General features: G+C 29.2%; 1 protein-coding gene across 4 annotated transcripts; it reads left to right on the top strand.

Annotated features, from left to right (window-relative positions):
• The first annotated feature begins 21,657 nt into the window (after positions 1-21,657).
• Positions 21,658-45,298, top strand: LOC119672198. Of its 4 annotated transcripts, none has more exons than XM_038083193.1 (14): positions 21,658-21,746; positions 22,934-23,015; positions 37,052-37,214; positions 37,275-37,340; positions 37,498-37,542; positions 37,611-37,667; positions 38,814-38,885; positions 38,981-39,028; positions 40,513-40,560; positions 40,721-40,768; positions 43,176-43,255; positions 43,330-43,525; positions 43,750-43,894; positions 43,997-45,298. In XM_038083193.1, exons 3-13 carry the CDS (start codon positions 37,098-37,100, stop codon positions 43,816-43,818), a joined length of 846 nt encoding a protein of 281 aa, XP_037939121.1. In that variant the 5' UTR covers positions 21,658-21,746; positions 22,934-23,015; positions 37,052-37,097; the 3' UTR covers positions 43,819-43,894; positions 43,997-45,298. The 4 variants fall into 4 exon arrangements, with proteins under 4 accessions (XP_037939121.1, XP_037939120.1, XP_037939123.1 ...); XM_038083192.1 differs by having other exon boundaries at positions 43,992-45,298; XM_038083194.1 differs by lacking the exons at positions 21,658-21,746; positions 22,934-23,015 and adding an exon at positions 31,022-31,096 and having other exon boundaries at positions 43,992-45,298.
• Positions 45,299-58,747: the final 13,449 nt, after the last annotated feature.

The following is a 58,747-nucleotide window of genomic DNA, read 5'->3' as shown; positions in this document are numbered from 1 at the left end:
TTTTAATACCTTTAACCATTCAAATAATTAAAAAACAATGTCCATTCAAGCTTATCTGAAGAAATCGCAACTAAATCTCAATCATATTCATACATACATTTGATGACTCTTTAGAAGATGGTACGCTAACCTTTAAAACTCAAAATACACTATAAAACAGATAAATAATTTTTTGTTCTATTGTAAAAGTAATGTAATGTCATCAAGAGTTAACTAAATGTAATAGTCATCAAATAATTTTTATATTAAAACACAAAAATATTTCAGAGATTTAAATTTAACTTAATTACGAATCGTAGTGACATTGTAAGTATCAGACTTACAAGTATAACTATAAATATAATTATATAGAAACAAAGTGGGTTTATAAACTAGACAAGTCAGATATTTTAAAAGTACTGCCTAATAGTGAAAGATTGCATAAATAAATAATACAAGGGAGTTGACCTGAATCTTGTTGTCGTCAATGTACCTTTTTCCAACTTCGAAAAAATGAGAAAAAAACCTAGAACTTTCAGTCAGCAAACAAATTTTCTTAGCGTCTTGGGACCCAAGTCATTGTTAGCAACTATATGTTTGAGGTTGTGTAAGACTTTGTTTATTTGGAAGCCAACATACACAAAAAAAGTGACATCAGTTGAAAGATTTAACGAAAAATCACTCTTTCTCACTCGAAAAATCAATCAATAGATATGACTTCAGGCTAAGCAGGCAATTAATAAAAAAAGTCCTCTCTCGACAAACAAAAATCAAAAGATGGAACAATGAGCGACAGTAATGAAACAGTATTAGGAGTATTTGAGAAAATTTCTTCGGAAATTCTATGTTCTCTTAGGCGTTCCCAGCGAGTATCGAATTAGATGGAATGATGAGCTGTATGAGCTATACCGTGGCATTGTCATAGTTAAACGCATATAAATTTAAAGGCTGGAAGAGCCTACCTCGACGCGATCGAAGATCAGTTACGGCTGTAATGAGCAACTAAGTAGTTAAATAAGTTCTTTTGTAAACAAACAGTTTGAAAACAAGAAAAATATGTGCAAAAACAATACTATTATTGAGATTTGCAGTTAATAAAGATTACAGGTGCCTAATGAATAGGCTATGATGTGTTACAGGCTTTTCACAGAGCAAAACTTAATATAGCTATACTAAAATACCTTAAGTTGGCATTTAGGTATGATTTTTGATGAAAAGTCTTTATTCACTAAAAGAAATTTAGTGATTTCAATATTATGAAAAGAACATCGTACAAAAGTGTTACTAAAAGTGATATTAGTAAATACAAATCATTATGTTTCCAGAGCTACTAAAGTGGATATATGGGATGATATTATACTCAAATTGTGAAACGGGGTTAAAAGTATTGTGTACAGAAGTACAGATTTCCGATTCAATAACCTTTCTGAAAACTAAAATTAATGATTTAAACCTCCTAACTTTTCTGAATAATGAACATTAACATATCAATTAATTATACTAATCCTTCAGCATTTCTTTGAAAATTATTCATACAACTTAAATCAATTCTTTTAATATGTTAAGTTAACTACTTGAATACTTTAATCCATAGTGAAGACATTGTATCTCAGCTCAGCATATGTTAATTTCTTTCTTAATATTGCTTAAATATTTATCATAAATTTTTTTTTAATTCTTTTATTGTGAAGATTTTTTATTCTTTTAATTCATCTTGTTTTCGCAAAGTTTTGATAGAATTATGACACCTGTCGATTTTAAATTTATTTATTGATAAATTTATTACAATTTTTTGTGAATAAATGTTGGAGACACTACAAAAGCAGTCAGTTCTTTCGGTATAATGACATAATAAAATTCCATAAATTCGTACTGCTGGCATAAGCCATAATCGTAAACTAAGATGAAAAGATAAGTCAAGTCGAGAGCTCGACATTAGCAGGTTTGTGTATCACAGCATCTTGTAAGTGCTCATAAAAATTTAAATGACAAAACCCTAATAACAACTGTTTTGTATACTTTTTCATAGAAAAGGAACGCTTTTAAAATTCTATAAATGCATTTTGAGAAATAACAACAACAACAATAACATATAGTAGATTTTGAGTATGTGATTCTGTATGGCCATGTAGAGCGGTTGGTAGGTATGAAGAAAATTTCCCACGTTACTACGACTCAGCCTAAATTTAATTTATTCATAGAAATCGTAGCTTGTATCGAACATCATCGAAAATTTGGACAAATAATCGTAAAAAAAAAACAACAAATGTACTCAAGTTACATTCTACGGATGTGTAGTAAATCGACAGTAAACCGCAAAGAATATATTAGATAAATTGAAAAAGTTGCAACGACTATTGTAGAAGCGCTACAAAATATGTTTCATTATAATTTAAAAAAAAAAAAAATTAATACTTTACTAATTTAATTTAATAAAATGGGTGCCTAATATTTGGAAATAATAACAGAACACTGAAGAGTATTTTCTGATCAGATAGATCCGGAACCTGGACCTGTGGGCATATGGGAAAGGCTAAGACAACAAAAAAAATGCAAGGTACGAGTTCTAAGTCTAGCACTTGCAGTCCAAACAAATTATATATATATATATAAACTAATTATAAAATTCGAATAATTCCTAAGGCCACTGATGATGCCTAGTTTGCAATACTCGAATATATATAGCTGGTTGTATGGCCAGCAAAATTTCAATATATTAACTAAATTTTTGTTGTTGTCTTTTCATTTCTAATCGAAACCTTCGGTATTTTTCTTATTTATTAAATACTGGAGCTATTCAAATGACTTTCTGGAGCTATTCAAATGACTTATACCGACATTGTAAACAATGTGATCTAAAACACTCATGTCAAGTTTTTTTTTTGACCATGCAAAAAGCTATACTTTATCAGAAGAGGACTATCTCTTTAATTATCCTAATACTTTTATCTTGAAAATAAATCAGTTTTACCAAAAACTGATTTTTACCAATTTATAAAAAAATTTTTATAAATTATCCTGTTTACTTTCCTATGCATTTAATATTAATATTTGATCACCTTTGTAGAAGGTTTTTGAAAAAGCATTTAAAAAGCGACTATCAAATCTTATACAAAAACAAAACCTAATTCCAAATCATCAATACGGCTTTAGAACCAGCCACTCAACAATTGAACAAGTCCATCGAATTAGTAATATAACAGAAAATTGTTTGGAAAAGAAGGAAGTGTGTTCGGCAGTGTTCCTTGATATCTCGCAGGCATTTGACAAGGTGTGGCATCAAGGTCTTATTACGAATGCAAATTACGAATGCAATTGCCAGAACAATACTGCAATCTTATGGAATCTTATATAAGAAATAGATATTTTCAAGTTAAACAAGAAGACTGCTACTCAAATCCAAAAGAAATTAAAGCGGCTGTTCCACAGGGAAGCGTCCTTGGTTCTATAGTCTTTCTTTTGTTTACGAATAATATCCAAATAATAGAAAATTGTAAAATTGCGAAGTTTGCTGATGATACAGCTCTATTTTCAATTGGTTCTAATGAAATGGAATCAACTAAAACTCTCCAGCTAGCGATTAATAATGTTCATCAGTGGACGAAACAATGGCGACTCAAGCTTAACAATACAAAATCAGTATATGTTGACTTTACAAATAAAAGGGTCTCCCTCTGCAAATTAAATATAAATGGACTGGAAACACCCTATGCGAATACAGCAAAATAATCGGTAGGCATTCAGTGTTATTGATAGAAAATAAACTCCTGAACCTATATGGACTTACGGTATACAGTTATGGGGATGCACCAGTAGGAGCAATGTTATGATAATACAGTGTTTCCAAAATAAAGTACTTAGAAATATTATAAATGCGCCCTGGTACATTCGTAGTGCCGACCTATATCGTGGCCTAACAATCAAACCCGTCGAGGACGTCATAAAAACGTTTGCTGTTTTTCACGCAACGAAAATCACACAACATAAAAATGTAGAAGTTTCACAAATAGTCAACGCAACTGACTTAGCACGGAGATTAAAACGTAAAAAACCCTCTGACTTTACTAAGTAATAAAATCTTAGTGTAAATATTTATAATTTATTAAACTAAAAATGCTAACAAGACTAACAATCTTAAGTATATCTACTAACATAGTTGCATTAATAAAAAATTTGATAACCAACGACAGTCGGATTAAGACTTTCGGGCTGTTATGAGCAACTATTTCCGTTGAACTACCTGCCCATATATATGGGGTTTTGAGTTTTAAACCTTTATAAACTTGACTGATATGACTATATATCTAAATTTTGCCTTTCAGGTGAAAATCTACAACTCTAAACCCCGCTGTCTCTAGAAATAACACTTTTAATGTATCAAGAAAATCATAATAATTTTTTAAATAAATATATTTTAAAAATTATTATTTATATTAATTTTTTTTTTGTTTTTTTTAAATTTATTTTATTTTAATTTATTTTTTTAAATTTATTATCAATATTAAAACATATGCTTATTTTCTATTTACTTTAACTCTACTATAGAAGTATTTTCCCTTCTACTTTCCAAACAAATCGAGTCTCAAAGTGTAGCTCAACGTTTTGAAGAAAATACAGTGGAAAATGCACGCATATTTAGGGTCATTTAATGGTCATTTGAGGTGATTTCTTTTGCTTACTACAAAAAGTATAAAAATAGAAAACAATAAAATAAACTATTGTGTATCTGTCGGAATACTCATATATAGACAGAGAATATCTTACAACGATACTTAATTTGATGCTAAACTTTTTATTAGCGTGTTTTTTGTTCATCGTACAATTCTATTTTTTTATCTTTTGTTAGTTGTAAAAGCTGTAAAACTTGTTGAAATGGCCATAAAATTGCTCAACGTAATACTCAGAGTCTGCACTGCTCCGATGCCAACGCCTTGATAAGATTTAAGAAGCTTTTACCAGCAGTGTATCTCATTTGTTGAGCCTTTCTCTGCATGTTCTAGACTGAAGATTTTTATTGCTTTGATTGAATGCATACTGTAAACATGGGATTAAGTTATTTGTTTGAGGAGAACAGAATTTTTGGAATTTGATAACGATAATGTATTATTAATTTATTGTCAAAGAGACACGAGTTATTGTGATTTGATGGAGTAGCTTTTAGTTTGAAGCAATAAAGCAGCAACTAACCTATTTTGGAAACATTATTGACCATAAAAATATAATAATTGAAAACAGATAAGAAAGGGTTTTATACTCAATTTTATACTATAAAAAAGTTTACTATAAAAAACTATAAAAACTATAAAAATTTACATATTTTAATTTTATTATATATCAAATTGTAAATTTATAAGTTTTTAATTATTATTTGTTTATTTGTTAATACATTAAACGTAATTTGATATGAGTAATTTGTATTGCACAATAATTGTTATATATCTATTCCTAATTTCGGTTAAAATAGTATTGTGTTTTATTGAAAAAAATGATTTAATAAAAAAAATTTAATTTACTTGCAATCATTGATCAAAAATTGCATATAAATAAAAACACATTAAATATAATATAAAATTATGTCTTTTATTGTTTTTGTTCTTTTGAAAAGGTTTATGTGCAAAAAATAAAAAATAGTAAATTATTTTTACATAGTCGTCTATATAAATATCGCCGACGAAATTTGTTTGACTTTGTCCTCAGGGCGGAGCATTATTACAACTCCTCTTGGAAACATATAAGGCGGTTATACTAGAATCTATTTCTAAAATCAGTTTTAAATAATAAACAATAAGCAATTAAATAATATACAATATCTAAACAATATACAACATTGAAATTATAGAATCAATGTTGTAGTAGTAGCTTTATATAGGTACTCTAAATATCTAAAAATATATCTTATTATTGCTACATTTTTATTATTTAATATCAATTCATTAAAGAAGGCCCGACAATATTAATAATACAATAACATAAAAAGTGACATTTGTATAAATATAATATATTTTTCCTTAAACATTTTAGCAGTTTTACTCTCTATTAACTACGAGGTTTCTTCATAACCCCTCTCTACGTCTTGACTGGATTATACTTAAATAATCAAGTCTATACTTAAATCGTACAGTATCAGTATTTTCTGGCCCAACAGTTGATTAGCTTTCATTGGTGTCAGCATAATAAGTAAAAAAGCATAATAAAAATAAATCTCCTCTGACAGCCTATTATCCATTTATTTATTCGTTAATTTCTATTCTATATGCTTCTGACAAACTCTATTGTCTTCCATGGAATGATATTTTCAGTAGCTCATCAGTATTTTATCCATTTATTCATTGATTTCTATTCTATATGCTTCTGAAAATCACAATTGTCTTACATGGAATATTATTTTCAGTAGCTATCAGTATTTTATCCACTTATTCACTGAATTGTATTCTATATGATTTAGGCAATCCCTATTATCTTATATATACCATAATGATATTTTCACTAGCTTCATCAGTGTTTTTTTCATCTATTTATTTACTTTATTAACTTATCATCTATTTACTTCTATTCGATATACTTCTAAACAATCCCTATTGTCTCATGTGGACTGATATTTATTGCTTCATCAATATTTTATGCTCTGAACCTAGTGGGACCTATACAATCTTTGTTCTTGAGCGAACGACTTCTGCAATCCAGCTCATAATTTTAGCAAATAATAACATTTCATTGTCATAAGTTGAGGTATTTATACCTGAATAAGGTTAAGGATGTACTTTCGTCTTCATAATTCATATATATAATAATTTACTTTACTTTTATTTATTGCTGAATGACAACTTCTAAGTAGATGCCACCAACTTAAATTGTGTTCAGATGCTACCACGTTTTGAATAAGGTAGTGGTGAAAAATATCAAACCTTTGTAATTAAGTTATCCGCTAAAATCTAACGATACTAAGGATTAGCAAAATAATATAAGTAATAACTAATAACAATTTGATTATTATTACATCAAAGTTTGTCATCATAATAATATTTGATGATTAATATATCGAAATTTGACATCGTAGTCATATTTTATAATTTTTATCATATATGATGATCTACTCTGAAATTAATATGATACTAAACGTAATAATGAATTCAATTAATCAACATTATTAATTAATTAATAAAAAAGTAATGCAATAAAATTATAAATTCGTAAATATAATAAAAATCTAATTAAAAATATTAGCAACCAGATGTCTCTAATACATAGTCTCAGATAAATAATCATATATCGTCAATACATATTTGCATAAGAAAATTGTATAGAATACCTGAAATTTAATAGAAAATTTTTTATTTTTCAGTAATGAAATCAACAAAATCCATATCAAGTAGTTCTTCACAATCTTTGCACCCATTTGACGAAGATGTACGGCTCCTTGTACAAAATACTGACAAATCAGTTTTAACTGTCAAAGGAGTTATTTTTCTACGACTTTGGTACATTTGCCTTGTAATTCCAGCTAAATAGGCACAAGATAAGAAAATGAAAACATAACAGTTGGACTCTCTGACATTCTATCTTTAAATGATATTAAATTACTCACATCAAAGATAAACGAAAATGACGCAACGATTACAATTACGATAATGTTTTAGATTTAAGTCTAGGAACCAATACAGATACTACTACCTTAAACCAAAAACAAAATTTATAAGAAATGTAAGTAAATAAAATAAATATATAGACGTAAGAACTATGATGTATCTAAATCTAAGCAATGCCGTTCTGCTTAAGTTGAGCTCAAACCGAAACGAGAACCCAATTTGATGGCAATGTGACCGCTGCGACAATAAAGAAAGTAAATTATTAAGACGCAGACAAGTCGAAAATGCCACCACATCATTTCGCTTCGAAAACGATCAATTTTCAAGATAAGTAATCTTATCGCGGCGGGTGCGCAAGAGCTTGTCACTGCGAGTGAGTGTGTGCCAGGCAGCTTCTTGTCTGTTTGTCTGCCTGTCTGGAAGCAAGACTCGCTGCCTGCACTGTTGCACATAACCGCTGCTGGCACACTGGCGAATATGACTCTTGCTGCCTGTCACTTCTGCATTTCAACTGCTTCTCTATCTGATGCTTTGGCATCAAACTGAATGCACTGCAGCACGAGCACTGATCGGACGATGGAAAATAGTGCAAGATGCAAAAGATCGAATTGTCAATTCTACCGCACTCACGCTTGCTCGCTGACTGACTAACTGCGAGAGTTGACTGACTCTTAACATCTGTATTAGGTGTGGACCACATAAAGATGTCAAATATACTCGCACTCGATGCGTGTGCCTTTGTGTGTTCACACGAAATTCTACGAGTCTTCTGTTTACCGAGATTAACACAGAAAAACAAAAGCAGCAGATACATAATAATAAAATTAAGAAAATAAAATTTTTTTATTCAAGAGTTACCAACCACAGAATTGTTATCTAGAAGTTACAATGCAGCATATTTGGCAACCAACCGAGAATTTACCCGGTAAATGGTTTGTCTTATAATTAAGTGGAGACTGGCAACTCTTGAGTGGAGCGCTTAAGTTTTAAGCTACACACGTTCGTTGGCTCTTAATATTGCGCCATGTTCACCACTTCTTAGCCATATGATGAGACCTTATTAAGATGAAACATGGCAGATTATATTCTTAAACTGATCTTAAGCATACATTGGCCTTTTAATGCTCATCGAGTATTTTAGCATTTTTGTTCGAGTCTGTCGTTATCATTCTTTTTTTCTTCTGTTTATTCACATCAGAGTGTGAGACACCAATTTTGACAGTGAGACTTTCTTTATTCTTAGCAGGTTTCACAGTTTTTTATTAGCTCTTCACATGAACTTTATTTTCTGATCTGTGTTCTTGAAGGAATTATTGTCAATCTGACTTTGACAAGATGCAAAATTGAAATCGAAATCGATTTGCAAAAGTATTTGTGGCAATAAATTAGAACTCGGTTTTTATACTCACATATAAATAAATAATCAAGTTTTTTCAATATTTATATCTGATCTTATTTCATTATTTTTAGTCTATAAGTGGTTGGAAGTTTTATAAAATTGAATAAAATTGAAAAACAGATAAATTTATACTCTGTATGTATATAAGTATATTGGAATATAAATTCTCTTCAATCATTGTATTAAATTATAAATTATAATTTTTCATAAAATATATGTATTTTAATTTATATATATATAATATAACTAAAATAATTTTTGAATTCAATTATTAAAAATTTTTAAAAAAATCCCATACACCCTTAATCATCATCATTCAAGCACCATAGTTCTGGGTAAATTATTCTTTGGTCCACTGAGCACCTCTACATATATCTCATTTAAAGCAAATGATTTCTTCAATACCTGACCACATATAGCGCCTAGCACTTCCGCGGACGCCTTTTTCTTCTACTTCTATACGGTAAATGTTTAAAATCCTTTATAAAGAAGTGTTTATACTAATATATTATTCATGATTTTTTGATATTTTGCTCATTAAAATATAAGTATTTGCAAAAAAAGTGTTCCATTCTCTTAACATTTTTTTGCTTTCAATCGGATTTAATTACGTATTTTCTTCTATTATTAAGATTCAGTAAAATATTGAAAAGATACTGAAAATATCGCTGAATGAATTAAAAGATAAGCCTGGACACAGACACAACAGATGTTATGGTGTCTCTGCTAAAAGCATCGGTTAACAAAGTAGTTCGGCAAAGTAGGTGCAGTAATGCTCCATCCGATATCATAGCCCAATATCCCGTACAGAACCAATATTAGTTTAAACACCTCGTCCTTGTTTCGGAAAATTTAAGCCATGTGATTCATGTTTGGTTGCTGAGAAAATATAAGCCCAACTACTGATTTAAGATATACCGGCGATACAAAAGGGATCCTCTTAAGCCTATTGGCCCGTTGTGTTAGCATATAATAAAGAGATTCAGAATTTAACACCACCTGAAATCTATGGTGAAGCTCAGAATGTTGTTTAGTAGGAGATCTTGAAGTTTATCAAGATCCTCGAAGGAGTATAATATCTCTACGAGCATCCAAATAAAAAAATTGAACTTCTTTCAGTGGAACGTGACATGACTGTTTTCCAGTAAAACAATCTAAGCTCAGTTTGTTTAGGGGTTCCAAGTGGAGTACTGAAGCATCCCGTTTGGACATCTCGTTGAGAGATGTGTAGCAGTCGAAAACCGTTCTAAATGTGAATTTGATTGAACTCAAGGACTTTAAAGCAACTTGACTCTTTCGTATGTATATATTCCTGTTAAATATATTACCAGCTTTCAGACAGTCTATAGTTTCTCTAATGGCGATCACCTCAGCCTGAAAATCATTACAATAATCAGGAACCCTATAGAAGGAAGATTTGATCAGTTCAACTAAGAAAACTCCACTGCCTGCAGCACTACTTGTTTTGAGTCCGTCTGTAGAAATGGTTAGCTTTCCTGACAATCATATATCTCTTGATGGGAATTCGATATTGAATTCTCTGACGAAATTGAGAATGGGAGGGATGTAGTCAATTTTGTTAGAAGTAGGACTGAAAAGATTCAGGACAGAGGCGTATACGCCATTACGACGTAGCTTTCAGTCTAAGAACAGATAATGCTGCCATTTATTTACTAATGATATCGTATGGCAGTAAATGAAGTATTCAGCGCAGAGCTGAACTCTGTTAATATTGAATATTACGAAAATTTGTCAAAAGCTGTCCACCATACGGTGATGCCGTACAAGAGTATTGGTCTAATGACAGCTATATACAGCTAAACATTTTACCAAAAACTTTTTGACATAGCAGCGCAATATTGGCTTTCATAACTACTGATAGACTGTCGCAAAAATGATAATATACCTATTTTTAGTAAGAGTAGAGATTGAAATTGAAGGTTTCATCAAAGAGGCACCGAGTCTCGCTAGCTTATAAACGTGCTATGATGAATTTTATGAATTGCGTTTCGAATTAATTGATCTCATCAATATATTTGGCTCAGTTAAATTTTTATTCGCTGTGAATGAATTTGTTGAAGATCTTGGCACTATGCACTATTTACATATTAGATATTAGAGCACTATAGTACAAATAGTACTTCGAGGTTAAGGATATTAATTGAAAAAAAACAACACACAATTTAAGATTTCTCCGTTTAATGTGAGGCGTAAATTTTTCTAATACCTCTCTAAGACTAATTGATATTAAAAGTATTAACACCATTCCTTATTAATGGATAATTAATCGCTTCTTCAATATAGAAAATAATACAATAAAACAGTATCAGATGATGGAAACGGTTTACTTAGTCAATCCCACCGATTCTCTTCAAACAAAAAAAAAAAATAGAAAAAAATTGCTTCTTACGATGTGCAGTTCTTAGATGAAATTATCAATATATGAATCAGTAATTTAATTAATAAATATATGAATTAACCTAAATGAAACTATTCGGAAAAATATACTTCGCTATGTATACACCTGTTAAAGACAATTGATGAATCCAGAAAGCAAATATTTCAGCTGGTGGTGCGTGTTCTGGTATGAGAAACATTGCCATTCCAAATTTACGAGTACGAGCACTTGCAGGCCACGATTATTGATGTCCGACTTACACGGAAAGTGTTAAATAAAAACGTACGTGATAAGAATCTCAAATTAGTTTTCACGTTAACATTTTGTTTTCAGTTTTTATTTCAGAATTAATGTTCACTTAAATGAATCTATAAATGCAATTGTAAATGCTGTTCCAATGGCATTCTCGCTCTCTTCATTATGGCTATTAATCATAATCTGGTTATACTGCATTACAGCTGAATTGGGTAAACAAAAGTTACTTCCTCTAGATTATCCAGTATTACCTTTCGACATGAAAGGGGTTTCAACAATTTCAGTTGAGAATTTTTTAATTAAACCATCCAAAAGTAGAACTAAAATTAATTGCATTTAAAATGATTAAATTATTAAGAATGAACGACTGAAAGGCATATTAATTCACTCGTATTTAACCGAACTCTCTCAAAAAAAATTGGGTCTAAAAATTGAAATATTTCTTTATATACAATTTGTTATGTAAGTGAATATATTGTACTATATCGATATATAGTGCACTATGCTATATATTGTCTACTAGGCTAAAAGTTGCAGATTTTATACCTGAATATTATAATATTTTCCCTATCATTACGATTATCTCAGGTTAAACAGGTTGAGTAGTTCAAATTATGATGAATAAGAACAACGTCATCAAATAATCTGAATAATTAAATCCTATATTAGTCAGAAAAGGTTAATATTGTTATATCTAACAATCATTATATGTCTAAGATAGTAATTAGACCCAGAAAGGAGAAGAACAAACCAGGTTAATAAATAGTGCAGACACCAAAAAAAAAGTGAAAAAACAGTGGTCTGGATGCAGATCGGAAATCAAAAGAGCATTTCTTGAAATACCGATACAAAAGAAACCCTCATTACTTCAGGGTTTACAGTTTCAACTATCGTTATTAACTGAGTATCACTTCTCTTATATGTGTTCACAAACGACTTTAAAACTTAAATAAACGACAAATAAGATTATGTTGAGTGCTTGGTGGAATTGGAACAGAATTATCTAATATCAAGTGCTCCAACCTTGTGCAACGATCCTCTACTGTTCAGAATATCGGTTTACATATATTGTTAAGGTCTCGGAACAACTTCAAAAACTTTGTTTGGAAAATTTTGATGCATCTATCGTATAGCCTGGATTTGTTTTGGTCTCTGAAAAAATCTTCTAATTGTAAAAAAGTTGGGAGATTGAAAATCACTTGGTTTGCCTATCATAGCAGTTGTGCACCGATAGAATTATAACACAACAAAAAATTGTTGTTTAAAGGTTAGGTTAGATTATTGAGACCATCCAAAGATGCACCATTGTGATACCCTTAAAAATTTGAATTAAAAATCACTATAACCATTTAGTACTGGCCATTGACACGAGCAAGGGAAATAGAATTTAGCTCTCTTAATAAATTGAAAAAGTGCTTCCCTAAGTAGGAGAGTCTATGTGTTGCGAAAGTAGGACACTGTAAAAGAAGGTGCATTGGTGATTCCTCTTCGTCATCCTCCATGCAATGTCTACAGTGCAAGACATTATTTAAAAATATATCAAAAAACGGCGAATACTTTTTATACCACCAATATTTTGGTTATTATATGTATGTAAAAGTTGTAATACACATTCATCATGTGCTTGGGAAGTGCCCGACACTGATGCACAAGCGGAAGAAACATCTAGGAGGGTATTTCATGGATCATAAAGATTCAAGACTAGGAAAGGTAGGCTCTATTCTGTCTTTCGTTAAAGAAATCGGACTTGGAGAAACATTCTAACCCGAGTAAGGGGCACAATAGATCTTTTAGGTCGCAGTGCACAAACCCTTCTTTTAATAATAATAATAATAATACACATTTAATAAAAATAAAATTCTAATCTCTTTTAAATCTTATATCTTATTAAGTATTTTCATTTAAGTTTTACACAAAGTTTTGCAAACTTTTTTAAGGAAAAAATGTTATATTCATTGAAATTAAATTTGTTGGGCGCATTGTGGAATAAAAGGCATCGCAAAATTTACACACAATGCGGCAGCAAATAATTGCATCGCAACCGAGAATAGAAGCACACAAGCTGAGATGATAATAACGCTTTTATCATAAAAACAGACAAAATTGTGAGCTAACCAAATGCCAAGCCACCGCTGTAAATCCACCAAAAAGCCGGCAACTCAAATAATCCAACACCGTTTAGCCACAGTAAAACGCAAAAAGCCATGCCACGCAGTGCTACTTATTTTGGTCACCTCCATTCCGTTGCAGTTTCATTTTCAGTTCCTATTTGAAGATGATGATAAATGGTTTTTTGCCACCGCTGGCAACACCCATCCAAAGTTAGTTTGGCTTTGTTAAGCAGAGCAGAAAAACAAAGGGGAAAATAATTTTAAACTAAAACGCAAACTGCTGCGCTGCGCTGCGCCAATGTAAACACCTTTTGCGGTTCTATAAGTCAGGTTTGGTCAAAACTGAAAGTAAGACAAAGCACACAGCCAAATTATTAAAGCAGCTTTTATTTATTGGTAAAATGCGTGAGCGAATTTTCTTCCCCGCACAACCGCAAATCCACACGTTTTCGTTTGCTCGCTGATAACACACCGCAACGGATGTTTGTCTTCGCAGCTATTGTTTCTCCGGCAGTTTGCGGTTGTTTGTTTGCTTGCTTGACTTTTGCTGATGCAGCGCCGCTGCAGCGTGTGTTTCATTTGTTTTCTTGCTGTTCCAATTCGCTGCAATGATTAAAAATTGGCGCCCAACACGTATCGAACGTTCCTGTTCCACTTCAATGGCGAATTGTTATGCATCTTAACGTGAAGGCGCCACTAATTAAAAATGCAGGAAATGTTCTGACGTTGCAACAGTACGGAAAACTGAAGGAAAACTATTTTTATTGAATAATATTTCTGATGCAAAAATAATAATAAAATTTTTAAGTGTTCTGCTATAGTTTGCACATTTTCTTATTAAACACTGACTTCAACAAAAATTTGCATAGTAATCTTTGGGAATACTTATATACATATCTATATATTATTAATAGTTTTTTAATTCATTTTTTTTATAATTTATCAACAAAAGTACTTAGCAAACAAGTTTAGTTATTATGTAATAGAAATAGCTATACCAACCGATACAGCTAGTTATAGTATTAAGTTAGATTAGGTTGGAGAGGCGCCCTTGTGCCCAGAGGCCACTTGAACTTAAACGATAAACCCGTTTTGATGCCATAGATATGAAAATATTATTTACAAAGAAGTATGCAGTATCATGTTTAGTACAATAAATAATTATCTGGTGTGAGGTAGGTCTAATTCATAATACCTTTTAAGTCCTTTGATTCAATTATACCTATTTAATAAACTCATTGATGTGGCATTTGTAAAGTCGCCTAGCCCAGATATCGTTCACTTAGTGTTAGTTAAATATATTGGAGAAAAAATATAGCTATTACGTCCGCAATCTATTGCTAGACCTACATTGTCATACCTTGTTTTATGTACAGATATTTATCCCCGATATTCTTTAGGAAACTCAATATCCAACGATCTACTTAATAATATAAGCCTCTTTATCTAAACGACATTGTTCTCCTCAACTGTGCTGTAAATCCGCTTTACAATTATGGTGATTAACAACCCCTTACACTCAGTTTACTTTAAGACAGTAATTACTAACTAGCAAGAACATCCTCCCTTTATTTGTTTTCAATTTTGGCTTAAATACATTTGTTGTCTAAATCTGTAAACTGCAGAATCATAATTATAATATTTAGTGTACACTTATAAAAAGAGAGTGTAAGCGAGTTTAATTATTTACTTATTTACGTATATAATATTTGTTAACGAGTGCCGATGGAAAGGAATGTCACTAAAGTGTGAAAAAAGAGTCCAATTAAATATTAGTAAAATACAATTAATTACTGGAATATAACTCGAGTGTTAAAAACTCACTGTAATTCTCTGGACTAAATTCTAACCCTTCTGTATTCTAGTACCTGTTTTTGCCTTAATTAATGAAATGGAGTTTCAGCTTTTGACTTATTTATGATACAATAGGTGAAATTCGTCTATTTTACATTCCCAAGAGTTGGTTTTAGAAGGTTAAAGTCTGTCTTACAGTGTGGTAGCTTTCGACCTGTTGAAAAAAAAAAAAACTTTCCAATTTAATTCGATACATAGCTTTCACGAAAATATTATTACGTTTGTTAAAAAATCTCGCAAGAACGGTCTATCTCAACTGGGTTTATTGTGAAGGTGACAAAAAAATTATTCATTACATAATATTAAAAAAAAAATCATTGATAAATACGAAAACCCTACCTCAATAGCATATATGATAGTTTTTAAGATTCGCAGAATTATTGTCAGTTTTATTTTAGAATGAATCAATAAATAAACCATTTTAACAGTCACAACTTTAATAACTATAGAAACATATTATTATTAAATTATAGCGCGATTCCGATTTCATGGACATGTCAATTTATCAACAGATTTTGCTGGAGGCAGCTACTCTGAATAACTTTTTTCAATATATTATAGTTTGGGTTTTGAGTTATTAGACTTTGAAGTCGAAAATTTTTACATAGAAATCAACTACAAGCAATATTTTTTGTATATTTAATTTATCACTTTAGTAAATGAATTATGAAATATTTTTTTTATTAAAATATCTTTACTACTTTCAAATTTAATTCCATTTAAATTAATTCCAGTGCATATTTTACTAAATTAAAAACTCAGAGCAACTGAAATGTCATTGGTCAATCGTTTTAAAAAAAATAAATTCAAAGCTTTAATTTAAACTGACAATAAATATGAACACAGCGCCAAATGAAATAACAAAACTAAAGTAATAGCGGCAATAGCAATAAAAACAACAAAATTTGCAATAACAACAATAAAATTTTGTAAATTATATGGATTTGGTATCATAAATAAATGTTATATAGCAGCAGCATTCACATATAATAATTGTGCATATGGCTGTTTAAAATTTGCATGTGTTGTGTGTATGTGTGTGTGTGTGTGTACATTGCTTTTCAACCCACAATAACAATATCATAAGCAAAAACAACAAGAGTAATAGCGAGGTCATCACATCATCACATCTCATGCGCTATAACCAAATATCAAATAACTACAATAATAATGATGTGTATAACACCAACATCAAGAACAACAACAACAACATCAACATCAACAACAATAACAACTACAACTACTACAACAACATTAACGACAAACATCAACAATAATATCAACAACAATGAAAACAGCAAACTGCTGCTCATTTGCATATTTACTCGTACCACATTTTCAATTCATATTCAATTGAATTGCATTGAATGGAATTGAACGGAATCGAAATCGAAATCAGAATCGGAATCGGCTCAATGCGATTCGATTCGATTCGATACGATACGATACTCGCACGTTGCCATGATATCGCACCAAAATTTCATATGATAATAAGTAACTGTGATAAGTAATGATATATAAACATGGCTACAACCATATAAACATACATTTCGGATAACGATACATATACTACACATATTATACTATTAATATATTGGAGCACTTTTGTGTTGAAGCTTTAAAAAATGCTTTTTTTTTTATTCACATATTTTTTTGGTAACTTTTTAGTAGATTTGTGGGCGTTTGAGCGCCAACGAACCTCATTAATTCAAATGATACAATGGCATTTATTGTTGTGTAGTTGTTGTTTTTGTGAGTGTGTGTGTATGATTGTACGTGTTTGTTTGTGGCTGTTGCATTGTCGTGTTGTTGCTGTTGCTATTGCTATTGTTGTTGTTGTTGCTGTTGATGATGTTGTAGTAGTTGTAGTTGTTGTTGATGTTGCCTATTATTATTTGTATGGGCGTGCGATAAAATTCATGGGTGTTTTGACATTAAAAATGGAAACAAAACTATTGACACTTTAAATTTTATTGCAATTATATTTTAAAGCTGCCACAGTTCATAGATTTTCAGTTATTAAATGGCAATAAATTTTTCTCCATAAAAATAAATTTTATTATATTATATATTTAAATTTTTGTAATTGTCTTATGAATACATTTTTATGGAGCGATTCATTTCTTTATGTTAATGGAAGTGAATGTATTTAGTAACGGTAATTTCAGTATATAATATATTTAAACAGTTTTTTTTTAATATTGAACAAATTAAATTTAAGTAAAAAATAATTATTTAAACAAAACATCAAAAATAATACTACAAAGTAATAAAATTTTTATAGAGGTAAAATAATGTTTATTATATTATTTATAGATCTTTTAAACAGCATCAAAGCATTAGCAAAATTTCTATCCACTAAATGCATTGAACTGTGCGAAAACTGTTATAAAAACTAATTTTAATTTATAATTTTACTTATGTGACCCATTGCCCAATATTTATATCAGCTGATACGAGATCTATCCTATATTTAAGTCAAGAAACCAAAATTCTATTGGTGCCTATATATCCCCCTTACTTTCACTACGACATGAATAATCGAATGCATTGTTTTCCATTAGGTAAAATGGATCAGCTGAGTTCATATAGCAAAACTGAAAAAAAAGTACAAAAAAATGGAAAATTTAAATTTAAGCCATACTTGCAATCAAGAAAAATTAGCTCGACACATTTCAATAGACTATTAGCTTTTATTTCGGACTTCGAGTTTTAAAATGCATTTTATTTTCGTAAAACATATACTAATAGTTGACCCACGAACGTAATCTAGATACTGGCCAGAAGAACCTTAAAATTAATTAGAATTATAATTTTTTATTCTATATCTAGTAACATAGTAAAAGAACTTGAAATGCAAATTTCGTTCTGTGATCTTAAAAATATAAAATTATCGATCGAAAAAAGAATTGGTAATCAAAAACGAGAATTATCACTGAAATCGGCAAAATATAATTTAATCCTTGACAGTGCATGTTCCACAGCTTGTAGATCCTCTCACAAACGATCTCTCAATGAAGACAGTTCAACATCGTTAGGTGCTATAACAATATCAAATTGTATTTCAGTGTTTTTTTTTTTTTAAAGTGTATGTAGTTCAAAAGATATGTGAAATATATCTATAACCATATGTACAGTTCATGTATGAACTATTATTCTAAGAACGCTCTGTGTGGGTATTATCTATTTAACGTTAAATTTAAGCTACTCTACTAATAAGGACTTTCCCTTTATTCATCAACGCATAGGTGGTCAACCCAATCTAGTCGACTGTAAGCTTAATTACAGAGGCAAAACCAACAGCCATCACCAATCTAATCGAGTTCTTCACCTTACCACTAACGTAGAAAGTCCGGATGAGTACTTATATTTGGCGTAGCCATAATAGTCCTTCAAATATTCTGCATACCAAGGAAGTTCCTAATGAGCTTATAAAGATCTTTACCATAGGTCATCTTATTCCCTTCCTCTCTATTGCAACGAAATTGATCACTCTCGTTACACAATTCCGTTGTACAATCGCGGAAATAACTACCCGCTACATTGAGTACACTCTTAAAGATTTTTTAAACTTTTGTAAACAATAATTAAAGTATACTAACTAACCTACATAATACTATATATATACTATGTATATACAATGTATATTCTATATATATATATACTATATTTATATATATACGTATATGTGGTAATAATCTTCCCAGTACGTTTTCACTCCTAGTTTAGTTAAATTTGAAAGTTCAAATACAAAGCTTTTTATCTTTCAACTTCCGATTACTAGAATGAGAAGTTTAGATGGCTGTGATGTTTTGAATTAGTTTCCAGAGGGGTAGATTTCAGTGAGTCTCAAGTATCACATTAAGATTTTTCACCAACAAGAAAAAAAAAATAGTAGATTGGTTTTCTATTATTTAAAGCAATATTTTTCAAAATTCCTTATTATAAATTCGTTTTTATAAATTGAACAATAACTTTATAGGTGTTGTAAGATCAAGCATTATATATAAAAACTTTTTCTTCTATTTCCTCTAAAAATATTTCTTTTGATATAAATTCTAAATAAACAATTGTTTTGTGCATATATAAATATGTATATTAAAAAAAATCCATGACTTAAATTGTCGTTATATTAAGTAACTCAATTTAATTAACTTCATTTAAAATTTAATTTGCCGTCGCTAAAACTATTTCCACTATTTTCTCTATTAATAGGAACAATAGAACAATCCATCGCAATGGCATTTATTGCTAGTTGACTTTCCGTAGCAAAAACTGACTTCCATTTATTGTCAAGTATCAAAAGCAACTGAAAAAGCCGCAGGCAATAAACTCAGAATTTTCAAAACAGCTGTTCTGAATATAAAAAAAATGGTAAGTGCTCTAATAATTTCTTGCAATATTCTCAGTATTTACTAATGCACTTTCGCATTTAAACACCCTGTTTCAATAAACACACAGCAGGGGAAATAAGAAACGACTTCACGCACACTTCTTTAGATTTGTGTCGGAGTGAAAATGGAACTCCGCCTTACTTTGAGTACAACTACACAGCAATGGTTGTTTGCGAGTATAAAAAGATGAGCAACGTTGAGTGTAAAAATTAAGTTTGAGCTGAAAATAATTTTGAGAGTTTTTATGGAACGCAGTCGCATGCCAGCACAAAAAATGAGAAGCAAAAAAAATTGTAAGTAAAAACTAAAAATGGTTGACAATTTCGAAAATTTAAAGTAACTTTAAGATACTTTAAAGCTTTAGCATTTTAAAGGTGTTCACCTTTTTTCTTGGCCATTTTAAATTTCTCAATTTTAGATAGAGTCGATAGGAAGGAACTGAAATTCTTGCAGTTTATTTGAGTTTTGATATTTTGATTTGAGGTGCGAACTCTCAACACCAACAAATACACACAACAAACAAAAGTATCTCAATGTATGTTTTTTGATGGCATTTTGACGTGAAGGCCTTATTCCTCTGTTCTTTTTTTTTTTGTGCGGACTTCAAGCCGCAATTGGAATTCGCACATTTTTGTTTGGAAAAATTTTTATGCATGTCAAGCATTGAGGATTATGAACTCTTCGAAGTGCTCAACGAAATTGCAGTCAATTTGGATGCTGAAGCACAATCCACAGCATCGAGAGGAGACACGTTTAAGTGGCAGCAGGCGAAGGCAGTGTGAGGCCATGCACTGCATTGAATGACTATTCAGGAAAATTGTCAGTTCCAAGTTGGGTGATTATGGGATTAGTTGCAGTTTTTCCTTTAAAGTTATATATCGCAAAAGGCTTTAGTGTTATATGAGAGGAAAATTAAAGAGGAACTTAGTTTTCTTTGATGAATCTATTGAAATTATAAAACAAATTACATATGTTATTAGATTTTCAGTGTCCAGTATAATTAAATAAATATAAGACATTAGCTTAAATCAATATAATCAATTAATTAAATATCGAAAAGCAACAATTTTTAAAATTAATTCATGATATTAAACCCATTCAACTGTATAAAGAGGTTATCTAACCAATACGTTGATTATATGCTTCGTGTTCATTTTGGACCATGTCTATCTTTAGTTCTGATAGAACTATCTTTTCATCTGTCCAAGTTTTTTTAACTATATACATTTATTTTTGTTTCATTGTCAGTTTGGCTATTTCAAGTGGAATACTACAATCTGAAAAATTAACGCCAGATATCAAAGTGTCTACCTTTAGAAGTTCATCTACTCTGCAGTTACTCTAAATGTTCCTAAGTACAGGTACCCATATTAGTTGGACATAGACACGCTCAACCAACTTGTTAATAAAAATCCGTCTTTTTCAACAATATTTAATAAAACAAATAACTATTTATGCTACTTTTTGATTAAACCTTTTAAATACTCGTCATCAAACTATTGTTCTATAGGTTCCATAGCTATGGGTTCCATACTTTTTAAATCTACATGCATGACTACAAATCAATGAGATCTTAGCAACATTTGATTTAACTAGTTTCAACTTTTTTTTTTATTAGATTATATTCAAAATTTAAAAGTTAGAAAAAATTTATCTGTCAGATAAATATGTTGAATTGTTTTTTTGTTTCTGAATTATTGTTCAAAATCTAATAAATGCATTTACAATAATTGGACATTATTTGGAAATAAAGTCAACGGCTATTCAGTGGTAAGTAATGTTATATATGTTATTTATTAAACTAGTGATAGTAGTGAGAAAGTTTTAAAAGTTTTTAAAGAGAGGTACTTTTGGACTGACTATACATCTGTTTCGAATATTGCCAAATATGTGGCGTCAGTAGTCTCAGAAGATATATGTTGTTTTAATTATCCGTATAAAATTAGTGCACTCTGTCAGGTATTGAATCCTTTTTATGGTTCTATGGACCCAAGAGTCTTTTAACTGTGGACCCGTGAGCTAGCAGACAAAGCTAACTTACACTTTATATGCGTTATTTAAATTTATAGTTTTATTAATTTTTTTTTTTTTTGTTGATAAACAAACACATTAACCACAGCTAAACAAATTATCTGAATCCTTACAAATGATTGGTTTTTCAAATTTCAAAACTATTGTTAGCGGAAGATGGTTCTGTATATTTTCTTCAGATCACTTGCGATCAGGTTTACGAGGGGGAGATGGAAAGGACATTTGTTCAAACTTCCTAATCAAATAACTAAATTCTAATTGAGAATTTTTGGTATATTTATTATCAAAAACTATTGACGATGGATATATCGCGATATCAGAAATAATTGTATGTTAAACCCAAATATTTAAATCACTTAAACATTTTTTTGGATTTGAAAATTTTCTAACTAGTTAGACCCTTTTCTATTGGATATGGATTTTTTATTATACGACATGAAAATCTTATATTTATATAGTTTTTGATATAATGTCCATAAAGTTGTCTTTGATTTGCACGTGATTTGAAAGATCATGATGTTCCAAGAAATCAACTTAGGCCCATTGTACTACAGTATAAAATCTCAGAGGTTTAAAAACTTACTTGTACCTACCGCAAAGCTTAAAATGCTTCTTAAGGAGAGGTCTGGGACCTGTATAGATTTTCAATAAAACGTAAATAAAACCCAATAAAAAATCATATATAGTATTTTAATAACATTCAACAGAACTCAAATTGCTTAAGACTTTGTGTAATGATGATATAGACACCTTATAAAGCTACACATATTACCTCAGCCTAATTTGAAATTTCTAGTTCATCTAGATTTTACTTTATACAATTGAATATATAAAATTAAAAAAAAAATTTTCTGTCAGACATATGTGAGGATTTGTTGAGGATATTTAAAAATTTATTTTTTTTTTAAACAAAAATTCTTTTCCAGTCTTGAAATAACTTCTTAAATTTTAAGACGTGAACTTACATTGATTGGACATAAATCAGACTTGGTCAACGGCTGTTCAGAGGTAAATAATTATAAATGTATTATTTATTTATTTTTATTTTTTTGAAATTACAGTTTATAAATAGTTAACGTGCTATTTAATATGAGTTATCACTGTATTTCAATAAATATCTTCCATAATGCGCCCATATAACATCGCTTATAGTAGTAATATTCACATCCTTATAGATATTGCCTTGATATATGGAAGTACACAGATAATTTTTTGCGGAACTTTATTTCGCATATTTTTATTATGATATATATTAAGCTCCAAAGCTTGAATCCATGGTATGTTTAAGTCGTTATGGGTCGTTTATTTTTGACGTCTCGGGGTGCACCGGTAATTTTATATTCCATTTCTTGCATTATACCGATATTTCACATATATGGTGAGCTCTATAGCTTGTTTCCATAAATCAATATTAGTTTGATTCATAAATTTTAAAAGTTCCTCCATTGTTCTGAAGGCTAAGTTTCAATTTTCAATTCAAAACCCAATAAAATTGTTGACATGAGGTATTTTTTTTGCTCTCAAAGTTTAAATGGATTATTTCTTTATTTATTTGAGAATCTTTAAAGAAATATTTGATTCATTTTTTGTTTTTTTGGTTAGAACGCCAATAATAAATGTTGAAATTGATAAGGTTCAGTTTTTGACTGGATGGAAAGCAAGCAATCCTACCTACCCCTCTATTGAATTATGGCAGTATCTGATTGTCAAGTGTAGTTGTCAATGTTCGTTTAATGGAATTAAAGCTTCAACATGAATATTTGGATCGCCAATAAAATACTTCTAATATATCTATAAAATTATATATATATATTTGCTGCATAGTTTTGATTTCAATGTTATGGCGTTGATCAGATGTCCGGTTGGTCTCTTTATATGATGACCATAATATTTTTAGAGAAAAATATACTAGTCCAATAAAGGAGTCATCGTTAATTAAAACACCTACTTTGACACAAAAAGATAAATCTTTCTACAAGAGAGATATTGGAATGTTCACTTCTCTAGCAATTTTTATAAAAGAAGTCGAATTTGGTTAGGTGTGTTCTTTTCTGGCTTAACCTTCTAACTTTTTAGCTGTTGAGTTAAGAGTGATAGTTGCCTATCGTGGTTAAACAACTACAAATTTTGCACTGTATTCTAGAGATCTTTTGTTCCCCCTTTATAGATTTCGCACATTTCTGCATATCAAATTTCTTCGATATTTATTCTTCTTTTTTATTTATTGAACTTCATTTATTGAGTTTTATTTATTCATTCGATATAAGACGATTAAAAACGTTCTTACGCTTAAGCAACAATACATGGCAAATTCCAAGTCTGTTAATTTAAGTGTCAACTCTTTCCTTTTGGACCCCTTAGTTAAAATTGAGGATTGAGTTTATTGTTTATTTTGATTAAAGAACACATCATGTGCAAATGTTATTTGACACGTTTTGATCGATTTTTCTCATTTTTCTTGTTTCCCTTAACTTCTATTGGAGCTTCTATTGGACCTCAACAAAACATCTCCATATCGTACGGTTGTGAATTAACTGCTTGATTTCGCCCAAACAACTCTCGAGTACTTTAATTTCTTTTTCTTACATTCCAGGAACCATTTCGGGTACTTTTCTTAAAATCAAAAGCTCTGTAAAGATTGTGAGATTGTGTTGTGGGGGTTTCTGCTATACTGTCGTTGTTATCTGATGAATTCAACCTTCCCAGAACTGTAGGGCTTGTTGCATTTATGGGAGGATTTGGCATTAGCCTGTTACCTCCTGGGATAGATATGTCCACGTTGATTCATCATTAGTATTAAAAATGTTGGTGGGTTTCTTACGATGCTATTAGCATAAAGTAGGAGCTTAGTGAGGCCACGCACCCCTTTTTCGACTAAGCGTGAAAGCAGTATCCTTACTGGAAGTTTGATCCATTAATGTTAATTATAATTTTTTGCTATTTAATAAACTTATTGAATTTAATGCTAATTCTATGTGAATATCTTAAATAATTTAAAATTTGAGTGTTGAAATTTATCTAAAATTTAATTCGATTTACATATTTTTTCATTCGTTGACACAAAACGTTGACAAAACAGTATTTTGCACCCCTCGGAAAAGTTTTCAACAAAATTCTTTGCATATTTTGCATAAATATTTTTAAATATTTTCATATTTTCATAAAATATTTTGTGTTTATTTAGTGCATATGTGGGTGGCGTGTATCTGTGCGTCTGAATCCAGTATTTGCAAATGTTTTGCATATGTTCACACAACTCAGCAAATAAAAATATTTTCTATCTGAAAACCTCTTCCCAGGAGCTTCTGTCATAAAAATGGAGTAAAAAAAATATATAATAAAATGGAGTAAAAATAGATATCAACAATTTTTGTTTGTTGTTCAGCACATATGAGAACAAAATTTCATTTCAAATATAAAAAAAAAAATAAAAGAAAAACAAAGTTAAAAGAGTAAAAGTTTAATAATAGAAAAAAAATAAATGAAATAAAATTATGAATTTTAAAAACTTGAGTTTTCCAGTTCGCATAAATTTGTTAAGTTCTTGTATTTTTGATACAAGATTTTTTTTTTTTTGGGAATTCCAAAAGTTTGCCTCAACGTTTGTTTGCCATTGTGCGCAATGTTTCCGAATTTAATTTGCATAAAATGCAAATGACTCTGAGCTGCCATTTGCGTTTCATCCTTTGCGGTATCATATTTATTAAAAGGATTATTAGTGCTTCACAGCCATATCCTGTTAGCTACTGTTAATGCGGCTGAGGCTGCTGATGCTGATGCTGCTGATTCCAGCGCGCAACTCCAGTTCAGCTTTGGTATTTTTGTGGAGGTTTCCTCCTGCAACTCTTAAAAATGCAAATGAACTTCGTTGCCGCCTTTTATTACATTTGTTTTTTATGAATTCTAAATTGTATTAAAATGGTTGGTACAAAAAAGTGAAGTCGAAATACATTAAAAAACACTGGTTGCGAATGTGTCATGTTACTTTAATCCAAAGCCTCTGGATGTGTGATGAAGTCTTAAGCAGAAAGCTAAAATGCTGTTATTTATATGACTATGATATGAAACAAAAATTAGAAGAACAAATCTATAGAAAGAATAGACATCGAACAGATCAGTTTGTACCACGATACACTCAGAAATATAATCTGATCGATTTGACCAAATTTTAACTAATTCTCAGGTCAAAATATTCTTACTTAACGTATCAAATTGGTTCAACCACACCACATGTTGGTTTTCATATCTTTACCAAATGAACTCAAATTTATCTAACAAAATGATCAGGACAATTTTACTATTATATGGTTAAAGCATATTTTTCTTAGTCTACTCATAAGTATAAAGCTTGTTTGCATAAAACGAAGTCAACCTCTATAAATTTTAAAACTAAAATCTATCATATCTACCGATCTATATATTTGACAACCAAAGGCCATATTGAAATACTGCCAGTACCTTGAAAGGAACCTGGATATTGATATAAAAAAAATCTTATTAAAAATTAAACAAGCAAACCTTAAATGGCTTACAAGTAGAAACTTATTTCTGCCAACTCATTGCAAATGGGTAATAAATAATCAATTTCTGTGACCCGTCTAAAAGTATGGTACGCAGCTTTAGGGCTGAACAAAGGAAACGAATTTAGAAGCTATTCAGACGTTCCAAAGAAAAGTCCTACGATATATAGAAAATGACTTTTGATACATAAGAAATAGCGACCTTCAAAGTACCAACTATTATCACTGAAATAAGGAAACTGACTGAATATCAATCAGGAGAGACTTCGCCAGAACATACTATAATTGAAGAATATTGTCCACTCTTAGTGTAGCCTAGGCCAGAAATAGCAGCCCTCATAGTAATATAATTATATATTACATTACTTTGAGACTATTTGGTGCCCTTCTGATAGTAGGGCTTGCAATACAACATATTTGTTTTGTTAATATTTTGCACCTTTATGAAAGTTGCAAACGAAAGTTTGATAAAAGTGTGCTATATCGAGAAGCATATCCTTATGTAGAGAGCATTTGGGTCCTTTTTTACGAGTGACAAAGGAGTACCATAAACATATGTTAATATATATATATATAATATATATGTCATTGTACAATTTGGTGTCCTTTCCAAAGTTATGCTTAAGGCATGGTATACTATGTATGTTGCCCTCAGCTACACCACTAACCACCTGCTACAGCATCTATGGTCTATTGCAGTATATCAAATTTATTATTTCTTTCTTACAACACAATTGCCACTTAATTTCAAAGTTCAATAATAATGAAGACCACTTAACATCCACTTGTGTTGTTAAGGCAGTTGGTACAACTACCATATCAACCCTATCCCTTTTGTCCTTTACTCAGTTTAACAACAGAAAGCAAATAGAGATCTTCGATGAGATTGAATAAGAAACGCGATAGTTCAACCGCAGCAATGCCATGTAAAGTATCTATAAAAATTATGAAAATCAACGCAATCTTTTGTTAATGTAATTATGGTTGATATATGGTAGTATCTGGTGTATCTGTGATTATTATGATTACAAGTTGTTTCCTTTGCTCGTTTCATTGTTATGTTTTTATTACTGAAATTAGTGATTTTACGGAGTTCAAATTACAAAACAGAAAATAGAGTGAAATGTGGGTTGCTGTAATCAAATATCGAAAAAATATTGGTTTCTCTACTTTGTAGTTGATGTGCCTTGGTAGTCTTGTGTGTTTGGGTTTATGGTTTATTTGTGCTTATGTGGTAACAATATAATCAATTGAAATGTTTTGGCAAATATGTCAAAATAAATTATAGACACACTCAAACACTTATACTGTGTGAATTTATTTTAGGAACGCTTTCGCCCAATGCGTCCAACCGCAGAAACCAAATTTTAATTTGTACCTTGCAAACAGCAGAAACTGCAGCCGGAATAGCATTTTTAATGTCTCTGTGGCAGAATGGTGTTTACAACTGTAACCACACCACCACACATGTTATTTAGAAATTTATTTTATTTACTTGAAAAATAAAAATAAATATATATTTCTCACTTTTTTGTGAAAGTAGTGGAAGTGGTACGATATTTGATGCTATTGTACCAGAGCTTACTGATAGAATACTCAAAGCCCTCATAATACTCATAATAAGTTGGGCAAGAATTGCAACATATTTCGAAGAGGGGTGCTTAGAGTCAATGGCATAAGTTGTGCCAGCATTGACTTGTGTAAGTCTTTTTAATCTGATTATTATTACATGAAGGCTTTGTGTTGCTGTGCGGCGTAATGCCGTACCCTGAATGGACAAAAGACGTGCAACAAAAATCAAATAAAAATATTAACAAAAATAAAAACCAAAAGTATTAAGAGTCCCGAGGGGGTGTTTTGCAATAGTCGCCCACCGAAAAAAGAGTGAAATTTTTAACGCTTGTTTGATTGCATAATTAAATTATACGCCTTTTATGCGGTCCTCGGGGATGGCAATCAAGTGCCCCGGAATCTGCTACGAGGCGAATTGCCTTTTGAAATTTCATGTACATAAGCACAGAATGTAGTTTCGAGAGTTCATTGTTTGGTTGTACTCCTTTGTGGATATTCTTTCTTGTTTTTTTTTTTTTTGCAACTATTATTTAAATAATTTTTTATTTAAATATTGTTTAAGTCTTTGAATTGTACCGTACCGCCTGTATATTTGAGCTTTGCTATTGCTATTATGAAGAATTTCATATATTAAAGAATTTTTTTCAAAAATTTAATGAATAATTTGAAAAAATTTTTCACATGCCCTTTACGGTTTCTGGACAAAAGCTCTACGGTCAACATTAAATACTCTTACATACTTTTTTTTGTACAATATCTTTGCTTCAAGCATTAAAATTAACAGTGCCAAAAGGTCAACATAAATCAACAAAAATACAAAACACCATTTTTAACATTGAAATATCGAAAAAAGATACTTCTAATATCTTATCCCCATAAAGTTGGAAAAAAAAATTATGATAAACTACAAACAAAACTCAGCTGTTGTTGTTGTAGCCATAGCATTGCCTCATTTATTTGATCGCTCAATCAAAATGATAAATGAAAATTAATATTTCTTAATAATGTTTACAAAGTGAGAATTACACGCGATATGCTGCGGCATATCGACACACTCCCCACCTGTTTCATTTTTCATAACTCAATCAACTCGCAAAATATGAAGTGTGTTCTCAGACAAACAAATAAACAAATAAACAAAGATATAAAGATATAAAGATATATATGGAAACAAACAAATAAAACCAAGTTAAACATTCACCAAAAGGGAACACGATATGTGATCATTTCGATTCCATAAACCCATATTTGTTAACGTGGCTAAGGAGCACAGCACTTACCGCAAACTAAACCGCTAAGATAATATTTTACATATCTGCTTATCTCAATTACACGCACGAGACTCTATCTTGCGATATCTGGGGATAGAAATGACTTTTCAACTATGAGCCAACATTTTCGTGTATTTACCTCAGCTTAAGCTTAAGATTGCCTTAAATCAGTTAATTCCAAACGTACAAGTTGACCACAAATTTTAATGTTGAAAATTTTCTGTTTTTATATCGTTTCGTGTCCGTCATGAAAAATACGTTTTGATAAGAAAAATTGCAGCCATCAATCAACGCATTAAGTGGCGAACGCGCATTAAAATTATCAAAACAAAAACGAGAAAAAAAATTCTGGCCCATGTGGTTCAGCTCAGCCGCCACATTTCCAAGTACAAACATCTCTGACTTTGCTGGCACTTCAGCGTGTCTGTACTGTGAGCTCTGTTCACAAGTATCAACATCCATCAAAATTTAACCAACAAACCCGTCGATACGTTGCGTCGTTGGTATATGCGGTTTTCATGCACCGAATTCTCTTCATAAATGTTGAAGTGCATGTATGTGTGTATGAGTATGTATGGATGTAGATGAATATGAAAAAAATTACGAACCATAGCTAGCTGCTGCTATTTGGAAGATTAATTGACTTCTGGCCACACGCACCTTTCTGAAGTCAACTTTTATGCACCGAAAGTGTTTTAGAGGCGGAAAACTATTTGAACATTTGTGTTACTTTATCTTGACTCTAAAAAGGTGTTTTAATATTATTAAGCAATATTTTGGGTTAATATACGTTATAAAATATACTATTAAATATTAAGAATGATCAATGTTTAAAGCATTCAATGTAGTGAACTTTTTCATTGATAAGGTCTAGGAACTAATATTTTTTTTGAATTATAATCTCAACTTGTTTTGAAACAAGGATGTTACAAAGTATTGTATATGTATATTAATCTGAATTTGTCTATTTGTGTGTCCAAACCTACAGTTATCTGTTAACTAGAGCTTTGTTACTGTCATGGTTCCATAACTACATACGTGGTTATCGACCCATGTCCACGCTCTATTACCTAATGACAATACCCGGACACGGTTAAGGTAAGTCACCGGAGAAACGCCAAAACAAAAAGGTATATACTTAGCCATATAGACTATAATCTAACTGATGACAAACTTTCCCCCATCTGCAAACTGATAAAAATAAAAACAAAAATTGTACAACACCCGGTTGTAAAATACAACTCCTCCACATCAATTAAAATAGTAAATGAATACAGTTCATCTACCCGCATAAATTTGGGGTTCAAACACAGCCAACACGATACTCTCATTAAAAAGGCCAGTCAGGATAGCCAAAGCTGACTCCCATGATATCAGACTTACACCTTCGGTTGAGTACCGCAACTAAAACTAATTCACTACCATTTATACTCCAAATAGTAGCGTATTGCCTCGGAAATATACTAACCCTTATCCTGAAGGGGGGATACAAAGTACAGAACAATTTATTTTATTTTACGTGAAAGCAAAATTCTTTTCTATGCAACACTGGTTAAATATTTAAATCGTAGTAACATTAAAAAAAATTACATTTATCAAATTGTAAGGTTAATAATTTTATAAATTTTTATTTAAACTTAAATAAAATTTAACAAAAACTCAGTGCGGTGCGGTTACAATTTTCAAGTCAGCAAAATAATTGGGTCAAATTCATTGTTATATACAGGTACAATTCAAAAATCTCTATATACATTTATAAAATATTGATATATTAATGGGATATTATTATATTTTTAATATCTTTAAATACTTTTCTCACAGTTTCGGGGAAAAAAGAGTTCTTTAAACCATTTTTTTGTTTTTTTGAGAATTCATTGAGATAAATCAGTCTTGTACAATTTCCAATGCAGTCCATTCTGTTGAAAATAAATTCTAGACAATTCTAGACTTTTGTTAAATTGTTTGAGCTTTTTCAAATTAATTAATCATATGCACAAATCAGCAGAAATATTCTCTATTCCACATCCATTGACTATTCCAAAAACCGAGACATTTCAACATCTCTACCGAGAGATTTCAAGTAGAATCATTAGAAGGGTACCTTGCTCTATATTCGTATGAAGAGAAGAAACACTATACAGGGAGATTTTATAATAAAATTAATTGAAGGAGGAGGACATTAGGAGTACATTATACAAAATCATATTCTTAATTCGGTAAAAAATTTTATGATAACAAAGTTAAAGCATTAGGCTAGGTGACGTATCCTTTAACCAATTTTATTTAATATATATGCCCAGTACATAATCAAATGTAGTTTTAAAACTTGGATTAAAGGTGTGATAGTTTGCTGATAAGGAATTTTTGATTGATTTATAATAGACGGACGACACATACATATTAGAATCTACCGTTAGAAAGCTTACATTATAGTGGGAAAATTATCAACAATCAGTCTAAACTGACATTCAAAAGTCAAGATTATCCACAATGGTAGATGAAATCAATACTAAGGCTTTCTTAGAACAAATGTAGACAATTATCAATCTCAAAAACTAAAAAACATATTTAGAGATAGAATGAATACTAAAACCTAGAGATGTTCATCATCGACACAAAATCTTTATGTTTGCATGACTAAATATAAGACGAAAATTATCTCCAAAGTAAAATTTTGTAGTTTCCCATTTTTTTATTTATATTGGGTACATGTATGGGACTTAAAACGAAAACTATATTACAGTATTATATTATATAGAGAAATTTGTCAGCCTTTCAAAGTTGATTTGATATCAGTCTGAGTGAAGAATGCTTTAAAGGTGTATATGTGACTTACCTCGTCTACGTGTTGTAACGATGACAACCTTGAAATAACTGGTTGAAGATGGGAAGGTAAAACGATATAGAATATCAGGAAGATCGCCTTATCGATAGATAAATCAATTGAAACTTCTGCTTTTGTAAGCTTTGCTTAAAAAACGATAAGAGAAGCGTACGGCCTAAGAGAAAATATAATTGAACAAGATCTGATTGGATCTATAATCTGATATTATACATTATACATTATACTAAAGTACTAATTCTCATAATATATTTGTCCAATTTTGATCATTTTTTATTCACTTGTAGATAAGTTTTAGTGCACTGCTTAAGAAAAACAACATTTAATACGTTTTATTGAAATTCGTCATTTGAGGGTATTTTGAATTTAAGCGTGGTCAAAAAAACACTGACAGCACTGAATAGTTTGGTCACAAAAATAAAGAGATAATTTCGCAAAACATCAAGAAATCTAAAAGCAATTTGGTTTCGGATACCCATAAATTAAAGGATACGGGTTTCAACCCATATGTTGACATCAAGATAAAGGACAAGTAAACTTGAAAGAATATTAATAATATTCTATCATTCCATTACTAGACTCAGAGCACAAATCGACATTAATTTGTAGTATTGTACTTCAGTACACTATCTATATCCATTTACTATATGTAATACTATCAACGATAGTTAGAACCAAAGTTTTCGTAAAAGTCCTATGATGATTCCTATAATCTTTTGATGATGATTATAATAATTTTAGTGTGATAAAAAGATAAATATAATTAATTAATTCCTAGTTGTCAGTTTAGTTGGCTAATAATCGCTAACTCTGAGCTTTATGGGCATTTGACAATACTCGAAAAATGACGTTAAAGTACAACTTGTAAATCACGATCTATAACTTCGCCAGTTTATTGGCCTCAACTAGGAGAGTAATTCATTTTATGAACTCATACGCAACAATCTCATCAACTGGTAAATTATTTGATAAATCAGAAAAGTGAATTTGGGGTGATATAAAATGAATCAAATGTAAATGAAGTAAAGACTTTACACTCTTTGCTTTCATCACCGATATCATGGTGCGTGTGTCCTTAAGCTGTGGTATACAAAATTTAGATATTGATATGGTATTGAGAATACATATGATACAGACAATATGAAGGATCACGTGTTTCTGTCTAAGGAATAAAGCTTCAGTATTCCTTAAGTTCGCAAAAATGCCCGATTTGAAAATGCAGGGTTGAACTTCATCTGGGATGGTTAGAAATGAATAGATCAATGCATGACCTTATATCCAGCCAAATTAACCTATCCTGAGGAAAGTTAAATAGTAGTTACTTCTAAGAGAAGTGACTACTTACTGTAGAAGAGTTTACTTTAACTATACATCTACTACTACTACTATCCGCTTCCTACATTTGTTTTATCTTTTCATATACCCATATTTTTTTTTTTTGTCATTATTAGATTTATAAGTCAATATATCTGCTAAACAAAGACTTTAAGTAAATTAACAATTCCATGAAAGTGTTATGCTGTTCACGGTTCAGTTGGTGCACATCCTCCTAATCGTGACACGTGCTGGAAATCTATAATTACAGGGTTTGCATAAACCAACGATAACAAAAAGGCATACACACAAACCAACCCAAAAGGTCGTCACATACTTCTGTGTTAGTAAGCAAGTTCCTTAAAACAAATTTTTTTTATCTGCAACAAAAAGTATCTTATTCTGCGAATTTGTAGCTACTAATTTTGGGTGAATAAAAATAGCATAAAGGAATAAAAGAATAAGAGAATAAAAAAGTTGAGTGTGAACAAGCGTGTGCGAATGTGGTTTTTTGTATGGGAAATCTTTTTATTTTTGTTGGATTTGGGTTTCAAAAGGAAGTTCCAGAGCAAAATCAATTATATTTATTTCTGTTGTAACTTTGAATTGTTTAGAGTTTTTTCTAACAGGATTTAAAGAATTTTATTATATTTTTTTTTAAATCACTTATAAAGTTTATCTCCAACATCAGTCAAACATAGATAATTCGGTTAATAAAACATTTTAAACACATGTAGAGACAGGCACACCCTGCTTTAGGAATAGATAGAGATAGAGTACTAAAAGTAGCAAGGGACTAATATTTCCTTTGTGGAATTTAATTAGATTAACTTTTTGGTTTAATAATATTAAAAGTATATCGCAGTAACATGGAATGAAACTTATTTTAATTTTATTTTTAAGAGTTGAATAAAATTTTGATATAAGCAAAATTGAATTGAATTCGCATATTATACAGGTATATTTTGAATATCAATACATGTATTCTTATAAAATAAATATATATTTAGGTGGTACTATAATACATACCTTTTTTTAAAAAAATTATGAAAATCAAGAAAATCTTATTCAATTTTAGAAACAGGTACAATAGGTAGGATAGGATAGGAGGTACAATATCTTCACTAAGACTTATTGCGAATTCATTAAGTAAACTCAGTTTTATATAACATATAAATCCCTACTGTTAATGTCATTCTATTAAATTTTTATTATCTTTACCTATTTAAAAAAATTTATAGAATCAAGAAAGGCTTAAAAGTCCAGCTTAGTCATAGAAAAAACTATCACTAAGATTCATTAGGAATCAATTAGAAAATATTAGTTCTATATAAAAAGGAGAATTTTTCCACTAAAATTTATTAAGTTATTAAGTGCTATACATCTTTTAAGGCCAAATTAGGTTATAAATCAAACTGATGGTTTTTCCGTGAGTCAATTTATTGTTTATATGCAAATTTTTATATAAGTTTTTAATTAATTTTTTGATTTCTTTCAACCGTATAATCATATGAAAATCAGAGAAAAGATTTAAACATATGATCATTTTATTTTTGTGTCCAAACATAGTTATCTACTAATTGAAGGTTTATCACCGATATGGCCATATAACCATTTTTATGGTCACAACCCCATGCCCGCAGTATATTGCCAAGTGACAATATCCAGTATTATATTGTACAGTAAAGGCCAGTCACCAGATGATTACTTTATATTCGTGTTCAAACGTTCAGTTATCTACTTACTGAAGAAGTCAACCACTGAAATAGGTTATTTTAGAAAAACTTCCGAACAGCAAATATATTAAAAAAGAAAGTTTCCAACTGAGACAGTTTTATGTTAATGGTCTTTTCTTTTGTAAGTATACCACAAAAGAACAACCGCTTATTCATTTCCGAAATGTTAAATTTTATATGTTTTCCATATTTATTTATTTTATATTGTTCTTCTGCGATAAGCTTTGAAAAAAAAAAGGCTATTGATGTTTTAATTAATTTGATCTGAAATATATATATACATATATATATTTTCAAGATAACATTGATATTCTTTTTGTCAATCTATTCTAGAGTATATATATATATATATAATATATATATATATATATATTCAAAAACCATATAGTCAATCACTGTGAAAATTTGGGAAATTATTAGGTTTATCCCCTGGAAGATTTTTGCAAATTTTTATTAAAAGCAGAGTAGGGGTTCTATGTTCATTTAATTAGTAATATTTTAGTAAAAGACTATTATGTAATATAATTTCCAACACCATTAAAAACAATCTAGCAATCCTAGATAAATACAACTCTGCGGTGAAGTCTAACTTCACGTAGTAAAAGGGTGTGAGTGATAATATGAGTTTAAGACTATTAAGTAAGTCTTGTTATATATATTTTTTAAATTAAATATTAAATAATTTAATTTTTAATTTAAAGTTAATTTAAATAGAACAACGACTATAGTGAAAATATACTGCATAAACATTCAAGGATATATATCAAAGGGTTGTAATATTTATTGCTCTTTATATTTATAGTTATATTTTAACTGGAACTTCAATAATGATTATCGTTCGGATTTGTGATTCGTAAAAATTAGATGACATTATATTGACAAATCATATTGAAGCAATGACCCTGCATTAAACTCATATCATATCAGAATTAAAACATATACCTACCTATACATTTTTCAGATCCTGCAGTTGGAATCCTTTTACTTAAAATTTAATATATTTTGAGTAGATTTTTGAAAACCTTTAATTTGAGTCTTAACAACTGTAAGTTAAAGAATTTTTAGGATTCAATTATCATTTTAGCATAGGTTTTTGATGATTTTATGGTTTTATGAGTATATATATAAAAAGTAGTCCGTACCCCACTTAGACAACTTTTATAATATCTTTTTATTAGTTACTAGAATAAAAATTCCTATTAAAATCTAGAATTTGAAGAGAAGTCTTCATAATTTAAAATGGCTGAAGAATTGGTAGTGTTGCCTAATGGTTTGTAAATTTGATTTCTCTCATTTACAGTATTTGTACCTGCTTTGCATATTTACCACACGTTCATAGATTTACTGAGATACGAGTACCTTTGTATCTCCGTATAGATATATGCAAATATTAGCACATACCCGCGTATTTGGCATTCTCGTGCGAATTTTCCAGCAAAAATTTCTGTTGCATTTCGCCTATTTAACGTTTTCGGAACGCACGAACTACAATGAGTTTAAACGCGTTTAATTTATGCTAATTTCCTTACAAAAATATATTTAACAAAATGAAAGGATAACAAATTTTGCAGAGGTAAATGTAAATGTAAAAATTTTTAAATTAATGCAGTAAGTTTTAGCGAAAAAGGACCTTTGAAATTCAATTCACTTTTTCAAAGAAAAAATTTTTAAATTTAAAATTAAATTATGCCATCGTAGTATTTAAATATTTTTATATCATAAAACATAATATAATATAATTAATATAAATTTAATTTAAATTTAATTTAAAAAATATTTTTTCTGTTAGAAATTGTTGTGTGTAATTGTACAAAATTAATTGTAACCATTATAAAATGGGGAAAAAGTTGCATAAGGAGATTGTTACAGATGATGAAGATGAAGACATCTCTTCCGATGATAATTCATTTGTTGTTAAAAAAATTAACAGAAAAAAATACAGAAAGCATCAGGTAATCATCATTATGCATAGCAAAAAACTCAATAATATTCATATGTGTAATAAATTTCAGGAAAATAAATTAAAACCTCAACGTAAAAATAAAAAAAGGAAACGTTGTTCTGACTGCCAGGCGCTGGTAAGTAGAAAAATTAAAAAAAAAAACAAATATTTGTATCGAAAAAAAATCTATAAACAATAAATTTTATTAATAATATATTTTAGTATTTAATTCAATAAGTAAACAGCACAAAAAAAAATATTTAATAATATTTAAAATTAATATTTTTTATAAGTGTCAGACTGAAGGTTCAAAACTTTTTCACGAGAAAGGGTCTCAAGTAAGTAAATTATGTTTAGAACTCAAATTATACTACAAATATTATATATATTATTATATAAATCTTAGATTGAGGAACCTAAGGGTACTGCAGGACTACCTAAACACGATCAACGTCCTTTTCCAGTAAGTGGAAAATAATATTTACCCTCTAGTACTCTCTTTAGGTATAGAGAGCACTATTTACATACTTATACACATACTAACAAATTATATATTGAAAGATATTTCAGCAATCTTTTCCTTTTTTATATTCACATTTGATAAGTAAATACATTATAATAATTGATTCCCAAATAGTAACGTAGTATGCGTAATGGTGAGTTGGTTAAAGCAGTATTCAATTCATTAATCCATTTCGCCACATTACCGTATGCAATTGGTTTTATGATTGTTTATATAAACAACTTTATTCGATCTCGACCATGAGGTTTAGAAATTTCTGAAATTCTTTAATGTTTTTTTACATTACCTCTTCCAAAATCATTGGAGAACTGTTTACGTTAGGTAATTGTTCTTTGCTTGTACCATAGAGCAGAAGCTGAAGATATAAGAAGCAGTTTTCTCTTTTGCTGGCCCTGCTTTTTTACTATAAGAGTAATGTCGGTTTCGATTGTTAAATCTTGATTCAACCTAGATTTATTCCTGATCTGTCACACTTTGTGTCCCAGTTGAACGCTTTAAGAATAATCTAACTTTTTTTAGTAGTGTTATTAGGCATTTATATTTTTCATAAATACATATGTCGAATTAAATAACACTATCTGTAAAGTCATATAAAAGAGCTGTGAATTTAAGAGTAATTCTGATGACAAATCTCCAGTTTGGTCTGAGGAGCTAGAAGTTTGAAATAAATAAGAGAAATAAATATAAAATTATTCTCAAGTGTTATACATTTCACTCGAAATTTACTAAACAAAAATAAAGATTGCTCTATAAGTGAATCTCAATTGAATAAGTTACCCCAGATTTACCAATCGATAATGACTTACATATGGTATTGTAAATTATTATTTAGGTCATTTATTTCCAATATCACCTGAATACTGTTATAACTGCGGTTAGTTTAGAGTTTCTTCTAAATTTCTAATTTTTCATAGATTTTTAAATACATTTAATAGTGTTATTACCCGTTCTGTAGGAACTTCTTCCATTGCAGATATATATAGGATACATGTAGGATATATATCTTATATCCTATATTACAATGAATATATATATATCTATATAAATATATGTTAACATAGCATATAATAATATATAAATTTTTAGATCATTATACCACAGGGCCTTAACAAAAAATGCAGAAGTCAAAAAATTAATGCAGCTGCACGTCGAGCTTTGGTAAGAACGAGAAAATTTAACAAATTAAAAATAATTAAAAAATACTACTTCTATTCCTTAATATTATAAATAAATTATGATTTTTTATTTTTCAGATTAGCAGACCAAATCAGCAATTAAGAAGTTGTACCTGTTTACCGATGGTAAGAATCAAATACTTATAATTTCATAATACGAGTAAAAAAGAATCTTAACTAAAATCCTCAACCTCATTTACTGAAGCAATTAAGTTAGATATTAAATATGATACCAAAATCAGATAAAGTCAATTTATAATAAATTAATAACAATAATAAATTTATGGGTATCATGTGTGGGGTCAGTATATATACAAGTATTTTCCTAAAATTCTTATCGAATAATAATACATGAAAAACAATATGCAACTTTTAAACAAAGTTAATATTATTATTTACTCTTGCAAATCATGATCGCTGGCGTCTGATAACGAAACACCGGAATAAAAATAAAATATAATTATATATAAATAATGTTTATTCATTAAATAAAAAATAAAAATTTTTTAATAAAAATTAAATAAAAAATAAAAATTTTTTAATAAAAATTAAATTTTAAATAAAAATTAATTTTCCATTTTAAATTTAATTAAATAAATTCAAAATACTAATTAATATACTTTTAAATAATTTTATTTAATCAAAAAATATATTAATTTTTACAAATTTATTTGTTTATATATTAATTATATTATATTAATTATATATTAATATATATTATATATATATATATATATTATATATATATATATATATTAATATATATTAATATTATATATTAATTATATATATTAATTTTTAATTAATTTATATATTAGATTATACTAAGTTAAATAAATAAATAAATAAATGGGTCACTGTCTCCTTCAACACATTTCTTAGCATTTCCAATATAGAAGTCAGAAAAAGTGCTTGAATTATCAATGTATTCGTCTAATTATTTAACACCTAATTCTCTCTTCAGAACCACTAGGTTTGTGGAATCGAAAATGGTTTCTGAGTAATTAAGGATCTACGACATATCCTCATTTTATCTTCCTACACAATCAAATCTATCTTCTAAACGTTAACATAACAATGAAAGTAAATTCTCGGTAGACTTGGTATTTAATTACATAAATATTTGGACATTCACTCTACAATACCTAGGGGATATATGTATATAGTCAATAGCCCTTTCATAATCAGAAGCACAGCATTAAAGATTATTTTTGAATAAAAAAAAGATTGAAAAACCAATTATAATTATTACTCGGGATTACAATTTTTCTATCAGAAACTATATTGCAAGGGTCTTACGATAACTTTTTGTATTTTTTTTTAAATTCCAAAAGTTTTTAATGAGTTACTCTTCAATAAATTTCAAAAGAAACTATTTTCTTATTTGAATATTGAATTAACTATATTTTATTTTTTTCGAAAATTGACTTTCAAAAAACTGTAAATTTCGAGTTTTTTCAAATACCCATAATTAGTGAGTATATATAATATATTCATAATTATTTATATTATTCACATAAGTAATTTTTTAAGCTGAAAAATTATTTTTATAGCTTTTTATAAAGATATAGAAAATAGAACTAAGATGTATATATGCGTTCAATTTTCAGATTATAATTCCAGACATTTCTCACCGGACTCAAGCTGCCCGGGCAATGGTAAGAAAGAAAACTTTAACATATAATTCTTATATACAATATAATTTATTCATAATATTTCTCTAATATATATTAATAAAAATATATAAAATATTTTGTGTTTAAGATAAAATATATAATTCAATAACCATATAAATTATATATATGTACATAATTGTAGATATGGGAAATGAAGCAGGAAGAGCGACAAAAAAGGTGTCGAGATTTGGTAAGAATAAAAAATATTCTCAAATAAATTTAATCATTATTTTAAGATATCAAACAGTGAAAGATTAGTTGAATTGACGGTTTTGCGTCCGTACTTTATTGCTTGTCCCCAAGTTATATTTTTCATACAAAATATTTTCTTTCAAATGGAAAGTTATAACCAGACAAAATTACTGGTTCCATCAATATTCGCTTTCGCTTTATGTCTTTCTTTATAGATATATAAAATACATTTCTACGATTGTCTTATGTTGAGGTTTTTTAAAATTAGTACAACTGTGCACTTTTACTGTTTGATAGCTGGGGGTTTTCAACAGAATCCCTCCCTCACAAGCTCCTCACATTATTCGATAACTGATATAAGATCTGCAAACCACCCCGTACGACTAGTGACTATTTTGAGATTAGATAGTGCTATGTAGGTAGGCCAGCCTATCAGTTTTCGTGTATAACTTCAGGGCTCTGTTCCTGATGTATTTTGTTGTCTGGGTCTATTTTGAGGTCTGGGTTTATTTTGGCATTTTGAAAAGTCTTCGAAGACACAAAATGTAAATTTTTTTTATAAAAATATATGAAAACAAAAATTCAACTTTAGAAAAATAATAAATATTTCTTGTGAAAGTATTTGATATCTATTTGTTTTATTAAAGTAGATATGTACTTATTTGTAATAATTTATGCAGCTGTTTAGTTGATAAATTTTGAAAGTTTGCTATTCGAATGCATAATGTGTATGTATGTAGTTATTATATCCATCAATATTTATGGGAGTGTATTAGATAAAAAAGCATTTATTTGCATTTTCGAGAGTATAATGTTCACATTCTACTCCGATGGGCTCAATAATGTGAGGCAAAGGGTCTTACATATTTGAGTATATAATTAAGTCCCTTCCATTGCATCATATTTTATGGTGAATTACAGTGTAGGGATTTTGATTATTTACGATTCCTTTTTTTCCAACCCATTCTGATGAGTCTGGTTGGTTACCAGACGAAACGCGTCAATGGTAACCATTAACTTCAGGTTACTTTGTTGGTTCATACCAACACGTAGGATATCCTAATACCATGACTGAATTTGGATGAATAATTAGAGATGGACATGGACACAGGGTTACTTAACATGTCTTTAATATTTAATAATTTAATTGTATATATCTTTAACATTTTCATATATATAAATTTTACATAATATTGTACGCAATTTGCATACATTCCATATTTGGATTTATATAGAAATTGAAATATAAGGAAAGGGATTTTTTAAACGCGGAAAATGGTGATAAGTCTGTCCAAGTAAGATTGTGGTAAAATAATTTTATAAATATTGAGTGTTTTTTGCAGAGTGTTTTTGCATGAAAAAAATCCTGAATAATTAAAAGTTAATGACTAAATTTATGTATTCTCAACAAAAATAATGTAAAAAACAATGTAAAAAACAATTTTAAAAATGATAATAAAACAAACTTAAAAACCCATCAAAAGTTAACTGCTGATAGATTAAGTATTTACAAAACGCAAGTCGATTGCAACCAGGTAACAGTGAAATACTGTTACCTGAAGACGTTTGTCTAAGCTCGTCATGATGAGAAGGACTCGGGTGGATTCCTGGGTCAATCTCGTGAAGTCATGAGAAGTTTAAATGAATGTAAAGGTGACAATGCAAGCACCTAAAACAAGAAAAGAATTACTAGAAACGATAAGCATTTAAGATATACAAGGCGGTGCGTTCGAAGATGGTGTACCTTTTTGAGCCGATTTATTAGTCTAAAAATGGTAAAAAAATGATATTGAAGAAAAATTGTCCATTTTTTATATTAACCGAGATACAGGTTATCATAACAAAATGCTACTTGAAAAATACACGCAGTCTTAAAACTCTCAATATCTGAAAAATGGATTCTTCAAATAGTTTTAATTGCACAATAACTTTTAGTCCATGATATATTCTTTAATAGATCCATACAAATGTGTTTAGTACAAAGACACTATTAGTTCTCAAATTATGAATAGGTCAGATTTTTAAAAAATTTTAAAAAATTTTAATGGACAACCCCATTTAACTCAAAATTTTTACAAAATTTTTGTTGTTTTCAACTATAGTCCACGCTCACACAAATTAAAACCATTTTCGAGGATTTCATATATCATGTTAATATGTTTATCGTAATAAAAGTTAACAAAATAGTAAAATAGTGAAAATTACCCTCTTTTTTACAAAAATTCCTTAGCTTATTCATTAATTGCAGAAACGCTCGGGAACTTAGTCGAATTTATTTCATAAAACTATGTTAGTAAATTCTTGAAAAGAAGCCCTACAGCGTTTATTTTTGATAACATTATTTAAATTATATATTTTTAAATATCGTTTCATATACTACATTATGAACAATCAACATATTTCAGATTGAGAAGAGGAGACAACTTCAAGAAAAGCAAAAACGAACCTGCCGTAAAAAAGCTAAAAAGCGTGGTAAGAAGCCAAGGTATTCGATTCATTTTATACTTATAATAAATAAATTATTATTATTTTTTTGTAACCAATTACATAAATGATCAGATATCAGAGGCGCAAAGCAGCAAGGGCAGTAAGAAAAAAATATAGAACAGTCAAATCAAGTACTATTATCTTACGAAGAAACTCTCCTGCAAGTACTTGTAAGGGAAAAAAAATACGTCCGCGAATTTACTATACATACCCGAGGTCTAGAAAAATGTTTTACAAGTGCAAATGTGGAAATAGAAGGTCTTTAACGGTAAATATGAAAATTTTAACTTCACTAAGCTACACGCTTCTGGCTTTCACATTACATTACAGAATTATTTATTGGTTTAATTATTATAAAGACTTTATAATAAATACTAATAGAGGAAACACTTTTGCTCTTGCAAATTAATTTTGTTAGAGAGTTCATTATATCCTATTAGCTTCAATACACAAACTGTATATATTTTATAACATGTTATTTCTTTTTTACAGATAAATAAATTTATGAATATACCGGAAAGCGATACTGGATCAGTTTGTAACTGCTCCAGCCAATCATAACTCCCCTTTTGTAAGATATAGGCAATCTAAGAATGCACTTTCCTTAAAGTACCAACAAAACTACACACCACCGAAGGTAAATAATATAATAATACTCGTAAATAAATATAAAATAAACAATAAATCAATAGTAATAAAAAATAATTTGAACTAATTAAATAATTTTATCTTAGTATAGATAAAAATAAAGGAAGTGCTTCTTGCAGTCTACAGACTGGTAGAAGGTTGTTTCACTCTCAAACCCCTATACTGACTTTACCTCAAAACAGAAATATTGTGTCATCAACTTGAAGCCGAAATAAATCATAATATTGCAATTCATATTCGATAAATCTAATATGACATTCTTACTTGAAGAAACTGGTGATGTCTGCTGACTAATAGAACACTGTGCAATTCTCAGCCACTTATATGCACTATATCTTTGATGTGTCTACCTCATTTTCATAATTATTATAGCATCATCTTTATAGCATCATCTTCCATTCTCAGGAATGGAATCGAGGAAGAAAAAAAATGGGAAGATATTCAAAGAAAAAAAAAAATATTCGATGAAGAAGCTATATAAATGTATATAAGCTATATAACACATGCTTCTATTTTGATATGTAATTGCAATTCATATTAGATAAATCTAATATGACTTCTTTACTTCTAGAAAGTACTTGCAGTCTACTAACTGATCGAAAACTGTGAAACTCTCAGCGACTTTTATGCACTATTTCTTTAATGTGTCTACTTCATGTTCATAATTATTACAACATCATCTTTAATACACCAGGAATGGGGTAGACGAAGAAAAAAATTGGGAGATAACCGAAGCAGAAGCTATATAAATGTATATAAGCTATATAAGACATGTTTCTATTTTGATATGTAATTGCAATTCATATTAGATAAATCTAATATGACTTCTTTACTTCAAGAGAGTACTTCTTGCAGTATACTGACTGATAGAAAGGTGTGCAATTCTCAACGACTTATATGCAATATTTATTTGATGTGTCTAACTCACCTTCAGAATTATTGTGGCATTAAATTTAATACCGAAATCGAACACAAAGAAAAGAAATGCTGAGGTATCGAAAGAAGAAGCTATGATGAAGAATGAACAGTTCCGGTACAAATATTCTAGACCTACTTAACATTGCAATTCATATTAGATAAATCTGATATGACTTTCTCACCTGACTTTCCCCCTATTATAATCTGGATTAATGTCTTTGGTATCTATTATTGTTCCCGAAAAAGCAAAAATTTAATTGTAGCTAATGATTCTATACAAATTCTATACAAATCCTTGGAGCTAATTAATTTGGTTATAAATTCTTATATGTATATTTAGGAGAAGTATGATGTAGTATGACTTTGATAAAAATATGTGCGATTGAGTTCTTGAATTAAAAAAAGATTATATTTAAATTGAAAGTGATAAAATTTCGCCCAACTAAATAAATTTTAAGTGATAATAAAAGTATGTCGCCCAACTAAAAACATGTTTTGTTAATTTGGAACTATATACCTTAGTTCCAATCATGTATACCATGATTACAGATACGTGAATAAATAATTGTCAGGTTGTTTTTAATATATTTCTTTACATAATAACTTCGAATATGGAATTTTATTCATGTGAAATTGATCTGATATAAGCAGTTGCAGGTATATACCGGATATTATATATAATGTTATCAAGAGGGATATTTTAATTTAATAATTTATAAATAATAACTCATAATATTATTTATAACATTATGGTTATATATTTATAATTACATATAATTATATAATAACTTCTTTCCGTTAAACTTTTAATTTTCAAACTGCTGATATGTAAAATATCAGACCTACATCGCATCAAAAGATGGAAAGAAGGATTCAAATCACTACTCAGATATATTGCTCAGCAGATCTCACCGGTATACCAAGCAATATCGATTAAAATACATAATTTTAGTCACGTCTTTTAATAACGGATTTAAAACTTTAGCTCATGGTGAACATTCTTGAAATTTTATATTGTTGAATAGTACCGAATCACTTTATATTTACACGGATGACTCAAAAATAGGAAAAAAAAGGAAAAAAAATGAACCTAGTATATATTTGGAAACATTTTTAATGTTTTTTAGTTTCAGGTCACTGCGCAACTGTAATGTTTATTTGTAGAAATTAAAGGTTTTCAAGAGAGAGGTAATATGCAATACAATATTATTTATGTTTCCTTAGATAGCCAAGACGCCTTGAAATTGTTGTGCCACTTTTAAGATAAATATAGCAAACAGCACTCATCTAATTTGATTTTCAGATCAATATATTGTGAAATATCGCAAAGCCGAACAGGCCAGGAACAGGGTTTCTCTTTCAGTAAACAAAATATTATCAAAGATAGAAATCCCAGTGTCCCATCATAAGTTTTATTAGATAAAAAATAATTATAAAACCGGAGATTGTCTAGCAGATAGATCAAGCTGAAAAAATTATAACAACATGAGGCAACTATAACTGTCCCATAAAAGATCAAATACACTCTTAAATTTATCATTGATACTCATTAAGTATCAATGAGCTGACGTCTGCCCTTACAGTTTCATATTTTTGAGGTATGTATGAGAGGATTGGGTGCTTTGGCATTAACTTTTATAGAAGTTACCAGGATATAATTTATACGGATATAAAAAAACGATAGGATATTTATTATATCATTATTCGATTTGGCAGAACTGGACAATAAAAGTTCTAATTGTTAAAATAAATGATTTATAATATTGCTGAGAAGATTAGAAAAATCCTCGTAGTATCACAATGATTGCTATTAAGTTTTATTAATCTTGATTTTATGTCCAGATTTCGTCACTTCGAACTTAACTAATTGGAGCTCTAAAATCGACCCATAACCTTTGGGTCTGTAGCTAAAAGTCCCTGCCTTCAGTGAATTGCCCACATATGGTTCACTGCTGAAACTTATACTCAAAAATCTATGTTTCAAGCCAGCGGCGAACCCCCACATCAACCTTCTGAGTGTGTCAACGTCTTCATTACAGGTATCCCATCTATCCGCGCTCATGTAAACGGATTGGATCACATTTCCATACATATAACTGTGATTATAATAATTATAGTTAATAGCCAAATAGAAATAGAAGAAATAGAGAAATGAAATAGAAAGTAATATACAATACAGAGTAAAAGAATTGTTATGTGAAATGTGTGTTAAAAATGTGACTCTACCATAGTAACAGTATAGATTTCTAATTCTCCTTTTTTTGTATTTATTTTGACAATAAATATTACAATATTACAATAATATTGCAATAAATAATTTTTATATCCTAATCTCTGGAAAAACTCTACAAGAACTTGTAATCATTGACGTTATAATATATAACCAGTGTCTAAGAGATATTAAATAATTAATATATTGTTTTTGTTTTATTTATTTTCAAAATGTATGTCCATATCAGTATATCAGTACTTATATGACCCAAAAATCTGAAGACTGCTTCATAGAATTATATACCATATATTAAATAATTATATTGTTTTAATTTTATTTTTAAAATATTTATATAAACTTAAGATTTAAGTATATGTATATAGAACACTTATATGAACGAGAAAACTGTGCGCTGCTTCATAGAACTATATATACTCGTACTATACATAGCACAATATTCTATATGTTCAATTAATTTATGCCATATGCTAAATATTTTATAAAAAAAATTAGATTACTTTACCGCATAATAGACCTTCATATTGGTATATCTATGTTTGTCAGAAGAATACAATGCTTTTTATCAGATCACCCTACAAATACTTTTGAGGGTAATTGAAATATCTTCTGCTTAGTTCCACTATTTGTAATAAAGCAATTATTGAAGTTAATGATCTTTAACAAATTATGTTTTAATGTAGTGAAATATTCAAGTAAGTTAATTAAATTAGACATTTGTTAATGAACAACCGAACACCTCTGCAAAGGTATCGGTTCACACCGTGTAATTCACCATGTAATTAACGTATGTGTAGCCAAGACCAAGAATAATGGAAGCGAAGAAATGAAAGTAAGTGAAGGGTTAATGATTTCGGGTTTCTTGATTGGTAAACAACATACAAGCCACAACAGATGGTTTTGAGGTCACTTTCATAGTGATAATTATAAGGAAGTTAATATGAGCACATCGTGGTAAGTAGTTAAATGTAAATAAAAACTATATTTATTTATGAAATTATTCGAATTTTCTAAACACATTAAATTTAATTTTGAAAATAAGAAAAATCAATAAACTTTAGTAAAATATTCTTACCAGTTGAATTCTTAAAAATGCTATGGCAAGCGTAAGATTGCTATTTTTGGCACCCCGTTGAGAACTTATTAAGTTGTGGAATGCAACTGCGCGTTTATGCAGTTTTGTAAATGCAGTTTGCCACTAGAACTACTACTGTCAGTATGGGATATTCATTATTAACCATCAAACAAGTAGCGAACTGCAGTAGCTAAATGTGAACATTTAATTTAATTTAAAAAAGAAAAAAACTTCAATATTTCTCAAGCAGAAAGTTTTGTTGCACTCTACGTTGATTATTTCTATTTACGGTAGCAAACTCCTGCTTAAACAAGATGCAAATGTAGCACAGTGGAAGAAGTACTTCGCAGATTTATTCAACATACCAATAAAATGTAATAACGCCACGACAAATCCGGAAGTGTGCTCAGTGGAAAACATGAGCTCCCACAACTTACTTTATGTAAAGTCTACAGAGCAATTATGAAAAAAATAATGAAGCTAGTGCGCTTGACTTAATCGTGCCAGAACGCAACACTTATCAAGCACATAGATTATATTATATGCCAACGAACTCAGTAGACAAGAGCTAAGGCAGTTGATAGGTAATTAGACGATCACCAAGACCTGCGTTACCACCTTATCAATATATGCCTGTCTGAAGAGACAAAACTCGTCTCTGCTTGAAATCATATAAGCTTATTAGTCACATTCTTAGACAGTCTTACTTTGAGCTGCATAAAGAGGATAATGTACGATGGGACCTCCTATCCGTATCTGATATTACGGAATTCTCAACAGGAGACATTTCAGGAGTTTCTTGTTCGTAAAGGGTAAGTTATAGCCTCCGTGTTCAGCTCCGATGGGAACCAATTTCCCATTAACTCATATTTCTACTTTTTTACTCCAAAAATATATCATATGAATGGCATAGGAATTTTCTTCTTCACAAGTATGATGACAAAACTTCAAGAACTATTGTGACATCATCGGTAAGATAGAAATAAACGGAATACTGGCTCTTGGCAGAGCGAAGCACTGCAAAGATGGTAATCTTTTGTGTTTCATTATCTTTCATTAATAATGTGTGTTTAAAAAGTATTTACGAATATCATAAAGTAAGTCAAATTGCAGATACACCACTTAATATTTTACCCAATGATTGCTAAAACATTTGAGAAAAATAAAAGTATTTGATGGATTATAACTGGCATTCTCTGTATTTTTCTAGATTTTATAAAAGCATTTAATTCTTTAAATAGAAGAAAAAACAATGTAGATGGGTGGTTTATACAAGTGATCTAACTTTCAAGAAATGTTTCTATAGAATTTGAATTTATAGAATTTCTAATAGAATTTGATATGATATGAATGTTGTGACGTGACATATAGTATATACTGCCAAATAGTAATATATACTAAGGTATAGTATATTATTTAGCCTGAAGGACGCGATAATCAGAACAACTATCGGTAAAATTATTGATGCAAGAGCTACCCTTTGAAAAATATAGATTGATACGATGTCTAATAATAAGATGAGTAAAATTTCAGAAACGTAATCAATGATCGAGGTATTGGGGATCATATATTAAAGAATCGTCCTTTTTGATGCAAGAATGAAAATAGGACTTGTCTCTAATAAGATGATAAGATGAGTAAAATTACAAATGCGCAGGCGAGGATTGAGGTGTTAGGCAACAAATATTAAAGAAGATGGTTTAAAAAATGATAGAAAAAAAAATTTTGGACTGGAGCTGATATAATAACAAATACTTAAATAATTTATTAATATTAATTAAATATACTAAGCCCCCTATTCGGTAAACTTGATAAATTGATCAAGTATTGATAATTAATCAAAATTTTTATCAAGTAAAAAGCTTTTTGCTATTCTGTACAATATTGATCAATTTTAAAGCTCAAATGCCTAGCGCAGTACTGCAACATTAAGAATATAAGAATATATGACATACTTCTTATAATAATAAGTAAAATAAGAGATGTGTAATCAATGATCGATGTCTTAGGAATCCAAATTAAACAGAATTTAGCACACTCAATACTATGATGCTAAGGTTATATTTTATATGTACTCATTTATATATTGACCAATGAGCCCGTTAAAAAACGAATTTTATATTAAAAATATTTAATCATTGAAACAAAAAATTAATAAATTAAAAATAAATGCATATTATTTCTAACAACTTTAATCCAGTACTGTATTAATTTTTTATATAAAAATTGCTTAAATTCGTTTCCTACGCTAAAGAGTTTTAAGAAACATACTTAATAATACTTAATACTTAATAAAATTTAATAAAAAAATATTTTAACTATTTTGCATAATAAATAATAAAATGCAAAGAAAAAACTTCAATTTTTTGCTCAAATGCTGATGTTGCTGGTGCTTTGAATAAGTTTTGGAATCAGCACAAAGATGATTATGCATATTTCCTGTGCTCCACCCATTTTACACTGCAGTGATTTCAAAAGATACTTTCAAGCTCGATAACATTAAAGAAATAAAAGAAAATAAAATAAAATAAAATTGTAAGAAAAAATTTTTTTCTTTAAGAAAAAACTTTCTTTACTTTGTGTTGAAAAATAAAAATTCTCACAAAAGTTTTGGATTTTTTGTCTGTTGAAGATTTCCTTTATCGCTTGTTTGCCCTCACCTTTCCACGCTCCCAGCAAAATGTAACAAAATGGCGCCTTCGGAAACTGTGTTCCGAAGAACCCCAAAACTTTCAAGTAGTTCCTTTTGATATGCCAACATTGGGGCAAAAAATTCATACTAACAAAATTATGTGAAAAAACCTTAAATTTATGGTTGAAATGTTATGTTTTCTTAGGAAAAGCAACCGAAAATGGCAGCACATCGAAATGCTTTGTTAAGGATTCCTTCACGCTCTTTGGGGTAGGAAAAGTGCTGTTCACCCTTGTCGAAGTGTGTTCCACCTCCTTTCTTTGTGTGCGCGAGTACGTGGAGTCATGAACCGAACAAAAAAGATAAACAGAAATCAAAGTTGCAAATAAGAAACTAAAAAGTAGCAAACTCGCATATTAAATAAACTTAATTTTAAATGGGGCAGAGGGGTGTCGCTACGGAAAGTATTATGTAGATTTTAAAAACACATAAGGGTTGTAATGTCAAGTATAGTACAAAAGAAAACCTCTAGTTTTTTAAAAAAAAATATTTTTTTGTTTGTGAATAAAACGCTTTCATAATCACTTACTAAAAAAGTATGATATTACTTTGCAGTTCGTTTTAAGTGGGTTGTATATAATTTTTGATATTATTTGACTATGTGATGATTCTAATAACTTCCATTACTATTCACAACAAATATGTAAGTGCAACCTTTGCCCTCCACGGTAACGGATAATAGTTAATAGCACAGAATGATTTCGCTGAATTGATCAGATTTTAACTAAATCTCAGGTCATAATATTCTTACTCGACACAATATGTTGGTTCAATCACATGTTGGTTTTTCTTTCCTCTTTAACACTACCTGAGTGTAGTGTTTATCTAATCTCTTAATTGATGTTGTAATATGGAGCCACAATTTCTCCAATACATTGTCTTTTGTTATACTCGCACAACTATCTTTTGAGTGCTATAAAACTGTATATATATAATTATATGTTATTAATGTTAATGGCCCTATTGTTAAAGTCATGCATATATATTAGAATTATAGCACTGATGGTCGGGGATTTAAATACTATTAAAACGTGTTTAAGACCATATTTTACAAAATCTTTAGTAAATGCTTACTAGTTGTGTTTTAGATATAAAGCTTTAAGTACCTGCATAAATTCTTAATAATATGTACTAAAAAATCTACATGATTTGACTCTATCTGATATTTCTAGTACCAAGAGATCTATGCTTGAGTTATAGCCAGTAAGATTATCTTGACAAAACCTAACCTTTATATAAAAACTTGAAGAATCAAAAGTTTTAAAAAAACTTTAGTGACTAATTTGTTGATAATTCTTTTTTTTTTGTTTTGATAGGAGAAAAATCGATGAAAGTTAAATTCGATAAAAGATAAATTTAATAAAAAATAAATTTGATCAAATTTTTGTTTAAATTATAGTAAAATCATATATTAATATATTTATAATGGTAATTAATATAACAAATATTTATTCCACTATTTTAGTAGTAATAACTTTACATATTGCCTAATGCAGTGCTCATTAGAATAACTTTTTAGTTTAAATATAAAATTAAAATGAAAAATAAAATTAATTAATAAAAATGAATATACTATACAGTACTTATTTAACAAAAGTATTGTTGCACAACAGATTCATTTAATATAATAATTTGATAAAAAGATTGAAGAACAAACGAACAAGAAAACAAGAAAAAAGAACAAGTAGTTCTTTTGAAATTACTTTTTCAAAAACTTAAATTCTTGATACTTATTTTTGATTTTCTAGATATCTCTCATGAAAATCATTGTAAAATCATTAAATGTTTTAAATTTTATTACCCCCCTACTCTCTGTATTTAATAAATTCAGTATCTTGCTTATTAATCAAAGTTGACAATATATGAAAGTCTTGATATTCTGTTCTATAAATTAAAAGCTCTTTTATTGATAAATTGACAAGTTGACAAATACTTTTGATAATAAATTTGAGTTATCTAAATGCATTTCTAAATAGCAAATAACGATTTAAAAAGATAAAAGTAATAAGGAATGCTATGAAATTAATAAATAGTCCTGACTTTACTTTTGATTTTTGCATACAAAACATTTTTCACCACAAGGTGGTGAAAAGCGCTAGGCAATTGAGCTTTGAAAGTGATCAATATTTGCTTGATATTGGCTTTTTGATTGATAAAAATTTTGATTAATTATCAATACTTGATCAATTTATCAAGTTCACAGAATAGGCGGCTTAGTATGTTTAATTAATATTAATAAATTATTTAAGTATTTTTTATTATATCAGCTCCAGTTTTTCTAGCATTTTTTAAACCATTGATTATTTCAAATAAGGAATGCGTAATTTATTTCATAGAACGATTTTGTCATTCGTTAAATTAAACTTTCGTTAAATTGAACATTAGTTAATTTGCACAATCGTTAAATTGGGTATTCGTTATAGTGAATATGGGTTATATTGGACGGCTCTATTAGCGAATCTATTTTAATAGAATGTACTAAAATTGAAGTAAATAATTTGAAAACATTATTTATTTTAAATAATATTTCTTTAAGTTATTTTTTGTTTGTTTTTGTATATGATATATGCACATTAATATATTTATCGTAAAATTATGTGTAACATTTAAATATAATTTTTAATATTTTCTTAAAGACTTACCCGCTACATATGCATATATTTAAGACCCTTATTATGTTGCTTTTTAAAATTTTATAACTTGCTGATTCATAAAAAGAAACACTTTGACCGGTTAAAAAACTAAGGCACGAAATTTTTAACATAACACAAAACGAATTGATATTACAAAATTATTATTTATTAATACACATATTAGGAAATCAATTAATATTAATCAATAAACACTTTCGGTACAAAATATCGACTTAAAAATTATTAAACATTTAAAAAAATATTAAATAGCAACACCCGATGTATTAAAATATTTGAAATGAAATAAAATGAAATATGAAATAGAATTAAAAAAAAATTAAAATAAAAGCTGTATTAAAATATTTAGGGAAGATGCCAAATTTCCTAGTACCGAGATATGACAATGGACGTGTTCAAATTTCAATTATCTAAACAATATTTACTATAATGCCATTTGTCGATATTTGTATATACTATTTGATATAGAATTTTAAAATTGTACAAATTTTACATTAATTTCACAACAAAACTATATACACAATTTAGCTCATAACTGCGCTAGATGGCGCAGTGCAATTTTTACACTGATAATAGCGACGACGAGTACGATGTTTGGTTGTTGTTGCTGCGTTTCATATAAATTTCAACTGTATAGTCAAAAAACTCAAGAATCAAGCGATATCGGCATATAGCGTAATGGAAAAATATTGTTATTTACTAAAATTTAATCTTTATTAAAACGAGAGACACCGGAAATTAAAAACATTAAATGCTCACTTTTAAGATTTAAATTTACACTTTTATATATTAAAAACAAGCTATTTCAAACCGCTATATTTTTCAAATAAATATTTAATAATTATTCCACTTCAAACTTCTTTTTAATTAATAAAATATTTTATATTTAAAAAATGAACATTTTTTTAACCGTTGCACTTGAACTCCTCACTTAAATGCGTTTAAATTATGACTAAATTTTGCTAATTTCACATCAATGATGCGTAGCTTTGCTCAAAAACTATTCAATTATAACGGTTTTAAAAGACAACACTTCAACTAAGCTTGTCGCTCTATATGCCCCCCCAGTCCTGTTTTACATTGTTGCACTTTATTTTAAAAACATAAAATACTTAAAAAAAAATAAAAGTACAAGACAATCGATAACTGTTTTTGAGCTCGCGTTGTTTTTGATTCTTAAATTTATAGTAATTCATAGATTTATTAAGCAATTGATGGCATTTGTCTTTCAAAAAAATTATAGTAAACAAGTAAACAAAAGTTTTTTTTAATAATATTTTGTTTACAATAAATATTCTTCGTGCTATTGAATAGCATCGGGTAATGGTTATACAATTTGTTAGCGAAGGTGGTGGCACTTAAAGTTGTTGGAGAAATGTTATAAACTCATTCATTAGAAATGTATATGTATATATATATATTTAAACTTATCCGATATTTCTATAATTATTTGTTCAATTTTAAATTTATTGGACTTGTCAAAACGTTATCGAGTATTGGGTATTTAATAGCTTATATTGTAGTGCAGTTTATAGTTAAACATGTTCTTAAACGTGCTTATGAATATGTTTACAATAACAATTGTATAAGCTTGAACATGTTTAACAATATGTTCAAGAACTTAAATATATTCGACGAAGTTTAAACGGTTCAACACGTCTGTTTGTAAATTTTAAATATGAAATATATATTATATTATTTATATAATGTGGCATGAGATGTGATATTATAATATTATATATATATTATTATATATATATTATATATTATATAAAACACGTATATAAACACGTACATATATATTATATTTTATTGTACAATATGTTATATTATATATATTTTTTATAAAAGTACAAATATTAGTGGTAAAGACAAGAACTCTTTTTACAATATTGGTTGGTAGCAATATTGGTTATTGCAACATTTATATTTATACGAGTAGTGTAGTACATATTCTCCTGGTAATATAAACTAATTCTCCTGGTAATATAAACTTATTATTGTTATAAGAGATAAATAAGACATTTGAAAATTTTTAATGTTATAATTCCCATACCACTGTAAATATTTAAGAACTAAGTTTAAAAATAAATTCAAAGAATTGTAGTTGGCATTTAATATTTTGACTACATCGCGTCACATAACTTGAGAAGAGCTCGTTCAAAATTCCTCAAGTATTTCCTTCTCAGCATTACATATTCATGACAGTTGTACACGGAAGACAACAAAAATAAGCACTACGCCAACTTCAACATTTAAGACTGAAGCTACTTGCCAAAGCGGACAGACAGGATACGTAAGGACATGAGCATGAACACAGCATGAGGCTGCCATATCCAATATGCTGATCACGTATATTTATTGTTTCCATAATATGGGCGAAGTTATAATATGGAGAATACTGCGACAGGGATACACACATATATATGTATAAATGACGCTGATGTATTTCAAACAATTGTGCAATATTTTTTTATTTTATTTTTTTTATATATTTTTTTTTATATATATAAATTTGTGCATAAAAATGTTTATGTGAATTTAATAATATTTACTTCTTGCTTTATTTTTGTGAACAATTTTTATATGATTTCATTCAGAGCAATTCTGCATTTTTCTATGGAGAAGATTATTTATTTACTCTATGAAATGGTGAGGGCTTTGGGCGTACTTCTGTGCTATTGGAAGGAATAAACATAAACGTGTTCTCATGCATCACTGCACACTCGAAACAAAAAAGATTCTTTTTTATCTAATTTTTTTTTTAATTTCTTTTATACTTTTTTTTTTTTGTTTTTTGTATTAAAGGAAACAACTTGTAAAAAGTAAAGGAAAAGCATTGAAACAGATTTTCATAGCTAACGATTTGGCGGGAAAGCTCTTCACTCTGGGTTTGGGTGCCTGAAGTTGGTTTGAATTGCTGATGCTTTGTGTTGAAATCCAATTCGAGTGTAGCTCAGCATAGAGAAATGTACCATTCAGTTTTTAAATATTTCCAACTTCTGTGTTACATTGGAAGAAGTTAAAAAAAATGTATTCTCAACGAGGGACTCTAAAACTTTTTCACAATTTTTGCACTTCCTTCTTCTATTCGTATTCCTTGGTAGCGCTTCTTTTTCCCTTTTGTAGCAAATTGAATTATCGAATACAATTCAATTCCATTCAAATGTTTTGTTTCTTCGGTAGAAGTTTTTTGGATCAGCAATATTTGCTGATGATTCTCTTTTTTTTTTGTATGGTGTGAATGTGTCTGTATTTCAACGGGACTTTCCGAACTGTCATCGCAACAGTTTTGCTGGCGCGCATATTTGCAAAGTATTCTGATTGAATTTTTTCCGCTTGACTAGAAGATATCAAGGATATTTGCAATGGAAATCTACTTTTATTTTATGCTGAACGATAATTTCGGAATTGTATGCATATCAATTGTTTTAACTATTAAAGCTGAATAAAGAAGGGAACGTGCTGGAGTTGTAATTTTAGTTTTAATATAAATTTAATATACAAAAAAAATCTTTATAGCTAGGACTATTCATAAAAGTTTTAACTGCTTTAACAAGGCAGATTATAGACACAGGAATACAATATGTGGAAAAGATAAATATATTAAGTTTACCAAATATCTAAATTTAAGTAAGTGTAGATGGTGCTGTAGTAGATATCGAGATCTCTATTCTTAGGACACCAGCAAGCATTATCTATCAGATTAGAAATGGGACAAACCTAGTCTAGCTTTATATTAATCTTTAATCCAATTAAAACCAATACATTTGAGAAACTTTAATATTGGTCCCATAAATTATATCTAAAGTTCAAGATTTGGAGTATTTAGACCATATCATTCCTAACAAATCTTTAATAGTAAGTATTCACTGAATTCTGTTAAGCTGCCTCAGAAAATAATCACGTGATAATCCTCACCTATAATTAGCAGGAATGGAGTGTAATAAATGGAACTAATTGTAACTAAGTGTAATTGTATAAATCATATCAAAAGTTCAAGATTTGGATTAGCTGTAATAGTGAGTTTTCACTATATTCTGTTGGGTTGCCATAGAATATATTTATATGTTAATCGTCGTTATTAATTGGCAGAATACTGATAAGAGTGACTTTGTCGAAAAAGTGAATAAATTTGTTGTGATCTATCACAGAAAATTGTAGTCTATAATTTATAGTTTATTCTTGTAACTGGCAAAGATAAAAACTTATAAGAGACGATGGATCAAATCTAGTATGTAGATATAAAAATGTAGTTTGTCAACGCACAGACTTTTTACTTTATTCTTATGAACAGAAATCTGAAATGGAATTTTAAAAGTTAGATGGGTATGAATAGTAAAGAAAGCACAAGAACAAAAATTTAGTTAATTTATTAAAATTTAGCTAACCAACGCTGTTTCGAGTACTGCCATGTACTCTTCATAAGTGGTCTTAAGAAATATTTTAATTTCTTTTTAATTAGTTTATTGTCCGGTATATGATTTCTTTGGACTACAAGTGCCAAGCTTAGAACTCGTGCCTTTCAAATTAGAAGAGATTACTAATCGTGTTGTCCGTATAATAATTGTCCGTATATAATTCGTTTAGACTGCAAGTGCCAAGCTTAGAACTCGTGCCTCTCAAATTAGAAGAGATGACTAATCGTGTTTTTTTTCTCGTGTTTTTATTTGGTTAGCAACTTAATAATTAGCACTCATGTACTAAGTTTAACGAGATTTTAGACTACTAAAATAATTTTGATAGCAGTTTGACAAATTATAAGAATACACGTCTACTTCATATGGCTGTATAACTGTATAACTGTTTTTTAAGTATTTTCGAAAGCTCAAATACGCGAAGATGACATCTATTCTCTATTTGGAAGCATAGATTCTGTAATTGTTCCAAATGGTATCATGTCGAGTATTTAAATAAAAACGTGAAATTCTTATAAGATATTTCTTACATATCTAATCTTCCATAGCTTTATCCTAAAACTGTTGCTGGAAAGGCTCGGGAGAAAGCTTCATTAAAATATATATCTAATTATGATAAAGTATTATTTGGCTTTAGTAGGCAATTAAGAAATAAAACGCTCTCTCGACAAATAAAAATAAAAAGAATGAATGAATGTATTTTGATTAGAAGGGTGTTGGATTCGGTACCACTGTAGGGGACACGGTAGAAGAAGTGCGTATCTTTGGTGGAAAGACCAGGCACTCGGTACTACAAACTGGCGACAATAAACTCTCAAACTGATCGGGAGGCTACTGTACGCGAACAAGGTGGACTTA

The sequence above is a fragment of the Teleopsis dalmanni genome, chromosome 1 (genome assembly GCF_002237135.1).
Source record: "Teleopsis dalmanni isolate 2A chromosome 1, ASM223713v2, whole genome shotgun sequence".
Taxonomy (NCBI): domain Eukaryota; kingdom Metazoa; phylum Arthropoda; class Insecta; order Diptera; family Diopsidae; genus Teleopsis; species Teleopsis dalmanni.
The sequence above is the reverse complement of the archived record's forward strand: the minus strand, read 5'-3'. Positions and strand labels throughout refer to the sequence as shown.

Excerpts from the sequence above, each read along its gene's own strand:
- LOC119672198 (XM_038083193.1), top strand. The coding sequence starts at position 37,098 with ATGGGGAAAAAGTTGCATAAGGAGATTGTTACAGATGATGAAGATGAA. Across the intron at positions 37,341-37,497 it reads GTTCTGACTGCCAGGCGCTG|TGTCAGACTGAAGGTTCAAA; the intron begins GTAAGTAGAAAA and ends ATTTTTTATAAG. Across the intron at positions 43,526-43,749 it reads GAAATAGAAGGTCTTTAACG|ATAAATAAATTTATGAATAT; the intron begins GTAAATATGAAA and ends TCTTTTTTACAG.